Source organism: Solanum lycopersicum, chromosome 6 (assembly GCF_036512215.1).
Source record: "Solanum lycopersicum chromosome 6, SLM_r2.1".
NCBI classification, from domain to species: domain Eukaryota; kingdom Viridiplantae; phylum Streptophyta; class Magnoliopsida; order Solanales; family Solanaceae; genus Solanum; species Solanum lycopersicum.
In genome coordinates, this window is record NC_090805.1 from 23,507,588 (window position 1) to 23,579,676 (window position 72,089).

General features: G+C 34.4%; 1 protein-coding gene across 1 annotated transcript; it reads left to right on the top strand.

Moving 5' to 3' along the window:
* The first annotated feature begins 32,671 nt into the window (after window positions 1–32,671).
* LOC138349286 (uncharacterized) lies at window positions 32,672–47,144 on the top strand. Its single transcript, XM_069299606.1, has 4 exons — window positions 32,672–32,752; window positions 32,882–33,136; window positions 33,304–33,520; window positions 47,053–47,144. Exons 1-4 carry the CDS (start codon window positions 32,672–32,674, stop codon window positions 47,142–47,144), a joined length of 645 nt encoding a protein of 214 aa, XP_069155707.1.
* The last annotated feature ends 24,945 nt before the right edge of the window (window positions 47,145–72,089 follow it).

A 72,089-nucleotide genomic window follows, 5' to 3' on the forward strand; every position in this document is an offset into this window, starting at 1 on the left:
AGAGTAGGTTAGAACTCCGTATTTCATGTCTAGATATCATGGTCTATGTCGTCTTTTTCCTATTCTCATCATATGCGATACCTACTAGCATTAGAGAAGTACTATAAAATTCAGGAGGTGGTGTAGGGTGCTATCTAGACATTGCACAATAGGCTTTGAAGGTGTTAGTTAGAGTCCCTAGGTCTTTTCAAAAACCATTACTTGAATGTCCTTATGTGATCAATGAGTCTTAAATGAACTAATGAATGTAATGATTTATGTTAAGAGAGCATGTTAAATGAATTAGTACTTTAGTATTTAAGGGTTGTCTAGTTAAGGTGTGAAGGGGGCATAGGAATGATCACTTCGTAACATACCTAGATAAGTCTTAAGAATGACTCTAGTTAGGGAAGATGGTTGGTTATTTTGACATAATCTAATCCTAAGGTAGTCTTATGGAATATTTAGGTAATCTTGAAGATGTCAATCATGGATGTTATCTTCTTGATTTACTTAAGTAAGTCTTTTTATAGACTTTGGAAGGAGAATGTAATATTGCCTATGTGTTGATGTATGAAGTGAGATAATTCTATCTAAGGTAGTCCATAGGATCTATTTAGTTTGTGTGTAAGGGATTGTATGGGTGGTCGCTTCATAACTCACTCAAGTGAGACTTAGAATCACCTTTGGTAGAGGAATATCATATTCATGTGTATGACGTTTTGTAAGGGTGTGTTGATATCATTATATGTGGCCTTAAGGATCATCTAGGAGTTCCTAGAGAGGTTTTATGGGTGGTATCTCTTTGTATTGCTTAAGTTAGTCTTAGGATTGCTATTAGTGAGGGAATTATATGATATAAAGTGCCTAAGGTAGAATAAGCATTTTCACTATGACAATGAAGTAAGGTTATTGTAATGTTTTCCTAAAATTGTTCTAAAGTGACTAAGTTATTTCTTATGTGTTTCTAAGTTGTTAAATGTTATTTTTATGATTATATTATCATATTTAAATGAAAATATATATATTTTCAATAAATGTCCATGTTCATGATTTTATGCATTATGCCATACTTAGGGCATGTGGTTGTACTAATTCCATGCTTTTATTTATCTCTATAGGTGTTGGTAGGTTAGGAGCATTTGGGAAGCTAGACTTGGATGGTAGTACGATTCAAGTTAAGTTGATGTATGTCCTCATTCGAGTTGAGGTTATAAGATATCTTTTATTTCCTTTATCGAAGTGTTGTGATAGATTAAGTATTTCTATTTTTTGAGTATGGGTCCTGTCTTAAGTATTCCCGTGTCTAAGATTTGATGAGATCGAGGCTTAGTATTTCATATGATTTGTAATGTAAGATATTATTAAATATATTCTAATGTTTTGTGAAAAGTTTTAATTCCGCACTACTTTTCATTATGTATATATTATGACCGATTCGAAAAGGGCTTGTACAAGACATCTTAGAGGTAATGTACACCATTGCATTTCGAGAATGCCATATCTTCTAGGGTGTGATTTTGGGATTTGACAAAATGGTTTACTCCATTCTTGGATATAAAAATGGGTGCAGACACCAACTTCTCTTTTAGTTCAAACGCTTTCAGACAGCATTCATAAAAATAGAACTTACATTTTTTCTCAAGTAGTTTGCACAAATGATATGCATTTTTTAAAAAAATCCTTGATAAACCTCTGGTAAAAACCCGCATGTCCCAGAAAACATCTCACACCTTTTACATATATAAGTGGGGGAAAACTCTCTACAACTTTGACTTTAGCACGATCAACCTCTATCCCCTTCTCGCAGATGCGATTGCCCAATACTGTACATTCTTTCACCATAAAGTGACATTTTTACCAATTAAGCACAAGATTGCAATCTTCACATCTTTTCAGTACCTCATTTTAATGACTCAAACATGGATCAAAGGAGTTTCTGGCTACCAAAAAATCATCCATGAACACCTTAATAATGTCCCTCACCATATCATAGAATATCGACACCATACATCCCTGGAATGTGGACGGTGCATTACATAACCCAAAAGACATCCTTTTGAATGTGAATGCCTCACAAGGGAAATTAAAAGTTGTTTTATATTTATTCAAAAGGGCAATGAAGATTTTATTGTAAACCGAATAACCTTCAAGAAAAAAATATCACCATTTTCCTGTGAGTCTATCTAACATCTAATCCATAAAAGGAATGGGGAAATGGTCCTTCTTAGTCCACGCATTAAATTTTAGGTAGTCCATACAAACTCTCCATTCCGTCACTGGCTGCGTTGGAACAAGTCTATTCCTCTCATTAGTAACCACTGTCATCCCACCCTTTTTAGTCAAACACTGAACACGACACACCTAACTACTGTCGACAATAGGATAAATGAATCTGGCATCCAACCACTTAATGATCTCTTTTTTCACAACCTCTTGCGTAGGTGGATTCAACTTTTTTGGTGCTCAATACTTGTTTTGTGAAAGAGCATGAGTTAGATTTTGCGTTAACAAATACTAGGAGAAATAGCAATGATGCTTGTAATATTCCAACCAATGGATCTCTGGAACCTTTTCAAAACCTCCACTATACTTGTTGCCCATTCAAATTCGCCACAATTATTGCCGACAACATGTCATCTCTACACAAGAACACATAACTAAGATGAGGTGGTAGAGCCTTAAGCTCTAGTTTTTGGGCCTCCTCAAAAGACGGTTTTGAGGGTGGAGACTCGTGATGCTTTATGGTAATATGAATTTTTTTGGTTTAGGCTTATATTCATTTCGTTCAAGGGCGGCCACTGAAGACCCATACTCTTCACTACGATCACTCTCAAGATTTATGATCACTGCCATTAGTGCATAGACTTCTAGTCGCTCTTCAATTTGTACCTCGGATATACTCTCAACTTTGTAGGATACAACAGATACCATTTGGAGCTCACCACTCTTTTTTATGGACCTACTGATGTTGAAACTTGCCTCTTCATTTTTAACCTAAACTTCATCTGCCTCTTTTCCAAATCAACCAATGCACACATGGTAGCAAGGAATATCCTCCCTAGAATAATACGAACCTCTTAATCAAACTTACGGTCAAAAATCACAAAATCGGCCGAATACATAAATGACTCCACTATCACAAGCATATCATGGAGTATACCAATGGGCATCTTCGCTGTTAGATCGGCCATAAGTAACCGCATCGCAGTAAACTTTGGGTCACCCAAGTCGTACTCCATATAAATGGAAATATGCATAAGGTGTATGCTTGCACGAAGATCAATTAGTGCTTTAGAAAAATGTAGCAAGCCAATTGTACATGGAATGGTGAAAGTTGCACAAAAGACCTTGTAGCAATAACACTATAACGTTGCATTTGGTCATCATCCTAAAACACTCCTATCTCTTATTTGTCACCATATCATTCATAAACCTAGTATAACCGGCCATTTGTTCCAGAGCTTACACAAAAGGGACATTGATGGAGAGTTGTTTCAACATAATGATAAATCGTCGGTATTAACCATCCTTAGTCTTCTTCACTAATCTTTGAGGGAATGGTGGTGAATGGGGACTACTTTTTGAGACACCTTTGCTTGTATCGTCGTGTTTTCCACCAACTCTCCACTAGTCTATCCAACCTCTTTATCTTCTCTCATATCATCTACTGTAGACGACATAGGTGGATCAATGTTTTGCTTACCCCCTCAAGTAGCGGCACAATGAAATGCCCATAATTTCTAGGATTTTGAATGGTGTCGCTAGGAAGAGTGGATGGTAGGGGTGGAAGTAGTAGACAATTGAGACATTTGTAACTCATCAAGATGTTTAAACAGAATTACATGTGCGTCCACTTTTGAAAAATATTAGCTAAATCACCTCTCATCACTAGTGTCAAATATCCTCATCATATTTTGTAACATATCTTCAACTCGCACCATACTACCTCCATTGTCCCTAGGAGAAACTTCCTGATTTTGTGGGGGAATATAGGGCCCACACGTATCATTCCTATTACCATAGTTACCCCAGTTGAAGTTGTTGTCATGGCTATAGTTACCATCCCGAACATATTGACCTTCTCTATTGTAGTTACCATAGTTCTAGCCTTGATTTTCTTGACCTTGGCGCTAATTCTCATGATTGGAGCCTTGTGCGTTTAGTTTGAAACCCCCCATCTACTCCTTCACTATATAGCATCTTCCTCATATTGGTACTCATCTGCTGGCGATGCTAGTTTAGTCAAGCAGTTCATCGCATTTATCTTTTCTACACCTCCGCTCACATGTTTCAAACCCAATGCTAGCTCAGTTCTCATCTGTGCCAACTCTAACGCATCTCATCTGCTATTGGGTTGTTTGTAGCTTGTACTTGAAAGGTGTTTCTTCAAGTGTATGACTTTCTAATTCTTCAAGCTTTGTTGTTGTGAGATATCTTCTCCAACTTCTCTGTGATCTGTTCATATGTGCATTCACTATAGGAATTCCTCGCAATAGTGTCGAGTATTTCTTTGTTTTAATAATCTTGACCCTGATAAAAGTACTCTTTTAATGACTCATCATTAATGCAGTGGTTTGGGCCGCCTCTCACAAATGTAGTAAATCTGTCCGAAGAGCTACATACTGACTCCCCAGGTAGTGTCACAAAGTTGTTCACTTTATATTTGTGGTTGAGCTTCTTGGATACTTGGTAATACCTTGCTAAGAAAACTTCTCCCAACTGATCCCGAGTACAAATTGAGTTTTAGAGAATCTCAGTAAACCATGTGGCATTATCTCCTGTCAGTGATAGAGGAAACACTCGTAACCCAATGACATTCATATCCATGTTTGGTCTACCCACACAACTCTTACACATAGAGCTCAGTTTGGCTATGTGAGCATGAGGATACTCTTATGGCAGTCATAAAAATAAACCCCTTGCGATGAGCATCTGCATCATGCTAATCGTCACCAAGAATGTGTGCCTAGGTTGAAAAAGAGGTAGAACAATAGGTCTATTGGACTCAACAATGTTAATATGGCCCTATCCTAATCTTGGGGTCTTGGTGCTATGGGATGCATCCTTTAAGAATTCTCCACATCAACTTGAACTTGATTGTGTGCCTCAACCGCTAATGGAGGTTGACGGATTGACCCATCACCTAGGTTGGCTGGGTTCTGTTGATGTTCCATTCTTCGCAGTGTACGATTATATTTAAGACGAATGGAATAAGCGGTTCTCCTCGGCTTTGTGTACTTGGCATACACTAAGGCTATAGCTGAAAGAGATAAAAACAAAAAGAAGAAAGTAAAATCAGGAAATTGTTAACTAAATATCAATATTGTATTTTAAGTTAATCTAAAATACACTTTCTTCGGCAGCAGCTCCAAAATAAGAGATGCTAAAATTACACATCCGTAAAAAAGTATAAGCGGTCGTATCAAGTAAAGAACCCAACTAGTAGATTGATGTCGATCCCACGAGGAAAGTGGTCTAGACTTAACTTCAATTTACAATTATATCTATTTAGCCAAGCTCTTTCCGTCAACAATTAATTAAAGGGTTTTTTTTGTGAAACAAGTTTCTTTAATACTTCTAGGTAAACAAGTAAGCAAAAGTAAAGATTTGTTTTTGTCAAGTTGTGAGATAAACTAGGGTGTCTGTGTTCCCCACAAGTCCATAACTCCCTAATCCTAGCAATAACAATTCTTCTTGAGTGTTATGCATGAAAAGTAATAAGTTATTTATCGCTAAATCCTTGGTTTGACAACTAAATAATTTCAACCCGTAACTTTGTCCAGCTACATGTGTGTAAGATACTAACCCTTAACTTGACTTCATATTAAGAATCATAAATGATGTATGTCTTAGTTATTCCTTTGCACCAATCGAAACTAGCCTATTAGATAATATCCCACTAAATCTATGTTGATAATTCCGTTCTTATTAACTACCTCCTTAATCCGCCAAGTTGTAATAAGGAGAGTTCTAACAATGTCCACCACTAAAAGTATTCGAAATGAAAGAATTATCAATACATCCAAGAACCTATTTTAGAACTGTTATTTATCTAGGTATACTTTGTTGATCAGCCATGGTTCCCACAACCCTAGTTGTGGATTTATTTACCCATGTAAGTAAGAACATAATTCATGATTGTTGAGAATTGGATCATGAACTTACTTTAACAATTTGTAGAAAACCTTGAAAATCAACTTGAAATTGCAAGGTAATACTTGAAACCAAATCCGGAAATTAAATTATTTCCAAAGTATGAAACAACCAATAACACAAACCAAACAAGAACAATAAATAATAATGTCTAACCCCACAAAAAAAGTTTTAAACCCTATTTATTGAAAACATTGTCCTAAATTAAAAGGAATTGAAATAATGAATGTTTGTCTAAAAACATGGTTGTGATTGACGACCCTATTGATGGGTCATCGACTGCCTCTATGTCAAGACTTAGTATATTTTTTTCTCCTTTGGAAGGCATTATCTCTGAATTAATCTAAGTTCCAACAACACGGTTCATCGATGCACCTACGGTTCGTCGATGGCCTCCGTCGCTCCATCCTTAGATATTCTATAATTTCGGGTACTGGAACTATCTTTGATCACGTCAACGATTTAGCTTGATTGACGGACTGTCTATCCCTTCCGTAGTTCCACACTTGGTAAGATTTCCTCGAGTTTCTCCATCAATCTGAACTGCAATCGACACTCACCACCCACGGGCCGTCGATAACCTTCGTAGGTCACCTCTCTATATTATTTTCTAGTTGCCTTCTGCATTTTTATTGTGGAAATATTTTTTGCAAAACAAAAATAAAAATATGTTAAAACTACTACATTAAGAAAAAATTATTGAAAGCACCGTGATACCATGACACATCATAGACATGTCAACGATACACTGTTGATCATTCTACAAAAGGTCAATGATCAAGATAGAGTGCTGGAAGAGATGAAGTAGAGTATTGAAGTTCTAATCAGATGGTTGTCTTTCACTCAAGATCTATTCAGCCGCTTGAGAACCTTGTGACTTACAATTTACATTATCTCTACCTAACTAATAAAGAGAAGTCTCCTCATGGTACTAAGGTCAACACCATTAATAGAACATGAATGAGGATGTTCATCGTACCATGATGTTAAAAGGCACTTCTTTAGAGGCAACCCGTGGTTTATCGCTTTAAATTGTTATGTTAGAATAATGATTCGGTTTATTTTGCAGGTTAAAATGTTGGAACTGTTGAAAAGTGCAGGTTGTCGAGCTAAAGATCCCGTTGGTGAATCACTGAAATGGTTAGCATTTAACCTCTCAAACTCATATACGCATAATATTATTTATATTTCTTGTATTATCTAAGTATTTTAGTCATCCAAATTGTGTTCAGAGTTGATTACGTTGCACCCTAGAAGTTTTGCATTTTGTATTCGATATACAAGATTAGTTTTTGAAACCCTGAGATTACTTTTATGAATTTTGAAATCATGTTCATATGATCGTATTTTTTTTACTTGTGCTGGGCCTCTCTAAGTTTATTAGAGTATTTGATTGCTTATTGTATCAATTAAATCTTGCTATAATGTTCTTAATGTGTGAAATTAGAGTTTTGGGGTTCGGCTTGCTTGTCGTGTAGCATATTTGGGTAAATCCTGGCTAGACTGTATTTGTGTTGAACAATGTAATTTGACCAATTATAGCAATCATGTAATCAATCATAAGGGTAAAATCCCTCAATTGGCAAAATTTAGCAAAATCAGGATAAGCCCGATTATTTCGGGCTACTAGGTGTTATGGGTCTTGTTCCTAATTGACTAGTATATGGTTTGATTTTGTTTTCAACGTGCAGGGTTGAATTCATGAAGTGCTGTTTAGAATAGGAACATTGGATCATTTGACAAGATGTTCTGAGATCATCGAACCACTCGGCAGTTAGCCTAATGTCCTCGTCTCGCCCTTACTTTCTTATTATATGTGTTTTCTTCCTTTGTAACTTTTAGTGAGAAACCTGATGTTTCTGAAGGCACTCGATGACTCGCCAAAAGTCTTCTGGATCGCCTTTAAATATTCACGCTTAAACCATTTTTGCATTATAACTTTTGGTGGGTTAGACCTAGCTCGCCAAAAGGTGTGGCAATCCGTAGAATGGACCATCACTTTGGCGCAATGGACCATCACTTTGGCTACTAACCATAGTATTTCAAACAATTCTTTCGGTGAGCCCGATTCAGATCGGCAATGTGATTTGGAGAATCGTCGAGATCAATGATTCTTTCTGCCCTACTTTTCAATGAATATGATTAAGTTATTCCTAATATTTTCTTAATGTTTTGGAGGAATGGTGGAGAATAACATAGACGAGCCACCACGTAAAACAGTTTGGGGTATCATTATCAACGAAGGAGGATCAAATCGTCCAAGAGGAGGAAAACAAGAACCACCACAAGGTGACAAATGAAACAGAAAGAGGCCTGTGTATCACAGCGTTGCTGCTATCCCCCTGGATAATTTATCTAAGCCTGATGACGTCCAACTCCTACGACCCCACCATTTTGAGCCTCAGATTAGATTTCACTCCATATGTAACAAAGATTGTAATGCTCCCATATCACCCAATTAGTGCCAGTCTAAGAATCTCCTATGAATCCTGTGCCATGAGTGGTTCCTCCACCTAGGCTCGTTAAGAGGTTGAAGGGTGAGGGGCTACAAACTAATCCTGAGAAGAAGCTATTATCTATAAAAGACCTTTTAGGAAAATATTCAAATCTATGAGACATCGTCAACTTCCATAGATTTGGGAAGTTAAGAAGGCCCCGAGGCTCATAAATTCCTTGATGGGTTTGGGAATTCTATACGACAAATTGTGAGTGTATCCTAAATATCAAAAAGAAATCGAGTTAATTCAAACCGGTTAATTCGGGTGTGGTTCAAGGAAAGGAAGTTCAATTCAATAGCGAGTACATTAAAGCCTTACTTGACAAATGGGTAACATTGACTACCCCAAACTTACTTTATCTACCACTTCATTGGTTGGCGCCCCTCATTTCAGACACCACCTCGAGGTAGATCCAGTCAGGTGTCCCAATTGAGAAGACGAACTTGATTGTACCGATGCATTAGTTGTTTGGGTTTATAAGCAGCTCCATCCTCCCTCGCAAAATGAATTTGACATTTGTCTTCCCAAAAAATCTTGTATAGGGTTTATTATTTCTAGCATGAGCATTAATATGGGGTTTATTATTGATCAAGAGATGGAAATTAGGAAAAACAAAGTTAGACCTCATTGTCGTTCCCAATACTAATAATGGAGTTGTGTCGACGTGCTAAGGTACCTCGTGATGATGCTATATAATTTAAGATTATCCCTTCGTCCTCCACTAAAATCTGTCATATTGAGGTTGAGTATACTATAAAAGAGGCTGGTAGGAGGAGAGAAACATCGATAGACACATCCCCGGTTGTTGGTGTTTACTCGATACCTGTAGAGACATCATTTCTTACTCAAACCTTTGAGACTTTAGGTAATTTTGCCTCTACTTCTTCTTCTCTTTCTCTAGAACACCCACTTCCTCCCGTCAACCCAAGATTACACAAGTGATGATCCTAAAAATGGGGCATCTTGCTCAGTCCGCTAATGTGAGAGATACCCTACTAAAGAGAGAAGTCCCCTTTATTATTGAAGTTGCCATAATAGTGGCATTGACTCCTGCTTGTGAATTCTTATTTGATCTAACCGCTAAGGTCACAACTTGTGAGAGTAGGAAGGAGAGACCTTTAAGGTTTCAGCTTTGAAAGTTGAGCTAGTCAACCTTAACAAAGACGTAGAATTGAAGTCCACCAACTTTACTTTATTATTGGATGTTGCATATGATTTAGACATATTTGAGACTTCACACATTCCTCCGGCTACCACCAAATACATATAGATGGAGGAGGCTATATTTGATGGGTCGGATGTTGGAAGCGACTAGAGCAGAAAGAGATATAGGATGATAGCATATCCATAAACTTTCTGGACCTTAGGAAGGCTGAGGGATCTGCATATGTGGCAATAGTGCGATGGAGGAGATCATTGTAGATGTCGCTGTGCAGGCTTCCCTAGAGGATGCACCTTTCGCTATCTCTAGTAAAACTAGTACTTTTGAGGTTACTCCGGGCACTAATAGCCAAGTCCAGACTAGTGATCCGGGCACTGATACCCTGATAAATTGAGTGATTGTTTAGACATGATCCCCTCTTTACCTCCCTCTCGGTCTTACTTTTTGGATATTCCTTTTTTATTTGTATTTGAGGACAAATGATTTTTACTTTAATGTGGGGTGAGATTCTCCTACCTTTTGTGATTGATGCTTCATTTTTATATTTGGGTTGTTATGCATAAAATAATGTTTTAAGCGACATTTTGTAGATGCTTGATCTTGTCGATCCTTTTTTTTAATTGTAAATGATTTGACCCGTCTGCATATTTTTTACGCCTCTTCTATGTACTTGAATTTGGCTGTTCTTTGACAAATTTTACTCTTAAGTTTGATCAATACTGATGACCTCAAAAGTGCTTGCAATCCAACGAATATGAATGTGTGTCTATGATGAGGAAAAATGAAGTTTCATAGACAACATGTGAATTTTTTGCATCTCGTTGTGATTATCCAAATATCAAATTGAGTTTCTTGCGATGAACATTGCACACTAGGAAAAGTGTAGTCTTGTTCTACTTTGGTATTGATGCCTTGTATGTTGAACTTACCGTGAAACATGCATGATTATACCTTGAATTTAACCCGTTGGTCCGGTTGACTAATTGATGTGATCTCATGATATGATCTTAGACAACTTGTAAGAGTGTAAAAAAATTTGACACGTACCTCTTTTTTGGACTACCTTGTCATTGTGTGAACTTATTTTGAACACCCTTTTATCCTTACCTTTCTTTGGATGAAATATAATGAAAATATGACCTTATTTAATCTACTACGTATAATGTTCTTGATTTTTTAGTGATTAAATAGCAAACTTAGGCAAAAATCGTAACTTGGGGGTGTGTTGAAAAGAGAAGGCAAGTTAAAAAGTGCAAGAGGACTTCCTTTAGCGTATGGTGTTGAGAACAGTAGAACCCATCCACACAAAAAAAACAGAGATAAAAAAGTGAAAAAAATGAATGAAAAATTAAAAAAATCATGGAATGAAGTTGTGAAAACTCAAAAAGAGATGGGTTTCCGAGCAATCCATAGAAAATGAATTATGGGAGGACTTATGACCAAAAAACAAAATGATGAAAGAAAGGGAAAGAAATTGGTGTGAGAACCACATTTCATGAGGATGAAAGTTACTGAGCCAAAATAGATATACCTTTACACTCGGACCTATTACAAACCTTGAAAAGAACTTTTAAATATTGAGAGAGCTGAAAAAAATATTGATAGGAAATACGGGTTTCAGTGCCAAGAATCATGTGTCCATATTATATCTCTATTTTTGTTTTTTAGTAACTAATTTTACTACAAATCCCCCTTGATAATTGAAACTTGCGTAAAATCGTTGATTTATTATGTTTTTACTCGTTAATGACCTTTAGATATGACTAATATGAACTAATTTGTACTTCACTGTTAATTCTTGAAACCACTGCCTGTGGGAACGATCCCAACACTTTGTTAGGTGACATACTAACAAACGATCGTTGGCACTTGAACGGGAATTAGTGTCCTAATATGTCAAGTGAATAAACAATATATGTATAAACAAAATCCAAGAATTACCTAATTATTATTCTTACATTGTTAATTTCTCAGTTCCAACAACCCTAATTGTGGATTTGGCTACTCTTGTTTGATAGTTCACAATTCATAATTAGGTTAGAAGAGTTCATGAACTTAAAATGATAATAGATTAAAATCGAAATCTTGAACTAAAATTTAAAGGGAAAATTTTCAAAAATTAAATCTAAAAATTTGATTGCTAAAAGCTTGAAACTTAATTCCCATAGAAAAAAAACTAGAAGTTTACGATAATCTCTAACCTCCAAAAATGAGGATTACAACTCCTATTTATATAAAGTAAATCCTAACTTAAATAGAAAACAATATGAGGAAATAAAACTTCTCAAATGCGTCTTCTGTCAATGGCATCACCTACGGGGTGTAAGTCGACCTATGGCCTATAAATCTTTTTCTGTAGTCCAATAATTAGAAAATAAATCATGTACTGGAACACCAAATATTTGATCATCAATCAACGGATGTGCACAATTGCCCAATGGTCAACCTACAGGCTGCCGATGCCTCTATAGTTCCCCAGTTGGTCAAACTTCCCTAATCTTCCACCTATGGTTTGAGGATTAAAATTTTATATGTGTATTAATCTTTGAAAGTGTTGGTTGTGTATAAAGAGTAGTCGGTTATTCTAGTAATATAATCTCATTAAATCGCGCCAAAATATCCAGTAGAGTGTGTGTTAATGGGCCACTATATCTATTGTGATGTTGATGCATAAAAAATGTGGCAATTCATGAAGGTGTCTAATGGGGATATCTCAAGAGATCACTGGGATCCATTCATAGGGTTTTGGGTCCTCCACCTAAGACTTTAATTGAAAAACACCCATGCTTAAACTAAATATATTACCATTTAACTTTAGATATGTATTTTTGGTTAAGACAAGACTTTGTGAGTCTGTCTACAATTTTTTGTGAATTACAGGTCAAAAACGTGTTGACTATATTTAAGAGGAGAAAGGCAACATTGACTTTACCTTATGTTATGAATGACGAGTGTCTTGTACGGGGCCTTTTGGGATCCTCTATTCCATTTTATATCTAGGGTGTACCCTTGTTTCGTGACAAACTTGGTAATGAGAGTACAAGGTTTAGAAAGGTTTTGGGATGTCTCATAAGACACGTCAAGTATAATCTTGTTCATGATTGTGAAGTGCACCACATTTATTAATCAGAGACTATAAGATGATTAGGAAACTCCACTTCTTTCATCACTCTAAATTCTTGTGGTAGACATTAACTTTATAAGGTCCCTCTCCTATTCCTTTACCCGATTCTCTACATGAAATGGTTACTCAATAGATTATTCTATATGGAATGCGGGATAAAATGTGAAGTAATAATCTCCTCAAGCTTCAGTTTACCCTTGGGTCGAGAAAGTGACTAATGTTGAGTTTAGGGATACTTTTAAAGTATTGGCTCAAGCAGGATAGCGTAACTCCACATGGAGGTGGTGATTCCCGTGAACGTAACTATAGGTATGAAGGCATCTAGAGTGAGGGGACTTAACTATAATGAATCATCTGGAGTGCCATCGTTCTATGGCTGAGAAAGATACTCAAGAGTTAATTGACGGGGTCTATAAAGTGTTGAGGATTGTGGGAGTGATGTTGGTGGAAAAGGCAGATTTATCTACTTATTAACTTAATGATAATCAAATATGGGTCAACCAATGGAAACAAAGGAGACTACATTATATGGGTCCTCTCTATTAGCAAAAGTTTAAAGTTGCTTTTCTTGATAAAATATTTTCCCTTAAGATGATGGAGGCAAAGGCGCTAGAATTCATCAACCTTTTTCAAGGGAGCATGAGTGTGAAATATGCTTCTAAGTTCAAATAATTTCCTAAATATGCCCCTTTTTTTTATTACATATTCTAGGGAAAGAAGGAGTAAGTTTATGTCTAGTGTATCCGAAATGTTGGTTAAGAAATGTCACACTGCTATGATCATCCATTATATGGATATTTCTTATGTCATGGTTCATTCTCAACTATTGGAAGGGGAAACATAAGGAAAGGTCTAAGAATGCAAAGAAAGCTAACAATGGTGAGGGTAACTTCACACATGCAAAGTCTGATAGACATGGTTGTTCTAGGTTCCGGCACCGGTTTTCTAGGCAAGGCTCCTCCAATGTTCGTTCTAAGTTAAAAAAACATAGTGTTTCTAACCCTAATACCTAAGGAGGAAACGGTAGTGGATCTTTATTGACTAGGTCTACTTGTGCTAAATACGGAAACAAGCACGAGGGTAGGTGCTTAGCCAATATAGATTGTTGTTTCAGTTATGGTAAAAATGGTCACAAGATAAGAAATTGACTGATCCTTACAAATAAAGGATGATAGGTGAAGTAAGATCTTCATGGTGTTTTGGGTTATAATGCATCCAAGAAAAAATGATTTTATGCACTACAAATTCTGGTGAACAAGAGGGCTTTCTTACTAGTGTTACCAGTACGGTGAAAGTCGTCTAACTTGATGTTTATGATTTACTTAATCCTGGTGCTACCTTGTTTTTTATAATAATATATATGGATATAAGTTTTGATATCCTTCCATATGTATTGTTAGATCCCTTTTCTATCTCTACCCTCTTAGTGATTTTGTTCTGGCGTAAAGGGTCTACAGAAAATGTCCCATTTCATTTTCCGAAAGAGTTACTCCATTTATTTGGTAGATCTTGATATGATAAATTTTTATATTATCATTGGTATGGATTGGTTGTATCAACGTTATTATTATATTGATTGTAGAACCAATGTAGTCCCAATTTCCAAATGAGTCCCTCCTAGAGTGTAAAAGGGGGAAATTATATGCCTAAGGGTCAGTTTGATTGGATTTTTGTTTTGTGTTTAGAAGGAATAGATTAATTTGGGGTTGTTAAGCTTAAATTCCAAAGTTGGAGAAGAAAGTTCCAAAAATCTGAACAACAGACTGAGCCATAGGCATATTCAACATACAAGAAAGCGGGAATTACCACTCGACAGACTTTGACTCGATTAGTATCATATGCTCCCTTCTCTTTACAGGATTTCCTAGTTCTATTTTACTTCTGCTTTTTATTGGCTTTTTTGATTGAAGTGAGATTTTTATGTTAAATCTAATTACTTTGGAGTTGCAAGTATTTTTTAAAATGTCATATTTGTATGTATGATTAACGAAAATACAAAGATTTTTATGTATGTTTAAATGTCATATTTATATTTGTTTAAATGTCATATTTTGGTTTTTATGAAGAAATGAATGTTAATGAAAGTAAGAACTGCCTTCAATTTTTGATTGATCATACTTCTCTACATCGTTTTTGTTCCCATCTATATTGTATGAAGAAATAATTTTATATACTTATTATGTGGCTGAATTTCCAATGTGACGGCTAGTTTGAACCAACCGAACGGACTTTAAAATTTCTATATCCCCAAATACAGAAGGGATGTCCATAAGACCGTGACAATGTTATAGTATTAATTCCACAAGCTTGGGAGATATAAATATATATATATATATATATATATATAAATATATATATATATATATATATATATATATATATATCAAAAAGGATCTTACCAGCCAAGTTCCGAAGTGCATTCTCAACTTCCTTTTGCTGAGCATCCTTCCTAGTCTTACCCATCCCAACACTAATCTCCCCCGATAAAGAATACCTAAAGATTATTCATGCTTAGATTCTAAACATAAAACCTTATCTAGTTTGTCAAAATATCGATGCCAAAATAATTATGCAATTTTCTATGATCAACAATGATGGGAGCAGCACTCTCATATCAAAATTAATTTTTTCAAAGATTGACATTAACAAACAGTTCATAAGCAGCACAATTTTTAGACTCAATCAAGACATACAGATCTGTGAATAATATTTTATTTGGATTTTTTATTCATATACTTATTCTTTCCTTTTATTATTAGGCAGTCGGCAATAGAGGCGGAACAATGAGCTTTGTAGTTTTAAAATGCTCCTGGTTTCGTCTCTATCCCGAGTTCGTTGCTCCGAGAGAGGTACATCTCTTTAACTTTAATTTTTTGTGTCTTAGAACAAGAGTGGTATGTGTTGTTGTGACTGAAATATTGAGCTGCTAGTTTGTATCAGTTTGTTAGTTGATATCATTTGATCTGCTTTCTTAAAGTTAACTTAGTCTTCTTCTAGTTTATTCAAAATGTTCTGTAGTTCTTTCAGTCGCAATTTTATTTTATTTGGATTTTTTATTCATAAACTTATTCTTTCCTTTTATTATTAGGTAGTGTGCATTAGAGGTAGAACAATGATATATGTAGTTTGAAAATGCTCCTGGTTTCGTCTCTATCCCGAGTTCGTTGCTCCGAGAGAGGTACATCTCTTTAACTTTAATTTTTTTTGTCTTAGAACAAGAGTGATATGCGTTGTTGTGACTAAAATATTGAGATGCTAGTTTGTATGAGTTTGTTAGTTGATATCATTTGATCTGTTTTCTTAAAGTTAACTTAGTCTTCTTCTAGTTTGCTCAAGATGTTCTGTAGTTCTTTCATTCGCAATTTTAAGAGTGCCTGTTATGCGTTCCGAGTTCTCGAAATAAGGCTGTAAAATTTGGTTGTTTACCTTTCTCTCGAAGTGTGGCTCAATTCTCCTTTCAACATATTTTAACCTTGTCGTTCTATATCTCCAACTATTTATTCTCAAATTCTATCTGATTCAATGAGGCTTCAAGTTTTAATGTTCAATTTGATCAAACATAGTTTGTTTATGTCTTATTTTTTATAAATTTATTTTACTACAGGTTGTATGGACTACATATTATAAGCAAGTGAGTTAGTATACTCAGAAACTACTTTGTCGCATTAAAGTAACTAAACTTTACACACTATATAAGTTACTTTTAAAAATTTAGATGTCTACTTACCCTCCAGACTACAACTGAACACCAAGAATTAAGAAATCCATGACCGGAACTTATAATATTGTTTGCACAGGCTGCCACAGCTCATCAGAATGGTTGTAGAGGTTATACTGGATGTGTTGTTGATTGAAGACAATTTGATCAATTCAATAGTAATGGATCATGACTTGAACCACAAACCTATGGAGTCGTCTACTTTAGGTTTAGAGTCTTTATCCAATGATTTTGAAACTTCATAGTTGAAAGATTTTGCCACTGCCACCAATTTAACATTATGTTTGTGTAAACGTTATTGTAAATTTTAATGATTTTCTAGAAAACAGGTTAGAGAATGCTGGCTATGTTGTGTTAGTACGGATTTTAGAACTCCTATACCATAGATAAAAGCTATGAAGCTTCAATGTTGTTGGCACTATAATGTTCTGCTTTTAATTTCTTCACCTAGAGAAACTACATATCTTAACACTGGTTATCTGTTGTCAAACCAGTAAACATCGATTACATAATTCTCAAGGCTAGTTCTCTCCATTTAATCTATGTCCAATTACAAAGAAATATGTACTTCAAGCATATTTTCTTACACATATCAATAATTGATTGTGAGAGGAGCTAATTGTACAACTTAAACCTGCTTCTCTATAGAATTTTTTAATCTTGATTAGTTCATATAATTAAGTCTACCCTATTAATTTAATATTTTTTTAATTCTTTCTATCCTATAAATTTAACTATTTTTCCTTGGTAGTATAATCAACATTCAAAAACATTTGTGGAGGATTCAAGATTTGATTTTGACAAGCACAAGCGTCATAACTATGTAAGAATGTTTATCATCTCATAACGCCTAATTCTGATAACATACTTATGAGTTTTAATATTTAATTGTGAAGTAGTATATGATTTAATGATTGTTACTTACCAAAATATTAAACATTGATCTTCTTCTGGGAATTCAAATATCCCATCCAAGGATTGGATGAAGTTAGCAATATATAGCAAAGATTATATTGATGGTTTTGAATCATTCTTTGATTTTGCTTACTCTTATTGAGATCGTCAAGGGGAGGAAATTTAGTGTCCATGTGCAAATGTTGTAATATTCGTTGCACTCGAAGGAATGTAGTGTATGATCATCTAATGACCAATATATTTATTAAATGCTATTAGATAGATCAATCACGGGGAATGGCGTATCAATCTTAATGTTGACGATGATATGGATGGCTCACGTGATGATATTGACACTTCATTTATATTTGCTGAAGTGGTTACATGGATGGGGCAATGAATCATTCAATTCTCTTTTAGAGTTATTAAAAGAGGCGATTCCCGAGTTGAATATTCCTCTGCCTTACAATAAAACCAAGTCTATGGTTAGGAATCTTGGTCTTGATTATGAGAAAAATGATGCATGCCCCAATTATTGCATGTTGTTCAAGAATGATCATAAGGATGATGAATTTTGTCATACTTGTGGAGCTTCACGATATATTAAATCTCCTGAAGTTGATAGTGAGCTTGAGCCTTCAAAAAAACAACATCGACTTTCAGCAAAGATTTTGAGACACTTTACATTAATTCCTAGAGTCCAAAGGCTATTTATGTTCTCAAAGACGGCAGATTCTTTGAGGTGGCTTGAGGAGGAGCGTTCCAAAGATTGAAAGTTAAGATATCCTGCTGATGTTCTAGCATGGAAAAATTTTGATAGGTTGCATCCAGATTTTGCACTAGATTGTCAGCAATATCAAACATGGTTTGTCAAGTGTTGGGTTCAATCCATTTTGAACCATGAGTATATCAAATAGCACATGGCTAGTTATGTTGATGGTGTATAATTTTCCGCCATGGATGTGCATGAAATCTGAATATTCTATACTTTCTTTACTTATTCCTGGTTGCGACGCCTGGAAATTACATTGATATTTACTTACAACCATTGATAGATGAGTTAAAATTATTGTGGTATTATGGGGTGGAAACATATGTTGCTTCAAGAAATCAAACTTTTCAAATGCGCGGCATCTCTTACATGGACTATCAGTGACTTTCCTATATATGTTGTGTTATCTGGTTGGAGTACAAAAGGAAAGTTTGCTTGTCATTGTTGTAACTATGCCACTAATTCTTGCTATCTTAAACATAGTTGGAAAGTGTTATATGGATCATCTTGTTTCTCTACCCATGGATCATCCATAGAGATCTAACAAAAGAACTTTCAATAGTAAAACCGAATTCAGGCCTCTCCACTCTTTTTTGAAGGGAACTGATGTTCTTAATAGCTTACAGGATTTTGAAAATGTGTTTGGAAAGAAGAGAAAGAGATCAAATGATGGCCCATGGAAAATAAGGACTATTTATTAATTACCTTATTGGCAGCACAATATGTTACGTCATAATATTGATGTAATACACATACATAAGAACATAGCTGATAGAATAGTTGGAACTCTTTTGGATATTTCTGGCAAAACAAAGGATCATGCAAAAGCTCGATATGATTTGAAAGATATGGGAATCAGAAAGAACATTCATCCAAAATATACTAAAGATAATAAGAGAACAATGTCTTTAAAAGTGTGCTTCTCAATGACAAATGGACATGAATCAATTTTTTGTGGAGTTTTAAAGACAGCCAAGCTACCTGATGGTAGTGCCTCCAATATATCTAGGTGGGTGCACATGGATGAAAGAAAATTATCTAATTAAAAAACCCATGATGCTCATTTCATGTTACCTTACTTGCTTCCAATACCAATCAAAGCATTAATCCTGATCAGGTGGCTATTCCTTTAATTCATCTTAGTTCCTTCTTCTGTCATTTCTGTCGAAAAGTAATCACATTGCTGGAACTGGATTGCTTATAATTAGAGATCATAGAAACAATAAATAAGTTTGAGTGAATTATTCCTCTATTATTTCATTTGCCTATCATTTGGCAAACGATGTAAAATTAGGAGGTCCAGTTCAAAATCAATGGATGTATTCCTTCGAAAGAAAAATGGGAACATTGAAACCATACATTTGCGATAGAAGCTATCTAGAATGTTGCATAGAAGAGACACGAGTAGCAATAGATTGTATGAATTGAATTCTCGAAATAACTGCATAGGGGTGTACACACCAGATTTAATAGAAGAGCCCGAAATGATGATGAATATGACTAAAGTGATGCAGAAACTTTGATTTTGTTTCCTACCAAAGAAGTCCCTTCAGAAGCAAAGAAAACTAATCAAATCATTTTAGATAACAAGTCATTAAGTCATACACATGCATACATATTGGGAAATTGTGACGAGAATCAAGAAAATATTAGGTACCTTAATTTGAATATAATATTCATTTTGTGTAAGTAGTTTTAGATTTAATTAGTTATAATTTTAACAAAAAAAAATATATGTTGTGTAGAGAGAATGAGCGAGAGGTTAATAATGAGACACGAATATCTAAATGGAGCAACGACAAGAATCATTGTAAACACTTCTCTCAATGTTTTGAAACTCGTGTTTTGCAAGAGGATGTGTGTGATTTTCCTAAAACAAATGTCTAGAGTACCAAAATTTGTTGCAAAAAGTTTTGGTGTAACTAATCAATGGATATAAGTTTCATGTTAGGCAGCGTGATGCAAGGCGTAAAACACAAAACAATGGTTTTACAGTATTTGCCTTAGCTTCAATCTTTGAAAGTTCAATGATAAAAATCTGATTGCTGCAGATTTGACTTATTATGGAAGAATAGTTGATATTGAATTAGAATATTACGGTCATTTTAAGATTATTCTATTTAATTGTGATTGGTATGAGGTAAAAATGATACTCATGGGCTTACTTATGTCTATTTTGACAAGAGATGCTCTCAGGAAGAGCCTTTTGTTCTTGGATCTCAAGTACACCAATGCTTTTATGTGGAAGATCCATATGATCAAGATAAATATTATATTATGAAGACTATTCGGAGAGACTTGTTTAGCATGGGTGATGAAGTTGAATCTAATCTCCCACAAAGTTATGATAACGAGCCATCAGAACATTTGATGGGACCGTCTATGCCAAAAGATAATGGTGAAGTATTTTTACCAAGGACTAATGTACCAGAAACAATTATTGAAATGCCCTCAAAAGAATTTGTTACTCAACAACTTGAAGTCTAGAATGGAGAGGAGTTTGAAGATGAGTATGTATATGGGTTTGAAGACGAATCTCAAAATGAGTATGGAGATGAGTGTGAAAAGTAGCTTGAAGATGACTTTGAAGAGGACTTTGAAGATAACGCACCATGAGTTTCATTATTTTTGTGATGACCACATAGTAGTCGCTTATTGTTTTTGTAATGTAATTGTTTTTTTTGGTACAAATACTTAAAGATATCTCATACGTGGAACTAAATATTAAATCACTACAATGTTTAAGTATTTTGTTGCCTTTTTTCATGCGCTTAATTATTGTTTGGTGAAGTAATATATATTGGCTTCTTGTTTGAGTATTAATTTACTAAGGAACTAGTATGCCTGGTTGAATATTGTTTTATTTGGTTATTTGTTATTTATATTCTTATTTGTTTCTTTTTGTTTTTAGGCAGTGAGCATAATAGAGGCAGGACAATGAACTCTGAAGTTTGAAGTCACTCCTGGTTTTGTCTCTGTCCCAAGTTCCTCGCTCCGAGAGAATTATATCGCTTTACCTATAATTTTTCCTTGTTTATCAGACCAAGAGTGTTATGCATTGTTGTGACTAAAATAGCGAGCTACATATTTGTATTAGTTTCTTAGTTCATATGAATTGATTTATTTTCTTAAAGTTAATTGAGTCTCCTTATAATTTGTTCAAGATTAATGGATTATTTGAGACTAGGTAACATGTCACTTTTCTTTATTGGAAGCATATGGAAAGAACAACAAAACCTAGATGGTGGTGTGTGCATACCAAATCTATGTAGCTAGTTTGTTATTATTTTTTTGGGTGATTTAATTTTCTATATTTTGTTGCCATTTTTTGTTGTTGGATGTAATGTGCAAGTGATTAAGGGAGATAATTATATGATATTCCCTAAGCAAGTAAAATTGGTTTATCCCAGCTGAAAGTAACCAATCACGTTTCCATTTTCATTAGTTTCATTCATTCATTCATCGTGTGTGTACATGTGATAAATCCATTCACTTAATCACAATCACTCATATCTTTGTCTCCTAATCATGATCATACTCATTATAATCCACACACGAACATACTTCACATTCACATCATTCTTCAATTAGGCATACTATCTTCAAGATACATATTCATAACTTCATACGACATCACTATAAAAATCAGAAAAGATCAATTTAAGAAGACTAGAAAATTTAGGTCAACTTACCCTTCATCAAGGCCTTGATAACATTTTATCAATTCTCCAACAATTCATCATAATTAGGCATAATTGGAAGTAGATAATCATAATACAACATAGTATAAATACAATTCTAATGATATACAACCACATTCGTCAAACCCACTTCAGAAGCCAAAATAATAGAATTAGGATGTTCATGTGTCCGTGGGGTTTTTTTATCATAAAATCATCAATTAACATTGAAAAACGGAATAATTTATCAATTAACACCTTTTAATTCAATAACTCATGCTTAGAATTCGAAATAGGATATTTAGGATTTTGAAACCTTTTGAAAAGCCTCCTACAATAGGAGAAGATCCAAGGATGAATTATCATACATTATTATTATAAATACCACGAATTATTATAAAGGAATCAACGGAATTCTTTAATCCTTGATTCAACTTGACTTCAAGCTCCAATGAAGTCTTGAGAGAACTTACTTTGAACTTGGGGTTTTTGTTTGGGGTTTTGAAAATAAGGATTTAATGACATGTTAAAATACCTTAAACTATTCATATTTAATTTATAAAATATTTAAATCAACCCCAAATAATAAAAAAATAAAGCTAAATTACTTAAAACTCCTCACTTGTGGCAGCCCCATCAGGTACCACGTCCATCTACATAGTATGTGAATTGTGTTTCACAACCAAGTTAACGGACTGTGGCCCTCTAGGCAGTGGCCAATTTTTCCCTGTCAAGCCCCCATAATTCGATGTCATTTCCACAACCACCTTCATGATCCGTGGTTAATACCACTGGCTGTGAAATGGTCCGTGAACCTTGAGGCAATGAGCTACCAATTTTGGACAGCCTTCGCTCTTTGGCTAAAGCTTGTGATTTTTGGCTTGTCTCCTTGTCAAGAACCTTCAACCTACATTAACAAGGGGTCTATAGACTAGAGTATAACACATTACTTAATGTTGACTCACAAAAATGCATTCAAATACGGGTAGAACCAACAACACATCATCGAAACACACAAACTCATAAGACTGTCACTAAACATCATGGCCGTCTCTTGACGTTCAACCTAAAAACTCTTTAAAACAAGTATAAAAGTTATTTTCACCTTATTAACAAATTATTAACTCATAAAATCCATTTGAGGCTCTATTTCATCCTATTTCATTTTGAGGGTGTCTCAATACTCCCCTACTTGGAAAACATTCGTCCTCGAACGACACTGAACACTTTCAAGAACTCAATGACTCACTAGAAGCCCACAAAATTAAATATAATCATACATACAACTTCATAGTTAATGCACAAAACTTAAAAGGAACAACAACTTCATGCTATTATGTACTCAAGGAAACACAAGCAAGTAGGAATTATCTATACAATCCATAGTGCACATGTACTTTATCATTTTCATACCATTACGGAGGAACTAAAACAATTTTACACATTCTAATCATTTCATTATAAGTCCCAACATGCAATAACTTTCAATTCACACATAGATGTATTAAACATAACAACTTTAGAGGCAATTAAGAAAATCTCAATAGATGCACCTTGACTTGAGAAATATAGATTAACTTATAATCTTCCTATGTAATCATAATATCATCAAGAGTCTGCATAACTTAATTTCATCGAGGACATGTATAGTGTATATTGAACATTCAACTCATACTGATGTGCAAGACTCCAAAATAACAAAACTACTAAGATTTTTCATCTCAAGGTTGGATAAGAGTAAAAGGAAAAGATAAGGATATCAACCACCCTGCTACTCAACTCATTATACACCACTTGGGGTAAACCCATCTAAGAACAATTCAAGACAACCATAAGGAACTAGGACTCAGAGAGGCCTTTATCTTGAATTAGCTCCTTTTTTTATTGTAGCAAATAGAAACAGATTTTCTTTTGAGTATAAGGATCTTTACCATCTTGAGCAGCTTGGTTGGTCTCTTTCCCTTTTCCTTTAGATTAAGGCATTATATCATCTTAGACCATTATTTCATATCCAAAACATCCACCCATATCAGTAAGACACTTACCCAAGTGTTGCTTCTCACATGTAGTACACCTAGTCCTCTCAAAAGTAGAGCCAACTCCATTCCCTCCTTGAGAGTTTTGTTTGGAATACCTATCCTTGCTCACCATAGACGAATCTTGATTATAAAACCTCTTCCTAGAATCACGTTGATTTGGTTCATCCGACCTAACTATCTTTCCATCTCCATTCATATTTCTGATCTTGGACGCATCAGTTGGTTGGGCATAAACCATGAGTCTAGAGAAATTTATATCATGATGGAGAATTGTCGTACGACACTCTTCTTCAACCAAACTAGACACCCCCATCACGAACTTATTCATTATAGCCCTAGAGTTGGCTATAAAGGTTGGGGCATACTTAGAGAGTTGGGTGAACTTAAGAGAATATTCATTCACACTCATCCCCCCTTGAAGAAGGTTCATGAATTCGACTACATTTATATCCCTCAACTCTAACGGGAAAAGCCTATCAAGAAAGGTCGTCTTAAACAATCCCAAATTTACTGGGTCTGCCCTTATGGGTCTCTCATCCCTCCATTGCACAAACCACACTTGTTCCACCTCCTTTAGTTTATAGGAATCTAGTTCCAATTTCTCTTTAGAAGTTACTCCATAGAATCTACCACCTTGAACACCTCATCTATAAAGACTTGTGGATCCTCATCCACCTTAGTGTTATTAAAAAGGAGCCTTCATACTCATGAAATCTCAGATTCTAGAAGTGATAGTGTTTGCATTCGGGTTCACTTGAGGTACAACTCCTATTAACTTGGGTTGTCATGGCTTGAGCGTGATTAGTGACAACATGATCTTGGGTCGTCATGAGTTTGGTAAAAGTTTTAAAATTAGGCCTTATCTTCACATTAGACATATCCCCTTCAAGATAGGGAGCTTTAGGACCTTCGGGCACTTGAGGGGGGACCTCCTCATTAACATTTTCTTAATTTTCTATAGGTAATTGTTCACCGAGGGGAGGACTCTCTCATTCACTACTCATTCCTCATCTTTTCTCACGGTTGTTCTTCTTCTTTTAATAACCTATAAACAAAATAGAAAATATTAGGAAAATACATTATAAAACTCAACTCTATGGCATGACACAGGAGAAATAAAGAAAGTAAAACTTCTATTGTCCTATAGCCTCTGGCCCATAGATGTGTCACAACTCGCACCTATGAATAAGGCACTTCTTGACGTGGCTTGGGAGACTTTAGACCCTAAGATTATATTCCATAACCTTATGGTCTTATACAAAGTTTGTAACAACTGGGGCGCACCCCCTAGAAGTTACAAGGCATACTTGACCTCTCGGAGATCTTGGACAAGCCTCTTAACTTTAATCATAACATAGGTATAAAAAGTAGTGCAACTTTTCAACTTTTCAAATTATAGTCAATAAACTTTTTCATAAAACATAAGCAACGAGGTCTCATCATCAAAAGCCTTCTTACACACGTCTTAATATCATAGGGTCACGACCCTTAAATAAAAAAGAAACTAATAGTCTATTACAAGTCTTTAATAGAAAGGAAACTAGAAACATAGTCCATGTCCTCGAACATATGAGGACTTACCAATCTTGAGAGAAATCTATTTCCCAAGCTTCAACTTCTAGAAACCTCCACTTGCCTTCCACCTATACTTTTAGAAATAGAGAAGAATATGGAGTTAGTACAAACAATGTACTAATTATGTAAATACGCAAAAAGATGTTTTAAAATGGAAATTTTGGTGGAAACTCTGTTTTCATGCTATTTTGGTAAAACCTCCTGAATCAAGTGTACAAGACATCTTATAAGTCATCGTTAATATACATGGAACTACTTTCATAATTCTCAACATATATCCATTTTAATTAAATAAATATTAGTCATTTAGAACCTCCATCCATATTTATCCGAAGACCCACCTAGGTAAGACATGAAAAGACAATACATACAACCTATTCATACACACGTAAGTGATCCTTCAGACTACCAAAGATAAGGATACCTTTTTTAATCACAACTCAAAGATTCAACATTCATTACTAGATCAAACATTCATGCATTCAATAACATTACATAAATACAATCCTCTAAGACAACCCCCAAGTTACAATAGTGCAATGTAAAGTAGCATCCCATACTACGTCTCCCACTTAGTTCTCCTTAGAAATCAGCCTAGACTAGGAACATCATATTCAATCATTTTATAGCCTTTATCAACATTAGACATAATATCAACATGCTTCAACAACCTTAGACATATATTCAACATACTTCATTAACATTATACAGTGACTCATTCATTCATTTTAATTACAGGGACACATTAAGACTCCCTCCAAATGTCTACTTGTGCAATGTATAGGTGGCGTCCCATTACACTACCTAACCTAAGTAGTACACCCATAGGAAGACCAAGTTCATTACATTCATTTGTGGGGCCTATATTTAACCCACATAGACCATGAGAGCTTTACATGGATCACCAATAGCTAATACTGTGTGGGCACATAGTTAAGGGTAAGGATATTGCTTCTAAGTACTATATTTCAACTCATGAAGAGTATCTATGTCAAAAGGAACATTTGGATAATACATATTAACTCACAAAGAGTATCAAACCCTTTGTCAAATCCTCTTGGTGCTAAGCATTAATCCCAACGGAGTTTTAGATATTCATTACATTTATTACCTATAGGTTATGGGATAGTTACTAAGTCCTACGTATCAATTCAGGAAGATTACTCATTCTAACCTAACATTCATTTAATAGAAAGCTCTAAGGAATAGTGAGGTTGCTACTAGACACTACATCTTTACTCACGAGAGTTTCCACCAAAAATCCCCCATTCATTCATTAAAGTTCTATCAAGCAAACCCTTTTGGTAGACTATCATTCATTACATTTTCATTAGATTCATACATTCATTCATCATATGTGTGTACATGTGAGAAAGCCTTTAACTTAATTACCATCACTCATGACATTGTCTTCTAATCATGATCATACCTTATTCAATATAATCCGCACACAAATATACTTCACATTCACATCATATTTAAATTAGACATACTATATTCAAGATATGTATTCATAACCTCATCAGATATAACTATACAAATATTTCATAACATCACACTATTTCACATTCAATGCATTCAAGGACACAATCATAATTCACATATCCATTTATGTACATCAAGTAAACACTGCCACGATAAGTGGACCACACTACACAAGATCAATTCAACAAAACTAGAATTATTTAGGTCAAGTTACCTTTTATCCAAGCCTTGATCATCTTTTCTCAATTCTCCAACAATTCATCATAATTAGGCATAATTTTCTGTAGATAATCATAATACGACATAGTATAAACATAACTCTAATAATATCCCATCACATGAATCAAACCCACTTCATAAGCTAAAATTTGAGAATTAGGATGTTCATGGTTCCATGGAGTTTTTTATCATAAAATCATCAATTATCATTAATATAAAATAATAATTTATCCATTAAAACCTTTTAATGCAAGGACCCAAGATAAGGATTCAAAATATCAGATTTCAGGATTTTTGAAACCTTTTGAAAAACCTTTGGATTGGCTCCTTTAATGGGAGAAGAATCAAGCATGAATTATCATACCTTATTAGTAGAAATGCCACGAAATTTGATGAAGGAATCCATGTAATTCTAATCTTTCAATTGTTTTTAGCTCTTTTAACTCTGTTGGTTCCATTTTGTATGATGCCTATGCAAAAATCTATCTGTCGTTAGGGAGGAACTCCAGGTAGATCATCTGTAAAAGATTCTCAAAATTCGCTGACTATAGGAATTGATTGATGGGAAGGTACCTCAACAATTGAGTCATCAACTCGGATTAAGTGATAGATACACCCCTTAAGAACTAACTTTGTTTCCTTTAGGTACGAAAGAAATGACTTTTAGGCACTACTGAACTACTACTCCACTTTATATGGCTCATTAGCAATCTGAAATCTTACAACTCGAGTTCTGAAATCTAATGATACAAAATTGGCATGGAGCTAGTTCATTCCTAGAATGACATCAAAATCTACCATATCTAATTCTACTAGATCAGCCTTGGTGTTCTTGTGATTGATGGAAACAATACAATCATGATAGACTCTTTCCATTAGAATAGACTCCCCAATAGGTGTAGAAACACGAAAGGGTTTTTAAACAAAGCTTTTCAGGATGAATCTAAAACTAGTTTGCAACATAAGGGGGGTTATAAAATATAAACTTGCTCCCGAGTCTAACAAATCATAAACACCAAAAGTAAAGACTTTTATCAAACCCGTAACAACAACTGGAGAGTTTTCTTGCTCTTGGAAGCTAGTGATTGCATAGAGACAATTTGCCCCTCCGCCAGTACAAGAAGTGGAACCTGTAAGAGCTGCCCTGCCTGGTGGACAAATAATGAAGATTGAGCTCTATTGTCTGAATTTCCACCACCTTGCTTATTCTTACGGAACTCTCTTATGAAGTGACCCTCTTGACCACACAACAACATGTCTGGCCATCACTACATCCACCAGGGTGGGTTCTACCACATTTACCATATTCATAAATCCCACAACCTCTTTATGACACACTACCTTGATATTGGGCTTGTCTAACCTTGAAGTTCTATGAATTCAGGCCATTATACTCACCTTTGTTTTTGGGCGCAGGTGCACTAGCAGATGATGGTGCATGCTCCTTTGATTTCTAAAATTGTGGTAGAGTTAAACAACTTTTTTGCTACTCAAACTCATTCCAAGTCATCACTTTATTCTTGCACATAGACCATATATGTCCATGTCACCAATCAATATTGCAGCCCTACCTTCTTTGCTTTAAGCACGAGCCAACTCGTCAACAAACAAGATCATTTTGCTCCTCATGTCCTTTGCAATCTCCAAAGCTTTACAAGACATTTAAGTGAATTTCAACCCATACAGATGAACATTAATGGAGTCTTGTTTTAAAGTGAGGAACTCCCGTACCTTCACTTGCTTCAGCTCTCGAGGAAAAAATCTCCCCAAAAAGGCTTTTTCGAAGCAAGCCCAACTTGGATGTGGTGCATCCTCAGCTTTGAATTTCTTCCATTGATCGAACTAAGTTGTAGCAACACTCTTTTGTTAGTATGCAACTAATTCAACCCTCTCAACATCAACCTGATGCATTACCTCAAACACGTTCTCAACTCTTATATAATGTTTTTCGGATCCTCAGTAGTGCTTGTCGCGGTGAAACTAGGAGTATTCATTCTCAAGAACACGCAAACCCTCGAGGTGTCAGACCCTTCTTGTTAAGCTTCTCTATATTGCATGACTTCATTAATTACTACCTAACTTAACATCCGGATAGCTTCATGGAATTTAGCATTTTCTCTTCTTGGGTTTGCACATCCGGTGCATTTGGAACCGCTTGTTCCTCAATATTTCTTCGGGTTGGTCGACCTCTAACTGCTCTTCGTGGATCCATTATGAATATAAAAATACGCGTAAGCATAAATTAGAGAGACTTTTAGAGATAAATATGTAACGCACGAAAAGGATATGAAAGAAGTGAAACGTTCCTAAAAGTTATAGCCTCCTAATCATAGGTGTGACACGCTTCACACCGATGATTAAGACTATACCACGACGGTTTCGTAGACTCCAAAGGATCCTTGAACTTTGTTCTCTAATACAAAGTTTTTCATGCCCGGAGCCTACACCCTGGACGTGGACGGCACTGAATGACCATTGTTTGCCTTGAGCGAACCCTTGTCCTGGCTTACTTAACTCAGTGGAAGACTATGCTAAAATTAGATAAAGTATAAAAGTCATTCTCATAAGATAACTTTCCCCAAAACAAATGGCAATTAAGTCTCAATTTTGTAACATACTAAGTATAAGATGAAGAAGACTCTAAAATTTAACTACTACATTGTCTATGAAGCCTTTAAACTAAAGGAGATGGATGTTGGGACAGACACCACAACATCCTAATTGTCTAAACTAGAAAAGCAATAAAAGGATGTCCTCCGGGATGCAAGGAGGCTCACCAACTAAATCTAAAGTGCTCAACTGGATCAACAGTGCACTACTTGCTGATACTGATTGCCTACGTCTGCAACATGATATGATGCAGGCCAACTGGCATCAGTACATTAAATGTACGACTATGTAAGTTGGAGCGTTAAACACATCTATAAAGCCCGAAATGGATTAAGGACACATCTATAAAGCCCGAAATGGATTAAGGATGAACTTACCTTGGCGCAGCTTGCCTCACAAGATAACAACTCAATAGAAAGCAATAAAGAAATATGTAATATATATATATATATATATATATAACAATATAAACACTTAATTCATTAATGATAAAATAATAATAAACTCAACTTTACTTATATATGTAATTAAAATAATTTCTATGATAGTTTGTCTAACAGACAACCACCAATATAAGTCTAAGTGGTGATACAACGTCTTGCCCGTGCTGCCAGAACTGTCCTATGCCTTGCCATTGGTATATGACCTTACTTAGCTTAGTGGATCCACTAGATTACGTTAAGTGATCATCTAAAAAATTTGAACCGCCAATTCCCATGATGGCTTCATGGTTTAGATAGGGACTTGAGTTTATATGAACTCTCATCCCCACATAGGTGCTAAATAATACCTCCAAATAATACTTTAGCTCATACTTTTAATAAAAACATCCTTCCTTTGGGGGTATATAATTGAGTAAACCCTTTAGCATTTGAAAAGCTCTTTTTTGGAATCAATGTTCCCCTTTTAGTTCAATACTCTTTTGATACTCTTCGTTTCCATTTAATATTAATATGAAACTTTTATAAACCCTTAGGGAATAATTAGTTTCATTATAGGTTTTGATAAATGAACTCAACCTTGCTTTTTACTTAACTTGAAACTGAACTCTTAGGGAATACCTAGTTCCTGTATAGCCTTTGAGAATTTAACTCAACTCTTTACTCTTTGCTCGACTTGTAAGTTGAGACTTAAAACAAAGTGAAAATGATTTTTTAAGACTCTTAGAAAACTTTAAGAACTCACTTTGACTTGCTCCTTAACTCTTAAACTTGACTCTTAACTTCTTTGACTTTGATCTTAGATTCTCTTTAATTGAAGTATGGATTCAAGGATCATAATCTCATGTTTATGGATGATTTCATGATGTTTAGATGTAGTTTAGAGTGTTGGAATCAACAAGGAATGATAGGTACAACATTTAGGAACTACTACGGAAAGATAGAGAAAGAATGGGGTCTCCAAAGGTTCTTGGCACCCTGAGAGGCGCGGGGCGCCAGGGTGTGTCCAACAGACCTTGGTCAGGGGCGCTATGAGAGGCATGAAACGCCAGGGCCTATTAGACAGAGCCTGCCTTGTGGGGCTCTGGCCCGTGCGGCTCCCCAAGGGTTATCTAACGAGACCTTCGACCTTTCTCCTACACTTTTAATCTCTAAACCTTCTAAACTTCCATGGATTTCACCCCAAACACTTTGGATCCCTAAATACCTCATTAACCAATAGAGTAGACCCGAAAATAGTCCGTAAATATTAATCATGCGTACTAAAGATCAACTAAAATTGGACCAACAAGAACTTCACAACTTTTCATTAGGAACTTTAAAATTTTTAATTCAAATAAACTCTAACATGCTGTATTGAATAAATTGGGGTACCCAAGGTTTTGTTGTGTATTAAGATGCATCAAGACTTGGCTTGGGCTACGTGTTGATGCAAAATTGCAAGGTTATAACTTATGCCTCCAGACAGTTGAAGGTTCATGAGATGAATTATCTAACTCATGACTTGGAATTGGTTTTTGTAGTTTTTGCTTTCAAAATATGGCATCACTACTTGTATAGTGTTCATGTGGATATATTCACGGATCACAAGAGCCCCCTATATGTATTTACTCAAATGTAGCTAAATCTCAGACACATGAGGTTGTTAGAATTACTCGAGTATTATGACATGAGTATATTTTACCACCCAAGTAGGCTAATAGGATTTTTGATGCCATAAGCAGGTTGTCCATTGGTAGTAACGCCCATGTTGAAGAAGAAAAGAGGAAGTTAGCTAAGATGTGCAAAGACTTGCATGTTTGGGAGTCAAACGTTTTGATTCCACACAAGGAGGAATAGTGGTGACTAGTAGATCTGAGTCATCATTAGTGTCAGAGGTGAATGAAAAGCAAGACCAAGACCCTATTTTGCTTGATTTGAAGGAAGGTGTCCATAACCAAAGGGTATTGACTTTTGAACAAGGGGGAGATAAGGTGATTATGTACCAAGATAGATTATGTATGTCTAAGGATGATGGACTAATGAGAGGATCTTTGAGAAGGCTAATAGCTCTAGATATTCAATTCATCTGGGTTGCACCAAGACATACCACGATTTGAGAGAAGTATATTGGTTGGAAGGCATGAAGAAAGATACTGATGAGTTTATTGCCAAGTGTTCAAATTGTTAGCAAGTGAAAGACGAGAACAAAAGGCATGGAGGTTTGGCAAAAAATAAAGAACTTCCGGAATGGAAGTGGGAAATGATTAATATGAACTTCATCATAAGCTTGCCAAAATGTCGAAGGCAGCATGATTCTATTTAGGTGATTGTTGATAGAATGACAAATTCAGCTCATTTCTTTCCAGTAAAGACTAGTTATTCGGACAAAGATTATGCTAAGTTGTACCTTAAAGAAGTGGTAAGACTTCATGGAGTTCCAGTCTCCCTTAGTTTATATAGAGGTGCTCAATTTACTACACAGTTCTAGAAATCTTTCAAGAAAGTTTTGAGTTCAAAGGTGAACTTAAGCACTGTTTTTCATCCTCAGATGGATGGACAAGCAAAGTGTACTATAAAGACCTTAGAAGATATGCTGAGAGCTTGTGTGATGGACTTCAAAAGGAATTGGGATGATCATATACATCTCATTGAGATCCCTTCCAACAACAGTCACCATTCAATCATCCAAATGGCTTCTTATGAAGCTCTTTATGGGTATATATGCAAAAATCTTATTGGGTGGTTTGAAATTGGTGAAGCATGGTTAATAGGACCAGATCTAGTTAACCAATCTATGGAGAAGGTGAAAGTGATTCAAGAAAGATTGAAGTAGATTTTGAGGTAAATTATTGAGTGTATCTTGTGGTTTAAACCATAAAAGAAGTTATGAGGTTTGGTAAGAAGTCAGTGGTTCATCCTGTATTCCACATTTCTATTTTGAGGAAGTGCTTGGTGATCCTTCATTGATAGTACCAACAGATAAGGTTGGGATTAAGTGTACTATCCTGTGAAGAAGTTCCGGTTCAGATTTTGGATCGTCAAGTTCACAAGTTGGGGCAAAGGGAAGTTGCTTCAGTCAAGGTCCTGTTTAGGAATCAATTCCCTGAAGAAGTGACTTGGGAAGATGAGGAGGAAATGGAGAAGAGGTATCCACATCTCTTTGAATCTGGAGAAAATGTGGTTTCAGGTACTAAGTTCTCTTCATATCACTTCATAAGACTATGTGTAAGCATGTTATTACTTGCTTTTGTTTGTTGAATGCTGAAATGATATTACTGCCACTTAATGAAAGAGTTCTAATTCGAGGACGAATGTTCCCAAGGGGGATATATTGTACCATCTCGTAACTTGGAACTTTTAAGAACAAGCTAAGAACCAAGAACAAATATTTTTGGAATTAAGTAGAGAAATCTGAAAAATTTTCAAGCTTTCAAAATTGAGTTTTGGTCATTTTCAAACGGTCATAACTCCCATATCAAGAGGAGTTTTGATGAGTTCATTATATGGTTGGAAAGAACATAGAATGATATTTCTATTCACACCAAGTTTGCACAAATCCAATGTCGTACGAAGGAGAGATGCCTTTCAGAAGTTTTTCTATTGGACTGAGGAAAGTCCAATCCCAATTTTAGTAAAGTCAAAGTTGTCTTTTCACCGTAATATTGACTAATTCGTTTTAAAGGTTATTTAGGCGTAAATACAAAGTCTCAAATAAGTTTGACAATAATTCGGAACACTTAGGTCTTGGGAGAAAAGAGAAAAGAAGAGAAAGATCAACAATTTTCCAAGAACTCCAAGATCGTTGCGTAGATTTCGTCATGGGTGATCCTTATCGACGTATGTGATATCATTTGGTGTTGGGTCCTTTCACCCGCACCCCAATTTGATTCAACACAGCAAGTTAGTTTATTTGAATGAAAATCTTGATGTTATTGATGAAAATTTGTAAAGTTCTTGTTGGTAGAATTGTATTGATCTTTAGTACGTCCAATTCATGAAAGTTAAGGAGGCTTAGAGATGAAAAACAGAGAAAAGTCAAAGTTCTCATTAGATAACTCTTTGGGAGCCGTGCCTGCCAGAGCCCCTTAGGTCAGGCTCTGTCCGATAGGCTTTGAAGTGGCGCGCCTTTCCGTACTAGTTCCTAAGTTATGTATCTATCATTCCTAGTTGATTCCAACACTTTATATTACATCAAAACATCATGAAATCATTCATAAAAATGAGAACATCATCCTTAAATCCATAATTCAATTCAAGGGATGCTAAAATGAAAGATAAAGAAGTTAAGAGTGAAGTTTAAAAGTTAAGGAGCAAGTCACAGTGAGTTCTTAAAGTTTTCAAAGAATCTGAAACAATAATTTTAACTTTGTATTAACGCTCAAGTTACAGGTAGAGTAAAGAGTAAAGAGTTGAGTTCATTTCTCGAGAACTATAAGGGAACTATAGATGCCCTAAGGGTTTATAAATGACTCACATTTATGTTAGAAGGAAACCAAGAGTAGTGAATGAGAGTTTTGAACAAAAAGGGGAACAATGTCTCTAAAAAAGAGATTTTCCAAAGATAAAGGGCTCAGTAAATTATCTTAACCCACAGGAAGGATGTTTTATTAAAACTATGAGCAAAAGTATGATTTAGGAGTAGCATTGAGCACTTATGTGACCATGAAAGTTCATATTAACTCAAGTCTCTATGTAACCGTGAAGTCATCATGGGAATTGAAGGATCATACTTTTTAGATAATCACATACGGTAATATAGTCGATCCACTATGCTAAGTAAGGTCTTATATTGATAGCAAGGTATAGGACAGTTCTTGCAGCGTGCGCTAGACGTTGTATCACCACTTAGGCTCATAGTGGTGGTTGTCAATTAGAGAAACTAGCACAGAAATTATATTACTTTCATATATAAGTAAAGTTGAGCTTATTATTGTTTTATCTTTAATGAACTAAGTGTTTACACTGTTTTACCAGTTATATATATATATATATATATATATATATATATCCTGCATATGTCTTTATTACTTTATATTGAGTTGTTATCTTGTGAGTCAAGTAGACCCAAGTTAAGTTTATCCTTAATCTATTTCAAGATTATAGATGTGTTTAGTATTCCAACTCGCATACTGTTACATTCAATGTACTGATGCTAGTTGGCCTGCATTCATAATGGAGACGCATATAACCACAATTAGCATGCAGCGGACCATTGATCCAGTTGACATTCTTGAGGACATCCTTTTATTGCTTTTTTAGTTTAGACCATTAGGATATTGTCGGGTCTATTCCAACATCCATCTCAGTTAGTTTAGAGGCTTTATAGACAATGAACTAGTTCAGTTTTGGAGTATCCTTCATATTATACTTCGTATGTTAAAGTATTGAGACTTAATATCCATTTTCTTCAACACAAGTTATTAACTTATCTTATGAGAATTCCTTTAATTCTTTATCGGTGTTTAGCATAGTCTTCCGCTGTGTTAAGTAAGCTAGGTCAAGCGTTCGCTCAAGGCTAGCAATGCGCGTTGCGTGCTGTCCACGTCCAGGGTGTAGTCTCCGAGTGTGACAATGTGACTTGACGTTGACTCATAAAAACGTATTCAAACAAGGCTAGGTCAAAAAATACATCATCAAAACACATAAACTCATAAGAATAGTCTCCAAACCTCATGGTCGTCCATTGACGTTAGACCTCAAAGCTATTTAAACCAATAATTAAAAGCTATCTCTAATCTTATTAACAAGTTTTTAACTAATAAAACACATGTGAGTCTTTAGTTCATCCTATTTCATGTTGAGGGTGTTTCAAAGGCGGTGTGATAACTGAAAATCCAAAGAACTACTTGAAGTGAGATACTCAATAAATTTAGTAAAGATACAATTTTTGTATTTTTCTTTTTAAGGTTTCTCATTTTCAATGTAATAAAAAGAGCCATAAATCAGAATCTTGACAAAACATCACTCCACTCTCCAACCCATTTTCCATGTCTAGACCCATTTCAACTACACGTGACACGATTTTTTGTAACCTGGGATGTGTAGTCTTCCCAAAGTTGGTCTTGGTCACATTAATTTCCTTGATCCATTTTTTTATATATAAATATAGTAGACAAAAACCAGGCACAACTTTTCACTTCATTAATTGAAAACTCTTCATCATCCTAACACAGATGAGGTCCTATGAACTCCTCATGTTTGACAAAACCTAAAGTTATTTTTAGAATGAAAAGAAACCTTTATGAAAACTTTATGATTTTATTTCCAATTTTTTGTTTTTATATATATGTTAGAATTCTCTTAAATATTTTTAATTCTGAATGTTATAATTTTGTACATTTTTTTTAGTTCTAAATAGTTAAGTGATATTTTTATTATTATTATTATTGTTATTATTATTATTATTATTATTATTATTATTGTATATATTATTGAGGTTCTTTGTGTGTGTCCCACAATCCCACAACCAATGTCGTAGGCTTATTTTAGGGTATTATGGGTAGTTGAAGTTTGACGATTGTATTCGTTGATCATCCTCAGCTTGTGGTGTACCTTATTTTTTTATTTGTGAATCTTTTTGGAGAATGTTTATACTAAGTCTAGTGTTAGGCTGGTGAATTCCATAGACTTACTTCCATTTAGAGTTTTTAGGCCTTGTAATCTCACTGATGTCACTTAGGATATCTTTGCTTCCTGTAGACCGACATAGTAGACCTGAATTCTGATAATTTTTGCCTTAGTTAGGGAGTAACACTATTCTTGGAACAATATGTCCATGAATCCCATATTTTCGACTGTTCTAGTGTCTCTAATTTTTTGTGTGGAGTATACTCACCAATTATGGTTGAATATGGTTCGTGCTAAAGTTATTTATTGATGACACGCTTATTGGGGGTACTCCATGTTATGTTTATCGGACCGATTATCCTATTTCATGCTAGTTCGCCTCTATTCTTGTTCATGTCCCCCAATTAATCCCATTGGGCGTGTTTCTATTCCTCGCCTTTGTATCATAGGATTGGTTCAAGTCATAGATTTCTTTAGTCGTGGTTCAAGTGTCCACTGTGATTTGGAGTCATGGTTCAAGTCCACCGCTTCTTCAACTTGGTTCAAGTCAATAACTACTCTCACCTCGGTTCAAGTTCTTCTTCATATTTATAGATGGTTGGTGCCCGGGATTACCCTTACCGTTCAAGTCCTTCATCCTCAATATTCAATTCTATTAAGGTCCATAACCCCTGTCAGATCTAGATGAGCTTCAGGCATATGGATTGGTTCGTTTCGAGTCCTCAAAATTTGTGGAAATCTTTGAAATTTTGTTGGATCCTTTTGTTTTATTCTGAACTCTTCATTGTACATGTCGTCCTTATAGGAGTTTGCTCAGGTCTTATTGTTTGCTTGCCCACGAGTGTACCCTCCGGGTTTATGCGAGCCTAGTCGAATTTCGATAGTTATTCTCATTTTCTTTGTGTTTTAGTAGACTCGTGTGGGTACCTATTTTTTTGTACTCATACTAGACTCTACATCTGTGTGCATGATATAGCTCACAATACGAGCTACACGCGTTGACATCGAGCCTGCAACAGTTTGATTTGGAGATGGGGATGAGAAATTGTGTTTTGCGCTATTCCTCTCTCTCCCTTTCTTTCTATCTCTCTCTCTCTCTCTCTCGCTCTCGCTCTCGCTCTCTCCAAATATTGACTTGTATTTTGCTCTTTGAGATAATTTTGTTTTTGTGGTCCACTTTTGGGAATTGTATTCATTTTTTTAGTAGCTCTCTACATGTTAATTGTAGGTTCTGGAAGGATCTCTTATCTGTATATATTTTGGCTTGCTTCCGGTTCTTCATATATGATTCCTGTTATTTATGTTATTGTTTTAGTTTGAGTTTAGTTTCTGCCCTCAAACCCATTACATTTAGTTTCAATATAGGGGTTGGCTTTCCTACATATGGGTTATATAAGGCGCCATCATGACTTGAGGAATAAGATCGTAACTTAACTAATCATAAAACTACCCCGCTACACTTACACTACTCTTAAACTACCCCACTCTCCCTTACCCCTTACATATCACTACCTAGAATTGCAAAATACAAAGAAAAGAAAAATAAATAATTAGCAAACAATACTCCCCTATAAAAACCCATCAATATATACACTACAAAAACATACAATACAACAAATGGAAAAAAAAACTTATATTATTTCTTTCTAGAGATGCCGAAACTATAACACCACGTACTAACATACCTTCAAACACACGGAATAAAAAAGACAAAAGAAAATCACAACAGGATTAAATTTGAGTTCGAGTTTTCCTTTCATGGTTCTAAATTCGTAGTTTCTATTGTGGTCTTTTCTCTGGGAATTAATTTTACATAAGGTAACACTTGATTTTCATTATCTGATTTAATTTCGCAATAATATAATACACGATTCTCAAGTTATAAAGTTGTTTAAATTATATGTTCCTAAATGACGTTACAATAATTAAATGAGTTGACATTTTTATGTGTTAAATATTAGAGCAAATTCGGCATAGCACGTAATTATTCCTTGCACACTTAAATGCCATATTTTAACTTGTATCGGTTATTGGTTTCAGAATGTCTCTGTCGTTAATTCTTGTATATTACACATTTGGATTCAAGTATAATTTTATCATCATTGACTTATGTTTGGGAGTATTTATATTCACAAGGAACTTTTTATGAGTTATTATTTTTCGTGCTTTTTGATTTGGTAGCTGTTCAAGTGTGTTAAATGAGACAACACTATTTAAGGCTTCATAGAATTTGGTATTCAAGTGATAAAACTAGAAATTTTAGATTCAAAATATTTGAAGATTAATGTGGATGTCTTGAAAAATATATTTGATAAAAAAAACTCGTTAATCATTACTAATTAATTATTAAACGATGTTTCATATTATAATAATAGAGAAAGCGTATAATCCTTTTTTTAGAATTAAGGATATACACAAATGTGGCATATTAAAAGTTTCCAATTCCGTATTTTTTAAAATTATTTTGCAAGATCGACAATAATAATACCATGCAACCATTAGGATCTAAAGACCTTTAAACATTTTTTTTGAAAATATAAACAAATTAGTATTTTGTGGTAAGATTTGAAAGCATCTCTACAAATACGTCACACACTAATAAAATAAAACGGTTATATAAGTTCAAAATAAATCCAACAATAAGGGGAGTGTCTCTGTCACACACTGATCATATACTCTGGACGTGAACGACACTCTAAGACCATTGTTGGTCTCGAACGGACCCTTGTCTTGATTTACTTACTTAGCGGAAGACTGAAATACAGTAGATAAGTCAAGAAATAACTTTAAAATAATACTTAGCCAAAGTGGAAACTCAAGTCTTAATCGTTTGCAAATGAATTGAAAAGACCAAAGAAAGTAACACTATTTGTACATGAAGCCTCTAAAATAAAGAGGGATTTCGGGAAACGACTCTGAATCATCCTAACAACTGAAAACTTAAAACAATAATTTGAATGATAAAGATGTCCTCTGGAATGAAGGGAGGCTCACCAGCTGACTCTGAGTTGCTCATTGCATCAACGGTACACTGAATGTTGATCCTAGTTGCCTGCATCTATATTATGGTACGAAGCAGGTCAACTCACATCACTACTTTGAATGTACGAGTATGTAAGTTGGATTGCTAAATCACTTAATCTTGAAGAGAGTAACAAGGAAAACTTACCTTGGCTCTTCTCAACTCATAAATAACATAACTCAATATAACTAACTCATTCATTATAAAGCAGTTTAAAACATGTTCAATATAAAGAAAGGAAAACTATTTAAAATATAATGTCAACTCATAATCATAAAATAATAAAAACATATCATGCTTCCTCTCAAAGTCTACTTGGGCAACGCATGAATGAAGTCCCCTACCCCCACTCATAAGAAGAACCCCTTGAGGAACCATGCAATTGCTATTGTGGGAGTTTTTCAAACTGACAATCATCACTTAAGAGCTATAGCAATGATAAAACACTCTACCTCATGCTCTTAAGGATCATCATATACCTTGCTATTAGTATAGGGAGCTAACTCACTAAGTGGATCAACTAGCTTAACTTATGTGACCATCTAAAAAGTCTAACCCATTAATAACCATGATGGCTACATAGTTCATGGAAACTTGATTTGTTATGAACTCACATCCCCATATCGTTTCTCAATACTACCTCCAAAAATATATTTAGCTCCTGAGGTTTTAAAACAACTTCTTTATTTGGGTTGAGATAATTGCTCAACATTTAGCTTTAAAAGTTCTCTTGGAATTAAAGTTCCCTTTTCTTACTCAAAACTCTTTCGAGAAATTTTAGTTTCCTCTTATCTTAAATGTGTAAAACATTTTTAAATTCTTAGAGACTGCTTAGTTCCCTTATAACTTTTGAGAAATTAACTCAATTTTTTCTCTTTCATTAGATTGAAACATGAGTCTTAAAACAAAGTTAGAACGTTGTTAAAGATCCTTGAGAACTCTTATGAACTTTACCTTAACTTGCTTTTTAACTTCTAGACTTGACTCTTAACTTCTTTGTTTTTGATCTTAAGTTTTCTTGAATTGGATTATCGATTCAAGGTTCATGATCTCATGTTTATGGATAATTTCATGATGCTTAGATGTACCTTAGAGTGTTAGAATCAATTAGTAATCGTAGATACATCACTTAGGAGCTAGCTCAAAAAGATGGGGCGAAATGGGGTGAATAGACCTCCTTAGGGCTCTGAGAGGCATGGGGCCCCTGGCCCCAAACTTCAGAAGCCAAGTTGGGGCGCTCTGGCTGGCGCACCGCCCCAAGGACTTATGGACCGCCATTTGCGATTTTTCTCCTCCATTTTTCATCTCTAAACCCTCTAAACTTCCATGATTATTTTCCCTAAACACATAGGATAAGTTAGTACCCTCAATACCAATAGATTTAACTCGAAAAACAACCCAGAAACATGAGGCATCCAACAAAATAAACCAACAACAATTAAACAATATTCTTGAAGAACTTCACTTTTTATCATTCAACCAACTCAAAAATCAATGAATTCAAATACCTTTTTAGGGATCACCCTCAAAGAATTCCATAAGTCAAACTTCGATGATCTTGAACGTTCTTGCTTCTTCTTCTCCTGTCTCCTCTTTTCTCCTCTTCTTTTTTCTTCTCTCAAAACCCTAACACTTCTGGTAAAAGTATAAACTGATTTAATTCAGCTTTATGCCCTAATTAATTAAAAACAAAATAAATTAATAGGGTAATGAAAAGACCAAACTACCCCTTACAAATCCGGATTGGGCTTCCTTTAATCCAACAACCCATTTATGAAAGACATATCTCACTCATACGAGCTTCGAATCGCAAAAACTTAGAAGTGTTTGAAAGATTTTTCCAAGGGATTTCCAACTGTATATTCAAATACACCGTACTCATTCTGAGCTGGGAGATACGGCTGTTAAGAGTTGACCGAAAACTCATTTTTTCCTAACACAAGAAAATTTCAGATTTTAATTCATTCCAAAACTGATTATTTCTACTTCTAAGCTTCTTCCTAGAAATTTCAAATGTGTGAGACATTACATTCTTATTTTTATTTAAGCTAATACATATGATATACACAAAAATATCTATATGCATACAAAAATCAATAATGAAATCGTACTAGAACCACAGGAGTCGAGGGGTGCGTTACACCCTTCCCTCGATCAACAGATTTCCTTACCTAGACTCCTAGTTCGCAGATGAATAAAATAAAGAGTCAACTTTATTTTCGCTTAGGTTCAAAATAAGGTGACTCGGAATACAAAAACTTAATTACAAATGGTGACTCAATACAATAAACAATCCCTTTTTGAAATATCACTTAAATTGAAAAAACTTTTTTTCAAAACTATTGTTTTGATAAACAATGTTGTGAGAGAAAATGTGTCTCATTTGTTAATATATTATGACAGAAGAAGCGAAGGAGGTTGTACTTGATTCTAATGGTGTCTTGCAGTTTGGAGGCAGGTTTTGTGTGCCCAAGGGGTCGGGGGAGTTGATTAGACTGATTTTTAAGGAGGGATGCTGCTCATGATATTCTATCAATCTGGGTGTGACAAAGATGTATCCCGATGTGAGACAGCACTACTAGTGGTATGGTATGAACATGGATATTGCTGATTATTTTCCGAGGTGTTTGACTTTTTAACAGGTTAGGTGTTAGAACCAACAACCTAGAGGTATGTCTTATAGGATGCCTATTCCTTCCTGAAAGTCAGAGAAAATCACTATTGAATTTTTTTTGGACTACCTGCCACCGTGGGTGATTATGACTCCATTTAGGTTGTTGTTGATAGGTTGAAAAAGTTTGTGCCAATTTCATCCCAGTATCGGTGAAGTGTAAAGTGGAGAATTTAGCCGAGCTTTATATTATTCAAATTTTTTGATTTTATGGAGTCCTAGTTTATATTGTCTCTAATAGAGGTTCAATGTTCACTTCCCATTTCTTGTAAGTATTGCAAAAATGGTTTTCGTACTCAGTTAGATATGATTATAACCTTCCACTCTATGAAAGATGGTCAGCCTGATTGGAAAATTTTTTGTTGAAGGACATGCTTCGAACTTAAGTGGTTAATTTTTGTTCTATATGGGACCAATATTTCCCCTTATCAGAGTTTTCCTACAACAACAATTATCATTCAACTATTAAGATGACCCCATTTTGAGGCGTAGTATGGCATGTAGTGTAGATCTATGAACAGATGTTTTGATTAAGCTCGGATTGATTCATTTAATACAAACTTGCTTAGAAATGCTATGAAGCAGTTTCGTATGATAAAGGGAATATTGTTGACAACACAGAGTTTACAGAAGAGTAATGCAGATCTGATAATTTGAGTGTTAGTGTTCATGGAGAGTTCTCACGTTTGACTTTGATTATCACCCATCAATGGTGTGATAAGGTTCAAAAAGAAGGCAAAGCTTAGCTCTAGATTCATTCGACCCTTTGAGATATTATTTAATGTTGGAGTGGTGTACTATGTGTTGGCCTTCCCGCCTAGCTTGTCTATTGTGATCCCGTGTTTTCATGGTTCTATGCTTTGTAATTTCCTAAAAGATGAGTCCCATGGACATTCCCTTGATACAGTTTAGTTGGGTATAAATTTTGGTATTTAGGAGGAGCCTATAATTACTTTTGACGGGCAGAGCAAGCATCATTGAGACAAAGTTAGATAGTGTGACATATATCTTCAGATTTTTGAAGCTCCAAGTACTTTCATTAGTCTTATGTCTGAGGATGAAAATATGTTTTAGTGGTTCATACTATGATGACTTTTCCACGGAAATTACCATTTTCCCTCTCGATGTTAGCCTCAAGTCATTTGTTATTTTGTTAGAAAGTTTGGTTTTAAACTTCGAGTTAAAAGTTAAGAATTTGGTATGTGTTGAGTATGAAAGGCTAAGTTGTTAAGAAAGTGGTTTTTGGTGTCTTTTGAAGTTTTGAGTTTTGGAATGAGTAACAATTCTTAACTTTAACTCTTCAATTACCCATATATGAGTTTAAATCAAGATTTTTGGTTGATATGTTGGGATTTCTTCATGAACTAGAGTTTTGAAGTAAAACTGTGTTATCAACTAATTTTTAGTTCCATTTTTAAAACTAACTTCTCTAATGAGTTCCTAAAGTCTTGAGTAATGATTTCACGTATTGGTTGTCCGGATTCAAACCTCCATTTTGATATAGGTTTTGTGTTTAATGACCCATCTTAAAGGGGGATATACATGGGTATTGTTATTTCCAAGAAATTATTTTGAATAATTACTTATTAATAGATTGTGTGGCTTTGGAAGTAGTTCATAAAGGGAAGAGTCAACTATTTGAGTAATTTTTGATTGATTTAAGGCAAGTGGCTTCTTGTACCATGCATTCTTATTGAGTTTTTATGCTTCCTTTGTTGCTTGTGTTCTGGGAGTAATGGGGATAGCGTGAAGGGTTATATTATCCACATGGTACACCTAAATTAAAAATGGGGTTGAAATGAAAAAGTCTATGTAGAACAGTATGATGTGAATTGCCTAGATGTAACCCTTAATTATTTAATGATTAAATGCTTGGAAACACGAATGTAGACTTGAATTGTGCAAATTTTCGTCTCTCATATGTGTTTTGATATTTCTTGTAAGCTTTGATCTTTGAAAACTTTGATGATAAACATGTTGAGTTATTAAACCGGATAACTATCAGCAAGTGTTATTATGTTAAGGTCTCTGCCGGAGAGTGTTATTTTTTCATGGTCCTTCCCGCTAGTGTTATTATGCTTGAAGTCTTGGCTAAGACAAGTTAATATGTCTAGGTATTTTCTTGTGAGTGTTGTTTTGTTGAGGTCTTCTGATAACTCGACATATTGGACTCATTTAGGTCTATATTTAAATAGAAATAGTGTCCTCAAATGTTTATTTTATCTCAATATCTGACGAAAACTCTTAAGTTTAAGGTATTTGAGAATTTAAGGAAAGCGTGGACACTATGTCGCAAAAAGACTGAGAAAAGTATAGAATTGAAAGTCTGAGCATCGCCAAGCCAACTTGTTGAATCGCCAATTCGCATGCATTCTGCCTTTTGTTCCAGTGTGCTGAGACTTGTAGCAAAGGGTCAAAGCGACGGAAAATAGGAGCAGTCGGTGCCTCGCCGAGTATCTCCACGAAGCAGTGTCTCATCGGCCAATGAACCAATTCACGCTGATACAGAAGATTGTACACGAAGGCAGTGAAACACAATAAATGGAAAATCGCGAGTCAACCAGCAATTCCATTTAAACTCGTTATATGATCTAATGCAGCAAAAATTCAAAAGCTATAGATACTATTAGAGTTGTAGTTTATAGAGAAGAATTCAGTTTTAGAGAATTCTAAAATAGACAAGCACAATATCATATTTTCTTAGTACTTTTTCATATTTTACTTTCAAGTTTTGTAAGGGTTTTGAAAACATGAAGAAAAAAGGGTTTCTTCTTTTTCAATTTGAAAGTGGGTCTCCTGGATTTTTTCTCTTTGCTCAAATAAAGACTTATTTCTCATACCCATTTGATTCAAACATCATTCAAGGTTTAATTTCTATTTCTTGATGTGTGGCTAAAACCCCATTCTTGGGGGTGTGATTTAGCAAATATGGGTTAATATTATTGTTGGGTCTTGCTTTTTGGTAGATTAAATGTAGTTTTTAATAGTGATGTCGTCGAGAGGTTGTGGTTTAATCTATTGGATTTCTAGTTGTAAAAATAAGTTCACCCATTTGTTTTTGGATTTATCAAGAGAAATTTCGCTAAACTAAGACAACTACATCGATGGCCTAAGGAGTGGTTCGACATGAGGTTCATCCCGAGAGGGTGAGCCCTAGTCTCATATCCTAAGACCCTGCTCAAGAGAGTGAGTGGGTTAAGGCTTAGAATTGTGTTCATGCAAAATATCAGTGTACGAGAGGAACCAAGGTGAAACGGGGTAAGGTGCTCCATAGAGAACTTATTTACATATAAAGCTTAGCCTTGTCAGTATTTTCTACAAATATTCTATAGAAAGCATGTACAAAATAATAAAGAAAATATGTATTTACGATCGTATTCCAAGAATTCCCTCATTTCATTGTTTATATTATCTTGTTTTTAGCTATTTTTATAACTTATGCAGTCCCTCTAATCTGGTATTTGACACTTTCATGCCTACCCTCAATTTATAACGTTTTCAATCATTAATTTTGTTAGCTTCGCTAAATTAGAATAAAGTTCTAGTAAACTAAAACTTTTCACTATCGCTCCCTTGGGACACAACCCCAACCCTCTGTTGAATTACTATATTATTGACGATTGTAGACACTTAAATTGGAAATTGTGTCGTTGGTCACAATAAGAATTAAAATGGTGTTGTTGTCCGGGAGTGGTGTTAAGTGAAAATGTAGTTAATTAGAGATTTTGTTTTTCTTAGTTTAGTTTTACTAATATTAGTGTCGTTTGGTTTTTCTCGTCTAAAGATAAACCAGAGAAACAAGAATAGACTATCACTACGGGTATCACACAGATTATTCGCTCCTGCATCTATTTAACATCAGAAATAACCTGCTGACATTCTAATAGGAAGGGGAGGAGACAATTCCAGAATAATGGCTGATGTTTAATTGAATATTGCATCCATGTTCATCTAATGGGATATATGATAAGAGTCAGCTAAATTGCTTCTATCGGGGCCTCAGACTCGAAATAGAAGCATAGATTCTGAGGGAGGTATGCTCAACCAACCCTACAAAGTCGTCGCAACACTACTTGACAACATGATTGAAACAAAAAAAGAAGCCCAGAAGAAATATGAATGGGACAAATTGGTGACTGAAGTAGATGTTCTATCCAAACGACTGATAGGATTAGAAGAACAACCCATGGAAAGGGAAAAGAACTTCTCCCTTCAAGGAGTCAAGAAGAACAACCCATGGAAAGGGAAAAGAACTTCTCCTTTCAAGAAGGCAAGCAGGGGAAGAGGCATGAGGGTGTGCAAAGTGACGATGCCATTTCACCCATCCGACCAAACCTCAAAGAGCATGACAATAAATTGAATAACATGAACAAAAACATTGAAATGCTAAATAAAGTAACTATTTTAAACTCCATGACCATTCAGTTGCATAATGCTCAGATCACCTATTTGATGACAGGTCACTATCCTCCATTCAATGAAGACTCACCTAAATACACTATGGGTGACTCTGAGGATGAAGAGTTGTTATTGACTGGCATCGTGTCATGACGTTAACTCAATTGTTTGGAAGGCAATCCAAAACCCCATATTATATCATATTTGTATATTGATGAAATAATAGTATATTGGTTTTACAGATTAAAGTGTGGTAGGTGCTCTAAGGGTGCATGGCGGCAGGAAAAGGTCAAGTTGGCGAGTCGTTGAAGAAGTCAGTGATCTATCCTATTCTGCCGTTAGACTCAAGATATCTTCAAAAAGTAGAGTCTGTAAAAATCGGCAAGCTCGAGAAAGTTATGGCAAATCGCCAGCCAGATTGGCGACCCCGATGGTTACCACCATTTGAACATCCAAATTTTTTTGAGATTTTTTGTAAAACTCAACGAAGTAAAAGTTTGTTTTGTGATACGCCGAATGATTCAGATGTGAACATGTTGTCTCCAAATGGGAACAAACTATACAAGTCACAGGCTAGTGCGCAAAAGGATGGCTAATGAATCACTGTGGAACGTGGGTTGAAGATAGGAACATTGTATTGCTGAGAGAAGTTCTACAAATCTTGGTGAATGACTCGGAAATTATCCTAAAGTCCCCACTTCACCTTCTTCTAAATGTTACATCTAAAGAAGGATTCAAACTCGAAGCAACTGCCAGACCAAGATTACTTTTTAGACCTATCTTTATATTTCTCTAATTTGACCTCTTGATTATTGTTATACATATATATATGAGGACAAATACTTATTTTTTATTTTTGTAGGGTAAGGCCCACACCTATTGAGCTGATTTTTGTGTGCTCTTGTGTTTATTTGTGTTGTTTTGACTTAAATCGTGTTTATATGCTTTTTATGGATGTTGAAGCTTATTGCTCCTTATTGATTTTAATTTCAAAATGATTATGACCCCTTCGTAAATTTTTTTGAATTTTTCGCAAACTTTTTCAAACCTTTTTTATTGAAAGTAGTTTTTCTCTTGAAAATTTCAGTATCGGTTTCGATCAATACCAAGGACTTGAATAGTGCTTTCAATCGAACAAACATGATTATTCCGCTAAGACGAGACCAAATGAAATTGCTTACACAATATGCAAACTTTTTGCATCTCATTGTGCCTAGCCATGTATCAAATTGATTTTGTGTAATGACCGTTGCACACTAGCAAAACTGAGAAGTCTTGTTTGACGTAATTATCGATACCTTGTGTGATAGCTTACATTAAACCATGCATTACATCACCTAGAATTTTTCCCGTTAGTCTAGTCAATTAAGTATTGCTTTCTCTTGATATGATCTTAGTCAATTTAATAGAGTGTGACACACTTTGACATATACCTCTCTTGTGACCTCCCATGTGAGTGTGTGAATCTCTCTTGAACACCCTTTGATCTTCAACCTTCTTTGGAAGAAATTGTATAGAGTATACCTTTCTTGATCCATTCCCCTTTGTCCTAATCAAAGGTTGGTTTAATTGAAATATCCTAATAAGGACAAAAAGAGTATGTGGTGTGTTGAAAATAAGTTGGAAAAGTCAAAAGAAGTGCAAGGAAAGTCTCGCTTAACCCTTGGTGTTGCGAAAATTTGGAAAACCCATACATAAAAAAAGAGAAAAGAAAAGAAATGAAAAATTAAAGTGATGGAATAAAAGAAAAAAAAATAATAGGGTTTCCAAGAAATCCATGGGAAGTGAAAAATAGGATGACTTATGAGCACTAACAAAGATTAGGAAGGAAAAAAAGGGAAGTATTTTGAGCACCACAATTCATGAGGACCACTAGTCACTAAGTCTAAATGACCATACCTTTTCACTCAGCCTCGTCACAAGCCTTAGAAATACCTTTTTGATCTTTAAAAAGCAGAAACGATTGTTGACCGGAAAATAAGGGCAAACCTATGGGTAAAATCATGCATAGTGTTCCTCTTTTTTAGAGTAAGTGTTGTATCTGATTCCTGAACTTTAATTGACTATATGCTTGTGTGTGAAAATGGAATCAACATTTGTGTGAGGGCATTCAAGTGTTTATGTTTGAGCTTGAACTTGCATTTGAAGAAAATAATGCGGCGCGAGAATCTTTGATAATGGTGTGTCACAACTTGAATCTTTGAATACACAATTTTTCCTTGTATAAGTTGTTTGAGTTTTGTTGTGTGCATTTATAATTTAGTCTTATGTAGTATTATTTGAGACATCTTTTTTGAACTGGTGAACTTGAGTTTTAATTGAGGACAAGAAAAAGATTAAGTTGGGGTTGTTGATGAGTCCACAGATTGGACTCATTTAGGGCTACATTATAGTAAATATAGTGTCCTTAAATTATTATTTTATCTACATCTGTGATGAAAACTCTGAATTTAGGTATTTGAGTATTTAAGGAAAGCATGGACACTATGTCATAAAAAGAAGAAAAAAGGCTTAGAAAAGAGAAAAAATAAAATACTCAGCATCGCCAAGTCCACTGGGTGAGTAGTCGATAGGCATGCATGCCTCCTTTTTTTCTAGTCTGTTGAGCCCTGAAGGAAAGGGTCAAATCGGCAGAAGAGAGGAGCAGTGGGCGCACCACTGAGTAGCTCTATTAAGCAGTGTTTCATAGCCCAATGAACCAAAGAACGAACGATGCGGAAGGTAGTACGTAGAAGGCAGCGAAATACACCAATAGGCAAATCGACGAGTCGGTCAGGAGTTCCCACCAAAGTCGTCAAATAATTAGCTACAGCACAAATCTAAAAGCTACAAATACTAGTAGGCTTTTAGTTTTATAGAAGAGTTCAGTTTTGGAAAATTTCAAAATAGAAAAGCACAATATCATATTTTGTTAGTACTTTTCATATTTTACTCTCAAGTTCTATAAGGGTTTTGAAGACTTGAAAAAAAAAGTGTTTTTTCTCTTTCAATTTGGAACTGGGTCTCATTGATTCTTCTCTTTTGCTCAACTCAAAACTTATTTCTCATACCTATTTGATTACAAAATCATTGATGTGTTGCTAAAAAACCCCATTCCTGGGGTGTGATTCAGCGAACATGGGTTAATATTATTGTTGGGAGTTCCTTGAGGGTGGATTAACTCTAGTTTAATGGTAATTTTGTCTAGTGGTTGTGGTTTAATCTAATGGATATGTAGTTGCAAATACAAGATCACCTATGTATTTTTGGCTTGCTCAAGAGGCATGAGTCGCCAAATCAAGACTCGTAGATTTATGGATTAAGGAGTGGGTCCACATGAGGTTTAGCCTGAGAGGGTAAGCCCTAGTCTAATATCATAACACTCAGCTCGAGAGAGTGAGTGGGTTAAGGTGTAGGCTGGTCTTCATGAGGCAAATAGGTCGAAACAGTACAAGTTGCTCGAGATAGAACTTATTTCCATATAAACCTAAGCCTAGTCCCTATTTTTCTACATTTTTTCTATCGAAAGCATGTACCCAATAATCTAGATTAATCTGTAAGAACCCCCCCCCCTTTTCCTTGTTTAGAATTTCTTATTTTTAGCTATTTTTACTACTTCTGACAAACCACCAAATTTTATATTTGACACTTTCGTGTCTCCCCCTCAATTTCTAATGCTTTTAATCGTTAATTTCTTTACCTACGATTAATTAGAATGATGTTCTAATTAATTACAATATTTCACGCTCGGTTGGGTTACCGTATTATGGATGATCATATACACTTGAATCGTAAGTAGTGTCATTGGTAACGATAAGCATCATTTTTGCCGGAGAGTGTTTTGTGACGAGGTCTTTGCCTATGAATGTTAAACCCATCGAGAAATTGTTCTAGTTAGTGACGATTATTCTGACTTGATAGTCTTGATGCTTATACGTTATTTACGTGTGAATTATGATTTATATACTTGTTATGTGGTAATGTACAAGATTTCATTGAGATTGACTTATTTGATTTGTTAAATGTTAAACTGTGAATATTGGGATTGTAATTTGTGTATTATACAATTACTAGGTTGGGCGGATTTCTATGCAGATTATAGCATGACAAGGTTCGGTTAGATGTAGTCTGTTCGTTTTCCAGCTAGTTGATACCATATCGTTGGTATTCACCCTTGCTTCTACACTTATGTAGATGTTGAGCACGAGCCTGTGTGATCTTGTTCTCCTTATTTAGATCTCGAGGCTAGTCAAGACTTGAATTTGTAGCTGCTTCACATTCGGCGGGTTCTCTTTTTCGTTTCCTTAAATTTTTCTCTATTTAAGAAAAAATCTTAAGACTTGTATTTACTTCATAATTTGCACTAAGGTATTTAGTGGCCTGTACATGTGACAACCATAAAGGTGGTTAGTAAGTTTTACGCTTTATCTTGTTCTTGTTTTATGGTTTTCCATTTTCATTCATTTTCATTAGGTCGAGGATGACTTGCCTTTTTCGTAAAATACAAGCGCAAGCACATCCACTTTTTGGTCATGACACAATGTTTGTTCGATCTGCCAAAATATCCTTCTTCGGCACCACGTGTCGCAAAGATATCACATAATCAAACAAAAAATAAGACTTTGAAAATATGGTGTAAAGTTTATCTTCCCTCAAATTTCAATTATTATATGTTTTGGTATTTGAGTACAATTAAGATGTCATCGATGAAAACCATCACAAGTTAAAGCATACGAATTCGGAACACCCCGTTCATAATCTTTATGAACGTTGTAGGGGCGTTAGTAAGACAAAAAGACTTCACAAGAAACTCATAATGGTCATGACGAGTCCTAAAAGATGACTAAGGGAAATTTGATGCCCTAATCTTTTGTTGATGATAACAGCACCTAAAACCAATCATAGAAAATAGAGATTCACATTAAAGTTGTTAAAACAAATTATCCATAGGATGAAAAGGATATTTTTTCGAAACTATCACATTGTTCAACTATCAGTAATCAATAACATCTTCATAGATCTATCCTTCTTCCTCACAATAAACAGAGGAGCAACCCACGAGGGAACACTAAGGCATATAAACCCTTTACTCAACAAATCTGGTAACTGATCCTTTAATTCTTTAAACTAAGCAATAGCCATAATATATAGAGAAATAGAGACGACTTTGATGTCTAGCTTTAAGTCAATGCCTATGTAAATATCCCTATCCAGAAGAAAACCTTAAATATTTATAGGAAACATACTGAAATATCTCAAACTACAAATGCCTAATCCTTGGGAAATGGCCAAACACTAGTCAGCCGAATGAAACCCAACAATGATTAACACCCTTTATCAATCAATCTATGAGATAAAATGAAAGAGATAATTTTGGCAGGGTAAGAACCACTACCACCCATCCACTCAACTCTCATGATACCTTGCATCGCTAAAGACAGAATCTTATCATAAAAATTGAGAATAGCATGTTACGGAGAAATTCAATGCATACTCCAAGATAATGTCAAAGTCTATCATTCCCAAAATGATCAATTTCACCAAGTATAATACCCTAATCAAGAAACAATTTAGGATGGATACACTCGATCCATCACTAAGAATTCACCCACTGGTGTAGAAAATTGAATAGACACAAACATGAAATCAAATATCATATTAAACAAAGTAGCCAAATAGGTAGACATATATGAGAAAGTAGAACCTAGATAAACAATACACACTCACGTTGATAGAAAACTAAGACGATACATTTCATCACAACTAAAGAAGTCTCAGCCAAAACACTCCTTGGAAAGGAATAAACATGCTCTCACAATAAATTGTAGTCTGAGTAGAACCTTTAATTCTACCCTGCAGAGCTGGATTACCTTTACCCCAAGTCTTTCCACCTATACCGAACTAAAATCTTCCTTGACCCCTAGCCAAAGTCATTGAATATATAGTTGGAGGTAGATATTCTAATTAGATTGTACGTGGTTTGGAGGGCCAGTGCTATGCTTTTCAAGGGACCATGAAGCTGAGACATCTTATGTTCTGATCATATATATCGTCTTAGTTTGCCATGGGCCAGCATCTATATTGTTTAATTATGGTTCTACGTTCTCATATATGTGTACCTATTTTGCTACTACATTTCATATGATGTATGATTGCATGTGTGTGCCTATTCATGTTTCTATTACAATGGGTGAATCCTTAGTTGTGGATAAAGTTAGTTGACCTTGTCTTGTTGTTTTTGTCGGGTATTCTACTTTTGTAGACTTGATTATTTTGGGAATTGTAGACTTTGAAATTATCTTGGGTATGCATTGCCTTTCTTTGCATCCTGTTATGCGATTCTTTAGCTAAGATTGTGACTTCAACAATGTCGATTAATCTAAGATTTGAGTGGATAGGTGCTAGTTCTTCTTACCATAGCAAAGTTATCTCCTTCATTCGATCTCTAACATTGGTTGATAGAGGCATTTTTCCTATTTTTCTTTATTCCAAGATAATAGAGTTGAGCCATCTCCCATGGATTCTACACTTGTAATTTGAGAATTTTTGCATATGTTTCTTACTGATCTTCCAGGGTTTTATCCGAATATGGATATTAACTTTTCCATCTACTTGGAGCTCACACCAAGACCATCTATAAAGCTTCATATTATATGGCTCCATTTCAGTTAAATGAATTGAAGGACCAGTTGCCAAATTTGTTGACTAAGGGGTTTATTCTCCATAATGTTTCCCCATGGGGTGCTCCTTTTTTCTTGATGAGGAAGAAAGATATATACATGAGGATTTGTATGGGTTATTGAAAGTTGGACAAAGTTACAGTGAATTACAAGTATCATCTTCCTCGTATCGATGATTTATTTGATATCGTACAAGGTGAATCTCTATTCCGTAAGATTGTCTAGGTCTGGTTATCATAAACTGGAGATTTGTGCATTAGATAAAATGAAGACAACATTTAGGACTAGTTGTGGGCACTATAAGTTTTTTGTGATGTCTTTTTGTTTAACTAAAACACTTGCAGCGTTCATGGAGTTGATGAACAGGATTTTCCGACCTTATATTGATTCCTTTGTGAGAGTGTTCATTAAAGGTATCTTGGTGTACTCCATGTTTGAGGGAGTCCAAGATAGACATTTGAGGGAAGAGAAACTCTACGCTAAGTTCTCAAACTATGAGTTTTGGCATTATTATGTGGCCTTTTTTGGATACGTGGTGTCCAAGGAGAGTTTAAGGTATATCCATCCAATATTGATGGAGTGAGAGGTTGGTCTAGGCCTATATAAGTATCGCGGATCCAAATTCTTATGGAACTTGTGGCCTATTACCGACGATTTGTGCAAAGCTTTTCTACTATTGCAAGCCTTTGAATTCAAAAACATCAAAAATTCAGCGTGTTAATTCAATGTTCAATTCAAAATTGAAAAATCAATCAGAAAGGACTAGGGGTCAGCAACAAGAGGGATAAAATGATAATTTTAAGAAAGATTCTAAAAATTACCTTCTTAGTCATTACAATACAGATCCACGAGGTCTTTTTTACCCTAAATCCATGAAAGTCATAATAAATTAACTTAAAGCTAAAAAATATATCAAACTACCCTCGGCACTTATTAAAATTCAATCAAGACTGCACCTAGGCCTAAAATCATACTACTAATAGAATGAAATTGTCAAAACTATGATTTGGGTGTCCGAACATTAAATGCTGACCAAATTAAATTTAATGGCTTAATTTTCTTTAACTTAAACCACAAGGCCTCAAATCCACGAAACAACTCAAAAGTAGAAGAAGAAGACACTCAAAAATCAAATTCCACATTTCAGAGCAGATGGAACAGGAGAAATTTCACTTCCTAACTTCAAACTTGAGTTGTTATGAAAATTGACCTTAACAACTTTGAATGTGTAAAAACTCATAACTTCCAAAAACCATAAATTCTTTAAAAAAAATTTAAAATAACATCATGAACTAATCAAACACGACTGAAGGAAACTATTGAAAGGGGTAAAATTTTATTTTTTTTAAAAAGTTTCAAAAAATTACTTTTAAGGGTCATTACAATGTCGGTCATTTTATTTGGTTCACTCTAATCATTTTGAGTTTTATCATGAGCACCCCATTATAGGATCTCAACGTACCCACTGAGAAAATCCTACCATCGTTGAATGTATTACTCAGATACCATATTTATCATAATCAAAATCCATATAATGTATTGTTTGTTTTGTATTTGTATCTTGGGGTTACTTCATCATTAAGTCCTTGAATAATGTTGACTTGTAGTATGTTTTATATAACAATTCACATTTTTCTCCCTTTTTAATATGATCTTATCAAATATATAGAGTGTATTCTTTAATTAAATGTTTGTCAGTTTATAAATCATAAAAACTAGTGAAAAGTACGTTTAATGATTTCGAGATGCCCATCGATCAGTAATTTTTTATGTACTCATGTTCAAATTTAGGCAATTAAAGAAAAAGTAAAAGTAAAGTGATAAGTAAAATACTATATCTAATTGGATTCATTTTTATATAGTATTTGTAAATATCAAGATTTTATGCGACTCTACAAAATGTATTTAATTTAGATTTGGATTGTACTAGACGTGTTAAACTTCAGTTTGGTTCTTGGAGGATTTTCAATCCTAAATTGTAGTTTATGCCTATATAAAGGTTAATATATTTCCTTAAAAGTCATCTCGAATATCCCATAAACTCTTGGAATATTCATAAAGGATCAATCCAGATTTTCTTTTGTTTGAGAAATATGACACTAACGACCCTCGAATAACGTCAAAACACTGTAGAGAGAGGATACACGAGGTAAAAAAAAATTCTGATTATTATTTATCAGTAAATTATTTTTCTTCATGTATATTATTTTATTGGAATTTACTTGCTATCACTTTAACATCACTTACAAGCAGTATGAAATTTCCTAGTTTTCAATAGAATCCAAAACTATTCATATATATACAATGAATTAAGACAAATTATCACATTCTTGGAGAGTTAGACATTTTTGGAAAAGAAGTTATGAGTAGTTATCCATGTTACTCTAGTGGATTCAAAATATTTGGGGGTAAGGATTGGTATTATGATTATTAGATTAGCGGTTCGATTTTGTTTTTGTTCGATGAGAATACATTGATGGCCTTATTAGTCCAACACTTAAACCAGTTTGCTGAAGTTGACTTTTCAAATAAACATTTGTACTTTACAGTAACTTGACCTGAAGAATTGTTTAGTCTTCATCCAAAAGTAATTGATCTTCTGAAACTTTATTTCTATAATCTGAGATATTTGAGATTAATTTTTTAAAATATCTTTATTTTTATTAAATTTTAGTTCAAGTCTTTGATAAAAAAGAGTAAATTTGAGAAAATATTTGTTTGTTTCTCAATTTCAAAGTATTTTGTTATGGATGAGCGCTCTTATCAACAATGTGAGGATCACTTTATTTATCGTAATGTCATTTCTCAGGATAATTTGTTCGCGCAATCATACATGGAAATATCAAGTCTAAATTAGATTTTAGGATAATATGAGAATAATATAATAAAAAATGTAGACCTTTTATCTCTTCATTATCATAATATTGAAAATGAAGCCACATGCGAAGATAAAAATAATTATTAAATGACCCAAACAAATAAATTGAAGATGAAACTTTTTTGAATAAAAAAGTAGAATTTTGTCATAGAATTTTTAATATGTGCATGCTGTAACATAAGAATATCGTTTTGTAAAAGAAAACACATTTTGTAGAATAAGTGTGTAAAGACTTTTTAACAAAGACTGACAAAAATGATTAGGAGGAGTTTTGTCAATGACTTTACAATGACCTCCCTTACAATTTTGCTTACAAATATTATCACATTTGGTATCATTCGCTGCCAGGAATGCAACGTCCAATGTGATTGGCTGGGCAACAGTTCAAACCATCTACTTGAAACAAACTTGAAATTTGAATTTCATTGTATGTACTTTTTATATCTATTTCAAAATATTCTAAAGTAAGTAACACAATGAAATATGAAAGAAAAATAAATGTAAGTTAATTATTTCTAAAATTAAAATAGATTTATTGTTATATGAAACTTTAAATGATGATATGCAAAATTCATTAGTTAGTAAAAAAAATAAACTATTATGAGAACTTTATATAAAAAAATGTTTGAAGATAGAAGCAGAAAACTTGTTGATGCTATCAACATAACTAGGAGAACTCGAAATATCAAACTATTTAATTTTCCAATCTTTTCTTTCAAATTATATTGTATTTATGGTGTTTATCAACTTAAGATATTTATATAGTATTTCTTCTTTAAGAGCCAAAACAACTTTCATAGAAAAAAATAAAGACCTGTATGAAAATGGTAATATGATGATTTTCTTCACTAAATTTTTTTCTCATTTTCTACTTAATAATAAATTCCTTTAGTTACCAAAAATAATTGATTAACTAGACATTTAAGGAAAAACATAAAGCGTCAAACAAGTAATATATGACTCTACTTAATCAGATGGATATACTATGAAATTCCTTCTTTTTTAAAATAGAAATAAAATTATTTCATATATAAAAGGAATAAATATAAACTATCACGATACATGGAGATATAGACATTTGAGAAAAATAAGTTATGGGTTAGTATACATGCTACTGCTGTGGATTTAAAGCCTTAGAGCTTTTCGATTAGATTTTTTCGAGGGGAGAAATTATCAATACCTAATTTTGATTTTGATTAATATTTCTAAATTATTATATTGATGGAAATTCATTTATGGTCTTAGTCCTACATTTTAATCATTTTTCCAAGGTCTAATTCTCAAATCAACATTTGACTTGTACATTAATCTAATGCAATCATAGTGAATGACATTGTCATATATTTAAAGTTAAAAGTTCACAAATTCCTCATTCTTTATATTATTTTATGTCAAGTCAGGTTGTGATAAATATAGTATATCTATGGAATTATTAAACTTTATATGCTTTTCGACACTCTAGTTCCTATATAGAGATCTTTTGAATGGACATCTAGGCTAGCTAATATGCTCAAATTACACCTCTCTAAAGAAGAATAAGTGATCGTTGTCAAATAAAGAATCCAACTTGTAGGTTGGGATCGATCCCACAAGGAATATGGTTTAGACTTATATTTAACTAAAACTTTCATAGTTTTAGTCAGACTATTTTTGAGAAAAGTAAAAAAAAGGGGGTGGGGAGTGGGGGTTGTAAAAAGGTAACAAATTTTAATGGTGAAGTAAAAAGTAAACAAAATTCAGACTTTGATTTTTTCAATATTAGAAGGAAACTACGGCATATGTTATCTACAAGTTCTTAACTTGTTCATCCTAGTAATAGTAATCCTTTCCTAGTGATTAAAACGTAAAGTTGGTAAGTTAGGTCTCACTAATTTATCAGTCCTCCAAATATGGAATTTATCCACAAACCTTGGTCCGGCTATAGGTGTATGTTTTACTAACCCTTACCTTTTACCCTAAATTAATGATCACATCAATGTATGGTTTAGTTTTCACCCTAAATCCAGTTGACATTACACTATTAGATATTATCCACTAAATCTCTTTTGTTTAATCCTTTTCTCATTCATTACCTCCTTGGTCAAGAGAGTGAGAACAAAACGAGTTCTAACGTGTGCGCTCGTTAAGTACACTTCTAAAAAGATTAATAATGCATACATAAACGCTATTCAAGAATTACTTAATTATCAGTCCTACTTTGTCTATTGTTCATGGTTCCCACAATCATAATTGTGGATTTAGTTACTCATGTGTGATAGTTCACAACTCATAATTAGGTTAGAAGAACTCATCAACTTACAATGATAATAGATGAAAATCCAAATCTTGAAATGAAATTCAAAGTGAAAGTTTCCGAAAATGATATTTGGAAATTTAGTTGCTAAAATTTTGCAACTTAATTCCCAAAGAACAAACATTAGAAGTTTATAATAAACTTTTAACTCCAGAAAGAGGATTACAACTCCTATTTATAGAAAACCAATCCTAACTTAAATAGAAAACAATATAAGGAAATGAAATTGTTCAGAAACCAATTATATTTATGACACGACCTAGGTTTGTAGGTCCCCTTTCATGGTCCAATACTTTGAAAATAAAATCAGGTACTGAATCACCAACTTTCTAATCTTCAATTAACGCATGTGCAGGATGGACCATGAGTTAACCCAAGGTCCGTCGATGACTGCGTGGTACTACAGTTAGTTAGAGTTTTCTAATTTTCCACCTATATTTGCCCATTTACAGTTTGTGTATTGGGAATTTTTTATATATATTAATCTTTGAAAGTCTCAGGTGTGTATAAAAAGTTGTCGGCTATTCCAATGATATAGCTTACAGCAGAAGCTCACTACGTCGCGTCCAAGGATCTTGTAAAGTGTGTGTTGATGGGACATTATATCTACGGTTATGTTGAAGAATAAGAAATGGTGCAATTCATGGAGGTGTCTAGTGTGGGCAACTCAAGAGATCACTAAGTCATTCATAGGGTTTTGGGTCCTCCACCTGAGCCTTTAATTGAAGAATCACCCATGCTTGAACTAAAGACATTACCATCTCACTTTTGTTAGGATCGAATTCACGCACACACACTACATGAATGAAGAACACAATAACTTTCAAGAGAAAGAGATGAGAGATCTAGAGTGAGAAAGAGAAAACCCAATATTTTATGGTAAAACCCCGTGAGTAAACTTCCACGGCGGTGAGGTATATTTATGTTAATAAATCAGAGTATTTTTGGTTACAGAGAATAAATAGGAAAACCTAAAATAGAGAATAAATAGGAAACCTAAAATAGAGAATAAATAGGAAAACCTAAAATTAATCAGGCTCCACTACCTAACAATTCTCCTACTTGGAGCCTGACTCAGTCATCCAAAAAATACATTCTCAAAAAAAAAAATTCTTCATCATAAACATCTTTACAGCACCGCAACATCTGTAGAAACAACTACAGAAGACCAACCGAGGTTTTACAGAACCTCAGTTTCCCAACATCAACACATTTCGTCAACATGTCTGCGGGGTTCTTTGCACCCTCTATCTTCTCCAAGCACATATCACCATCTTCCACTGCCCTGCGAGTTAAATGGTATCACATTCTGATGTGCTTTGTGTTCGAATGATAGACTGAATTTTTCACCAACTGTATGGCACTCTGGCTATCTGAGTAAAGAATCTTCTCGCTCTGCTTCTTGCCCAATTCCTCAAGATAATCTGCCAGTCATATCATCTCTTTCCCAGCTTCAGCTATTGCCACATACTCAGCTTCAGTAGATGAAAGAGAAACACACTTCTGAAGCCTGGACATCCAACTCACTGCTATTCCACCTATGGTGTAAATGTACCCGGATGTACTCTTGCTCGAGTCAACATCCCCACCAAGATCAGCATCCACAAAATCCTGTAGAGTCACCTTTCCTTTGCAAAAACAAAGTGAAGTACTTGATGTACCTCTCAAATATCTCAGAAGCCACTTTGCAGCTTCCCAATGCTCTTTCCCAGGGTTCGCCATGTACCTGCTAACTACTCCCACTGCATGTGCTATATCAGGTCTAGTACAGAACATAGCATACATCAAACTACCAACTACTGAAGCATATGGAACAAGTGCCATGTGATCACGCTCCTCGGCAGTCTTGGGTGACTGCTCCTTTGACAATGTAAAGTGATTTGCCATGGAGTAGTCCTGGGTTTAGCATCATTAACCCTGAATCTGCTCAGCAGCTTCTCAATGTACAACTCCTGAGATAGATTTAAAGTGCCATCAGATCTATCCCGAGAGATCTTCATCCCCAAAATCTGCTTTGCTGGACCCAAATCTTTCATCTCAAACGCAGCAGACAACCTTGTTTTCAGATTGTTAATCTCCCTTATACTAGATCCTGCAATCAACATATCATCCACATACAAGAGTAGAAAGACATATGAATCAGTGTATTTCTTGAAGTAACAACAACGATCCTTTTCAGCTTTGCAGAATCCACTCTTGGTCATGAAGGAGTCAAACTTCTTGTACCACTGCCTTGGTGCTTGCTTTAGTTCATACAAGCTCCTAGTGAGCTTGCACACCCTGTGTTCCTTGCCTGGAACCACAAATCCTTCCGTAAGCACCTTTAGAAACACCGGCCATGTTTATACACCCTTCAGTGGTGTACATGGTTCCAGATTTCGTGACACGAGCTACTACCATAGCACCTTTCATGATCATCCACGAACCTTTCCCAAACTCTGCTGCATATCCCATGCTATCCAACTGACCAACAGAGATCAGATTTTTCTTGATCCAGGAATATATCTGACATCCTCCAATGTCCACTGGTTTCCCGAGGTGGTCTTTATGCAAACATCCCCTTTTCCTTCAATCTCTAAGGCTTTATTGTCACCAAGATATACTTTTCCAAAATTTCCAGATTTGAAGTTTTGGAACAACTCCTTGCTTGGAGACGAATGGAAAGATGCACCAGAATCCAAAATCAATGATTCAACCGGGTTGTTCACACTAAGGATTAGAGCATCCCCAATGTCCTCTACTGAATTTACAGAACCATTGTCATCTCCAAATTTCTGATTCTGTTTCTTCTTTGGATTTGTACAGTTCCTCCGAAAGTGCCCTTTTTCTCCACAGTTCCAACAAGTCACGTTTGATCTGTTCACTGATTTTCCTCGATTCTTTGATTTTGATCGACCATGTTGATTTTGGCCTTTCGTCTTACTTCTCCCCCTTCGATCAACACTGAGAGCACTGCCCGATGAATCTCCCATTTCTCGTTTGTGAATACTTTCGCTAAGAACAACATCACAGATTTCATCAAACTTCAGTTTCTCAGATCCACAGGAACTGCTAATCGCAGCAACAACAGTATCCCAAGACTCGGGCAGAGATGACATCAAAATCAACGCCTTAATTTCATCTTCAAAATTAATATCCAAAGAATTGAGTTGACTCACAATCATATTGAACTCGTTTATTGATCAGAAACGGATCCAGTTTCAGACATCTGTAAATTGAACAATCTACTCATCAAATATACCTTGTTCATAGCCGATGGTTTTTCATACATGTTTGACAGTGCCTTCAACAGACCAGACATAGTCTTCTCCTTCACGATGTTGAATGTCACATTTCTTGACAAAGTCAACCGGATCAACCCTAGAGCCTGGCGATCCTTGAGTTTCCACTTCTCCTCTGTCATGGATTCCGGCTTCACCCCGGTCAACGGTTCATGAAGATCTTTCTGGTACAGATAATCTTCGATCTGCATCTTCCAGAAACTGAAATCGGATCCATCAAACTTCTCGATTCCAAGCTTCGAACTATCCATCTTCTATGATCATGTTGAATCTCCTTAGCTATGATACCGGTTGTTATGATCGAATTCACACACACACACTAGATGAATTAAAAACACAAGAACTTTCAAGAGAAAGAGATGAGAGATCTAGAGAGAGAAAGAGAAAACCCAATATTTCGTGGTGAAACCCCGTGAGTAAACTTCCACGGCGGTGAGGTATATTTATATTAATAAATCAGATTATTTTTGGTTACAGAGAATAAATAGGAGAACCTAAAATAGAGAACAAATAGGAAAACCTAAAATTAATCACGCTCCACTACCTAACAACTTTAGGTATGTATTTTTTCTTTAATAAAAGGCCTTAGTTGTTATTTCGTATGTTGATTTATCTGAATTACAGGTTGAAGAAAAATTGACTATATTTAAGTGTAAAAAGGCAACATTGACTATATTTCTGTTTTGAATGCTAAGTGACTTTTAAGGGGCCTCTCGGGGTCCTTTATTCAATGCTACATCTAGGGTGTACTCCGGGTCGTGACAAACTTGGTTATTAGATTACATTGCTTAGAAAGGTCGTGAGATGTCTCATTACCCACGTCAAGCAGAATCTTTTTCATCAGTGTGAAGCGTTCCATATTTATGAATGAAAGGCTACAAGATGATTAGTAAACTCTACTTCTTTCAGTACTCTAAAGTCGTGCGGTAGAGTCTAGCTTTATAAGGTCTCTCTCCAATTCCTTGCCCGACACTTTAAATGAAATGGCTACTTAAAGAGCTTATGCTAGATGTAATGCAAAGAGAATATGAATTAAGATGCTCCTAAGATCCAGTTGACCCTCTGTCCGTGAAAGTGACTAAAGTTGAGTTTAGGAATTTTTTCCAAGTGTTGTCTCAAACCATGATGACCAAAGTGAATAAGAAGGTGCTGATTCCTGTGAACCCAAATGAGGGTACGGAGGAGTCTAGAGTGACGAAATTCACTAGAATGAATCCTCCGAAGTTTCATTGTTCTAATGTTGAGGAAGATCCTCAAGAGTTTATTGATGAGGTCTATAAAGTGTTGATGATCATGGGAGTGTTGTAGGTGGATTAGACGGGGTTGGATTCTTAGCGACTTAATGACTTTTCTTAAATTTGGTTCAACTAATGGAAAGCAGGGATATCAGAAGATAAAGGTCCTCTCAATTAGAAAAATTTCAAAGTTGCTTTCCTTGATAGGTTCTTTACCCTTGAGATGAAGGAGTCAAACGTTCTTGAATTAATCAACCTTCATCAAGGAAGCATGAGTTTGAAATAGTATCCTCTCCCAAGGATAGAGTACTTGTTTGAAAAACATCAAGGGAAAAGCTAGTTCTCCAAGATTTACATACAATTGGGTTATCACCAATTAAAGGTGAAGGAAGAAGATATTCCGAAAATGTGTTTGAGGAACCGATATGGTCATTTTGAGTTTTTGGTGATGTCTTATGGTTTGACTAATGCTCCGGTGGAATTTATAGATTTGATCAATAAAGTGTTTAGAAAATACGTTGATATGTTCATGATAGTTTTAATTGATGATATAGTAATATATTAAAGAAGTGAAGATGATCACATAAATCATTCGAGGATTGTGCTAAAAATTATCAAGGACAAAAAACACTTAGCAGTTTAGAAAATGTGGGTTTTTGATAAGGTCTGCGACTTTTCATGGTCACGTTTTCTCAAAATAGGATATTAAGGTATATCCTAAGAAGCCGGATGGCGCAATAGTAGGCCTAGACCTCTATCCCCTTTGGATGTTAGAGGTTTCTTGGGTTTAGGTTATTATTGCAGAATATTTCTTGAGGGGTTTTCTTTTATTTCCTCTCCATTGATAGAATTGACCCAAAAGAAGGCTATAATTCAAATGCTCTTAAGAGTGTGAAAACAGTTTTCATGAATTCAAGGATAGATTTATTTCTTCTCCGGTGTTGACTTCACCAGAAGGGACTGATGGTTTTGTTGTTTATTATGATGCGTCAAGAATTGGGCTAGGCTGTGTGCATATGGAAAATGGGAAATTCATTGCCTATGCTTCAATGCAACTTAAAATTCATGAAAATAATTATCCAAACCATGACCTTGAACTAGCAACGTTTGTTTTTGCCTTAAACATTATGAGGAATTACCTTTATCGTGTTCATATGGATGTATTTACCGACAAAATTGCAATATGTTTAATAACAAGGATAAAAATCTTCGCCAAAAGAGGTGTCTTGAGTTATTGAAGAATTATTATATGAGTGTTCTCTATCACCCTGGTAAGGCCAATAGAGTGACAAATGCTCTTAGTCGGTCGTCTATTGGCAGTATTGTGCATATTGAAGGTGACAGAAAAGTGTTTGTTCGAGATTTTCATAGATTGTCCCCATTGGGTTTTCAGTTAGTCAATAGACTCTACCAAGGGTGGTGTTACGATCTACAATGGTTCATAATAATCTATTCTAGTTGATGTGAAATCTAACCAAGGTCTTATTCCAACTTTGGTTTAATTAAGGGAAGTAGTGCTTAGAAAGTCCCGAAGGCTTTATTATTAGGGGGATATGGTATAAAAGATATAAAGGTCGGTTGCGTGTTCATTATTTTGATTACTTGAGGGATAAGATCTTTTCAGAAGCCCATAGTTCTCAGTATTGCATTAAACCGGGATCCACTTAAGAAGAAGAAGAACAAGAACAAGAACAAGAAGAAGAAGAAGAACAAGAACAAGAACAAGAAGAAGAAGAAGAAGAAGAAGAGGAAGAGGAAGAGGAAGAGGAAGAAGAAGAAGAAGAAGAAGAAGAAGAAGAAAAAGAAGAGGAAGAGGAAGAGGAAGAGGAAGAGGAGGAGGAGGAGGAGGAGGAGGAGGAGGAGGAGGAAAAAAACAAGGAAAAGGAGGAGGAGGAGGAGGAACAAGAAGAAGAAGAAGAGCTTCTTCCATTGTGTTTAGGGTTTAGGTATGATTCAAATATAGTAAATAATACATAATTATGATTGTATTAACATTGAATTATGATTATTATGATGAATTCATCTGATTTCTACTGTAAAACCTAATCAATTTGGTGAATATGATATGTTGTGGGTTTATGTCATTAGAGGTGAAATTAAAGGTTCCTAGGTGATATTCCTAAATCAATGTCATGTGTAGTAATTGATAAAAGTTAGAATAATATAATCATGCATTTAACTACACTTTATTGGATACGAATGCTCTTGACATGTATAGTTGAATTTGAACCTCGATGATCAATTCTTACTAGAATCACGTTGTAATGAAATATGTGATCAAAATATCTTGGAACCTAGGTATAGTGAATATATTTAGAAAGAAACCTTAAGAGAAAAGGTTGTATTTATGAATATTGATCACTAGGGTTTTGAAAGTAAAGCCAATGTGATGAATTATATATTTTAAGGGTTTGAGTAAAGTATAAAAGTGAATACAAATACAATAGGTACAATTGTGGTGAAAGTCATATAATGTTTGGAAGATGAAAGTGATAGAATCACTTGAACATGGATTGATTATGAAGGGCATCCTTCCATGAAATAAGTTTTAAGCAAATATTAACAATTAACTCTTGCGGTTTATGATTAGCTCCAAGTGGATATTTGCAATTAGATGGTGTGTCACACAAGATAGGTCGGGCTCCAATAAGAAAGGAGAACCATACCTAGTCGATATGAGGACTATCCAAGTTAGAAGGGGGGACTCTTACGTAGTAGAGTGTGGGTCTTCCCAAAGTTAGGTCTCATAGATGGGAGTCTTCACATAGTTGAGTTACGGTTTCTAAAAGCAATCTCCTTATCCAATTAACTAAGACATGCTATAAGAAGTATCTCATAGTGTTCTACAGAATAATTGAACTAAGACTTACTGAATGAAGTACGTCATAGTGTTCAAGAGTATGAATTGACTTAGACATGATTAAGGTATTATCTCATAGGATCCATACAAATAATTAACTAAGACATACATGAAGGAGTATTTCCTAGTGTTAAAAGTATAAATTAGTTTGACATGTTTAAGAAGTATCTCATAGGGTCCATGTTAAGAATGAACTTGGACATGCTTAAAGAAGTATCTCATAGGGTTCAACGTAGCAATGAACTAAAGATGTGCTCAATGAAGTACCTCATAGTGTTCCAAGGTCTAAAGAGAGATGAACTAAGATGTGATTAAGAGAGTAACTCATAGTGTTCTAGTGTTAAAAAGAGGAACGAGGCTCCAAACAAAGAAGTATTAGGATGAGGACCTAAAAGTGGTACGTTCCGTGACTAGTATTATAGGAGGCTATGCATTCATTGCACAAGTATGATTTAGTGTTAGTAAAGAGAAGTCTTGAGATAGAATTGTGCTATAGTTTCCCTCCTAGCTATAATTGACAAAAGATGAGAGATTCCCTTAGCTATGAGAGTTCATCTAATCATGAGGCAAAAGGAGGGTGAGTATGACTAAGATAACTTGAAGTTTATGCTTAGTGTATACGGTAGCATGATATGTCTGTAATACTTTTCACAAAAGCGTTTTAAGGTTACTGAGAGACTTGACCATGTACATAGACTACGATTAAGATAACCAAAAAAGGATAATGGTATTATGGGATGTCATTCATGTTTTACATTTTTATGCTTTTGAAGTTACTTAGAGAATGGTTATATTATGGTATAAATGACTAAGATTTTAATTATGCTTATATGATGCCTATGTTGGAGAGTTTGCTTATTATGATTACGATATTGTCTCGCATGATTATAATTTATGTTTTATGAAGTATTTCATATGACTTTGGATTATGTCTTATATTCAATAACTCTTGTATTATGCTCTTATGGTATTTTGATAGCTAACATATTTAGTACAAAATACTAGAACATACTTTTCCTACATTTCAATCAAATGTAGGGTTCGGAGACATGATTTCTATCTTGAAACTATGTTTCTAAGGAGATAAGGAGTTGAAGACATGGTGAGTACTCATAGCTTCGAGGAAAAACCAACCATTTCCTTTGTGTCTTAAATTTTATGTTGAGACTATTGTATGGGTTGTATCCCAAGAGTTTATTCTAAAAGTTGTATTAGATAGTTTGAGACAAAGTATAGAAAGGCTTCCAATTATTTTTTGAAATTGACTTTGATTGTATAAAGCTCTTAATTTTCATGTATTTTCTACTATCTTAAGTTCATTATATGCTAAGGGCTTGTATGATACCCCTTTGGGGTCAAGTATGCCATGTTACTTCTAGGCGGTACCCCTGGGTCGTTACAAGACTAATCGTGAAGGGTTAGACAGCTCATGAAGGTTGGCGTGTGGGGAATTAAGGCTTTCATGGAAACTTGTCTTTGGAACATTAATTCCTAGATAGCTCGTGGACCCCTAGAAGACTCATGTGGTCCTCCATTTGGAGATTCAAATTAGTTGTATTTTAGGGGCAGTCGGGTCTTAACCTATTATTTATATTGATACCATGTAGTTTTACCCATTCCTAGGACCCCTATATAAGTTATTTTAACCCCAAGTTCACTCTTTCAAGTCATTCTCTAAAAATTCCAAACGAATTTGATTCTCTCCCAAGGATATTTCTCTTTGTAAAAGTTTGATGAAGAAGAATAATCAAGCATCGATTCAAGGTCAAGCCTCCTATGTTCAATTTCTTTTGGGCTTTGATAGCAAGGGATGATAGTTTTCATCCATGGAATATTTCCATTCATGGAATTCCCAAATTCTCCTATTTTCAAAGTTAGAAATCTCCAATTGAGTTAGGTTCCTCTTCAATTCCATGGGTTCTCTTGAGTGTTAATTTAAATAACTAAATTATGATCTCTTATACCTTAATTGACGAAATACTATGATTTTAAAATGATTTTCCTTGAGCCCATGTAAATCAGATGTTCTCCATTTATTATTATATGATGTGGGTTTTGAATTATTAAAGAGGAGATTATGAAATTAAGCATGTCTTATGAAAGTTAGGTAATTTTTTGAAGATGCTTTTAGACTCAAGCATCAATGATGATGATAGTTGTGGTGTTGCTAAAAGGATTTCTCATAAACACATTAAAGCATGATTGGTATAAGGAAATTCTCATTAAGAATTGTGTTATTGTTAAAAGGTTTTCTCAAAAACTTTATGAATCAACTATTTAAGAGCTATTATAAAAAGATTATGGACAATGAAAGGTTTTTGCACAAATGAGCTAACCTATCATGTCCCTAGATTTGGTTGGTTACTTAATTGTTCCTTTCCATGGATGATACTATGAATTATCTTGAAATGAGAAAATGGTGTGCCCTTCCATGGATAATAAGAATAAGTTAAGATTCATAAATACTTCGTAGATTTATACTTAGCACAAAGAGGATTTTGAGATAGAATCTCTCCCACTAGTAGAGGTTGAGTTTCTAGAAGCAATCTCATTATCTCTTACCTATGTAGCACAATAGGATGATTATCTAAATAGACATTAGCTAGTAGATCTAAAATGGCTAGAAGTTCATGGTCTTTCCTTGGAATGTAGTCAACACTTTTCGATGTGGGGAGACACCCGATGCCATGTTACTAGCTCACACGATCTTATACATTGATAAGGATACATCCCACGATTGATAAAAATTATTTTGAACCACAATTACATCAAATAAGTATCGTAATTATGTTTTAAGATGATGTTCACTTACATTGATTATGGTTTCATTACTTATTATTTCTAACTCTCAAGATGCATGTGCTTAGTTTGATCATTGCTTACTCTTGCAACTATCTCTCTTTATCATGTTTTAAATGTTTATATGCATAACAATCATACTAGTTATATATTCTGTACTAACGCATACTCTTTCCTAAATTTCCTCAATGTAGGTCTAATTATCATAATTCTCAGTTTCCCGGCTAGAGGTTGATTTGCAAGATTTCCAAGGTTTGTAAGTCTTCATGCTTCGAGGATGGAATTTCATTGATTTTAGTGTCTTTTCTACTTTCAATTTTTGACATGATGTATGCACTAAGACCTATTTCATTTGATTGTACTAAATGGATAATGAGACATGTTTTTAGACTTCAACTTTACTTTTATAATGCTTTTGGACATGAAATGCTATCTTTTATCTCTTGATTATATTTCTTACGGTATGAATATTAAGTTTCTTGTATGGGACCTTTCGGGGTCCTCTACACCATGTTACATCTAGGGTGTACCCGTAAGGGCTCATTTCTTTGCACTTAATGAAGGTCTGAATCCTAATTATTCAGATTCAACTTATTAAGTGTCTTTGGTTTTAAGTTTGAATATGAATGAATCAGATTCAGTTCCTTTGTTTATTTTATTTTTCAAAACAGCCACTTAATGGACCTAATTATATCTGAATGGATCAGATTTCGATGAGATTCTTAACACCATTATATTTATTTAATAAGTTATAAAATAATATTGTATCACTTCTCTTGGTCTTTGCATGACTTTTGCTCTCAGAACTACAAACTTTCTTCCTCTCTTTTTCAATTAACCATCATTTTTTTTCTTTTGAACAGGTAAGTTTTCATGATATTTATAATTATTTTTAGATATTAATAATTTTCTTAGGGTGTATTGATGTTTTTCAAGCATACTCGTTGAAATAATATTTTTTCGTGTATTGATAGTCATCAAGGTTTTGAGTGAAAATAATACTATTAACCGTTATAAATAATAACTATGTATACATATTTGAGGTCTCTTATTAGAATTTTGTGTTAGGCCAATAATTTTATTGAGACTCTTTGCTCAGCAAATTCTTTTATGAGATAACACTAATATATTATTGTTTTTAAACTAGTTGGTGTAAAAAATAATTGAGCTCTTGATAATTTAGTTTCAGCCGGAACAAAATAAATTTTGGAGAAGAAAAAAAAATTTATTTGTTTGAATTGAAAATTGATGATCAGGACATGGTTACTGCTTTAGAGTTATTGATTTACTAAATAGTAATAAATAATGTACCTACATTATGAAGAATATATTAAAAATTAGATGGACATGGATGAAAAGAGTCATTACACAGTACATGTGTTAATATATTTTGTTAAGTCTCAACTACAAAAAAATATATGACGTTAGAGGTTCACAAGTTAGAGAATTAAATCAAGGTTATGAGAAAAAACATAAGATTTCTTTAGTTTTTCTAATTATCCAAAATATATATTAGGCGATGATGGTGTGATACCTTATATATTATTTTTCAACTAGTATTTATCATACTTATTAATGTTTCTGATACTTTTTATTCGTGATTTTTATAAATCAAAAAGTAAGATTTTTTTGTTGAAATAAATTTTTTTATAACATTTTATTGATATAATGTTTTATTTTATATGCATATTCAGATATTGAAAACAAACAATAATGATTCAGTGTTCAAGGAGACTGCCTCTTAATATTTAGACGTGTATTCTGATCTACATACCTAAATATTAACTCAAATCTTAATATTCAGACGTATATTCAGATTCATAGGTCTTAATCGGAATTAAAAAAGTGAGGTCTAAGTCATGATAGTCTCAAGATTCATCTTCACAACATTCTAATTAAGAGAAAACATTTAAAAAATTATACAAAGTGTTATTTGGGGAGTCACTATATGAAAATGTATATACGACAGCATTAATTTGGTGATATTTGAAATAAATGTCAGTAAATAAAGAAATTCACAATATTTAAGGACAAAATATCATAAAACAATGACATTTGATGTCCACTGTCGTAGAAATAATGACATTTGGTATCAACATTGTAAAAATAATGACATTTGATTCAAAATGTCACCATTATAATGATATTTATCGCAAAATGTCAATATTTTTAGCGACATTTAGCAAAAAAGTCATTTAAATGATGACATGTTGCTACAAATGTTGAATATAATATGAAATTTATTACAAAATATCATTAGTTTTACTGACAATTAGAAAAATTATTGCTTAAATTGTGACATTTAATATAAATGTCGAATATATTATAACATTTACTACAAAATGTCAATGATATTAGTAACATTTTGAAAAACTGTCATTAAAATTATTAGATTTATTGAAAATTGTTGTTTTTAGCAACATTTAGCGAAAATGTCATTTAAATGATGACATTTGCTACAAGTGTCGAATAAAATATTACATTTATTTAGAAAAAATATCGCTTAAATAGTGAAATTTAATATAAATGTTGAATATATTCTGACATTTACTGAAAAATGTCATTGATCTTAGAGACATTTAGAAAAAGGTCACTAAAATAGTGTCATTTAAAAAAAATGTCACTAAAATAGTTTCATTTAAAAACAAGGTCGCAAAAATAGTAACATTTGTTGTAAAATGTCATTGATTTTAGCGACTTTTAGCAATAGTTCTACTAAAATAGCGACATTTAATACAAATGTTGAATATATTACACTACTATAATTTTGTTGTTTGCCAACTCCAAAATTGGTCGGAATGTATTCAGAAGATGGAGTTTTTCGATAACTTTCGGTCTACTTTTGAATAGTCAGCAGACTGAGCGTCGGAAAATACTTGCCGACTACAGCACCCGACACTCACCGACTACCATAGTCACGACGTATAAATTAAAATTCGACATTTAAAGTACTTGAACTGCTGAATACAGTAGTCGGAACAATAGTAAAATAATATTTATTAATTTAAATATTATCGATACTGTAGTCCAAAAAATTATTAAATAATAATTTATCAATTTAATATCGTCTACTAAGGTTGTCGTGACAGTTAA

Excerpts from the sequence above, each read along its gene's own strand:
- LOC138349286 (XM_069299606.1), top strand. The coding sequence starts at position 32,672 with ATGACAAATTCAGCTCATTTCTTTCCAGTAAAGACTAGTTATTCGGAC. Across the intron at positions 32,753-32,881 it reads AGTTGTACCTTAAAGAAGTG|ATGGATGGACAAGCAAAGTG; the intron begins GTAAGACTTCAT and ends TTTCATCCTCAG. Across the intron at positions 33,521-47,052 it reads TGGAGAAAATGTGGTTTCAG|GTCACTATCCTCCATTCAAT; the intron begins GTACTAAGTTCT and ends ATTTGATGACAG.